The sequence below is a fragment of the Vigna umbellata genome, chromosome 1, assembly GCF_029865625.1.
Source record: "Vigna umbellata cultivar VRB3 chromosome 1, Vumbellata_1.0, whole genome shotgun sequence".
Classification (NCBI taxonomy): domain Eukaryota; kingdom Viridiplantae; phylum Streptophyta; class Magnoliopsida; order Fabales; family Fabaceae; genus Vigna; species Vigna umbellata.
The window spans coordinates 92,729,423-92,793,979 of NC_142165.1; the positions used below are offsets into that span (position 1 = coordinate 92,729,423).

At 27.6% G+C, this 64,557-nt stretch overlaps 1 protein-coding gene across 1 annotated transcript; it reads right to left on the bottom strand.

Moving 5' to 3' along the window:
* Positions 1–19,966: 19,966 nt before the first annotated feature.
* Positions 19,967–21,130, bottom strand: LOC124846911 (FCS-Like Zinc finger 2-like). Its single transcript, XM_047324279.2, has 2 exons — positions 20,689–21,130; positions 19,967–20,564 (listed from the first exon to the last, which is right to left on the bottom strand). Exons 1-2 carry the CDS (start codon positions 20,988–20,990, stop codon positions 20,378–20,380), a joined length of 489 nt encoding a protein of 162 aa, XP_047180235.1. The 5' UTR covers positions 20,991–21,130; the 3' UTR covers positions 19,967–20,377.
* Positions 21,131–64,557: the final 43,427 nt, after the last annotated feature.

Sequence of the window (64,557 nt, forward strand, 5' to 3'; positions counted from 1 at the left end):
GAAAACATATGATAATTACGCATTCTTAAAAAAATTTACTTATTACATAGACAATAAACTTTGCTAATATAATTTATAAGCGTATTTATGATAATGTTAAGAATAAAACTATAATACAAGCATAAACTATAATCAAATATAGGTGAAGGGATAAAACATGTTTTGAAGGAATCATATTATCTTTTTAATTAAATAACTCTTTTGTTTTTCTATACATTCTTTTAGTATTATATATATATATATATATATATATATATATATATATATATATATATATATATATATATATATATATATATATATATTATTCTTCTACGAATTTACCATTTCTCATTAACTAAGTAAAAAATTATAAGCTACTCCAATTCGAAATTTTTATCAAAATAATACGGCTGGAGTTAAAGTTTCTCCCAAGTCAAATATTTACAACAAATAACGTTATTTTTTTTCCTTTTACAAATCAAAATTCACTTCTTCTTTTTTTTTCTAAAATAACAGATTTTAATTTTTTTTTTCATCAAAATAGCAAATTATGTCAAGTAATTAGTCAAATAACATAGTTTCTAGTAGCAGTTAAGAATTAAGTTTTTGAAGAAAAGAATTCTCAACATGATTACGTGAAATTTGGCCAAGAATCAATTTAGAATTTGGTATTTTAAGTTGAGTTTTCTTTTTCATTTTAAAAAAAGGAAAGATAATTTATAATTTTGAGTTTTAAAAAAATAATTATTTAAAAATTGGTTTGGAAAATAATATCTTAAAACAAATACGTATTTAGAAAAATAATTATATGAAATATAGTAATTAAGAAAAATGATTATTTACGAAAACATATTTTAAGCAATAAAAGAATTATTGACAAAATTAACATTTATAAATTTGAAAAAATTTATTTTTATAATTTGTAATCATGTGATGATATAAATTAGGTGAATTGAGTCACAATTAAATATAAATATTTAGGTTGTCATATTCTTAAATAGAAACACTAGTACAATGAAAGGAAATGACACCGGTTAGTTTTGCTTATACGTAACGGTTCTGCAACCGAGGCATATACAGACGAGGTAAAAAATGATAAGCTTTATGCCTCGGTTGCTTCTGAACCGAGTCAAAAAGATGTGTGCTTATGCCTCAGTTCAGTTCACCCGAGGTAGTATAGGGGCTTATGCCTCGGTTCAAATCTAACCGGGGCAGTAAAGTGATTTTTTCTTTTTCTTCATCATCAGCTGATATTGCAAGCTCCAAGCAAACACCAAAAATAACTCTTCAATTAATTCCTTTCCGGCGACCTTACTTCAAAAATCGAAATCGAAATATGCAAAAGTTACAACAGAGAATCGAAATTCATGTATGAACATATATACATCTTGAAATCCATCAACCTTTCCACCCAAAGCCTTGTTTTGTCTATAATCGAAATCAGAGAACCCAAAGAATCAGAGAATCGAACCCAGAGAACCCAAAGCCTTGTTTTGTCTACAATTGATGGAACCCTGAACTTCTAACTCCACCAAGGCATAGCCACAATCGAAATCAGAGAACCCAGATAATCAATCAAACAAAAAACACAATCGAAATCAGAGAACCGCAATCCGCCACGAACGCTTTCGTCTCCTCGTCGGCCTTGGCCACGGCGTCAACCGCCGCTGCGGGGGAGGAAGAGGAGGAAGGGAAGTTGACGTCGCTTTCCCATGGAGCTCGCGTCTTCGGTGTTAAGTCCTCCGGCAGCCACGCCGTTTCGCAAGCCTAGTTCCCGACGAAGCCTCCCTCTCTGCAACGCAGATCCAACGCGGCAACACGAAGGAGAAAATAAATCTCGCTCCCTTGCGCAACGCAGATCCAACGCGGTGTCGAACAGAGAAGAGGAAGAGGAAGAAAGCTCGTGGAGGAAGAGGCGGTCCGACAACGGGCTCGGCTCCAACGTTGCGGGTGAGCTTCTGGATCTTGTTGTGGACGTTGGGGATGGAGGATGGGTCTTTAGGGGTGGAAGCCGGGCCTTCAGATTTGTAGATCTGAGATTTTTCACCGCCAAAAGCCACCGCCAACAGCCACCGCAAACAGCCACCGCAACGGTGAGGCAGCGGTGAGGCAGCGACGAGGCAGTGGCGGGGCAGCGGCGGGGTAGCGGCAGGGTAGCGGCAGCGGCACTTACAGTAGGCAGAAGCGAAGCATAGAGACGAGAGAGAAGCGAGAAAAATAAAAGGGAAATGGGAGCTGCTAGGTTTTCATGGCTTAAGAGATTTTCACGGTGCAAAACTCAAGACTATATGCCTCGGTCCATCTGGTAACCGAGGCAGTAAATTTTTCACTGAGCTATATACCTCGGTTTATTCTGCCAACCGAGTCAGTATCTCATTTAGATACCGGTTGTTTATCAACCGAGGCATATAATGATTTCAAAATTTACAATCCTGCCACCGCGTCTGATATGCTTCGGTTGCGAAAAAACCGAAGCATAATATACGAGTTAAAAATACAATTTTGTACTAGTGAAATTTGTATCTTCCTACCAACTATATTTTTAAACTAAGTAATAAAAGTGTGATCTAACAATTTTTATTATATTTATGTTAACCCTCTTATTTATTAAATATTTAACTTAATATATTATTGTGCCGCGAAATTTCTTCTTTATAACTTTACTACTTTGATCAAAATGTTAGTCCAATTCTCCTAAAATTGTCGATGCAAGTTGTGGATATTAGAAATTTCAATGTGAATCAGAACTTGCATGACAATACTGTAACCGGGAAAATGAAGCTTGAGAATGCATTAGTGATCGAGTTGCATTTGGAATTATTGATTTATGCTGCGTTCTTTTGTGTTGAAATAATGGCATAATGTAAGTAGCATTTGGAATTATTGATTTAAGCTGTATTCATTGGATTTATAAAAATTGAATAAGCTTTTTTTTGTCATTCTACATTTAAACAATTAAATTAGATTTATTTTTTGAAGTTTATAAATCAATATATAAACAAATTTGATTGGATGTTAAATTCAAAACTATATTTTAAAAAGGGAATATTTGGAGGCTTATAAATTGGTTTCATACTGATTATGAAATTGATATTGTGTTTACAATTGGATTTAAATTCAAAAATAACTTTTTTAATATATATATATATATATATATATATATATATATATATATATATATATATATATATATATATATATATATATATATGGGGTTTGCTAACGCGCGTACGCCTCTTTTTCAGTTGGTACGTTTTAGCAATGTGTATCGGGTTTTAGTAGACAAAAATATACTTATGTATCATGAATTCTAAGTTTTAAGGTTAAGGGTATTTTAATAATTTTCATTCTCAAAACTAAAAAAAAAAACCCCAAACCCTTACTCACCTCTCTCATTCCTCTCAACCCTTTCTCTTTCATCTTTCTCAGTCCAATCTTTTCTCTGTCATCCCTACTGTAGCCCCAATTAAAAAAATAAAAAATTTCTCTCAACCCTTTCTCTTTCATCTTTCTCACTCCAAACAATCTTACAAAAAAATGATTTTATAATGAGTTTTCATCTTATAATTTTTGTCTTATCTAATTTTATCCAATTTTCACAAGCATAAAAGAATTGGTAATTCACTTGGAAAAAATCAGAAATACTCGTTGTTAAACAATTTCTTACAAAAAAATGATTTTATAATGAGTTTTTATTTTATAATTTTTGTCTTATCTAATTTTATATAATTTTCACAAGCATAATGACATCAAAAGAATTGGTAATTGGCTTGGAAAAAATCAGAAACACTCATTGTTAAACAATTTCTTACAAAAAATGACTTTATAACGAGTTTTCATTTTATAATTTTTGTCGTATATAATTTTATCTAATTTTCACAAGCATAATGACATACAAAAGAATTGATAATTGGCTTGAAGGGTTTTTTTAGAGATGATGATTCAACATATGCACATGATGAAATTAGAGAGGTTAGTGAAGATGGTAAAATTGAAGAGATCTTGAATGAACCTTTGCCTGAAGGTGAATATGTCAATGACTCAACTCTTTACAAAGGCAAATTGTTTAAAGGCAAATGTTTCTGATTTTTTCAATTAGAACTACAGCAAGGATGACAGAGAAAATGTTGGAGTGAGAGAGATGAAAGAAAAAGGATTGAGAGGAATGAGAGAGGGCACTAAGGGTTTGGGGTTTTTTTTTTTTTTTTTTAAGTTTTGAGAATGAAAATTATTAAAATACCCTTAACCTTAAAACTTAGAATCCATGATATATAAGAATATTTTTGTCTACTAAAACCCGGTACACATTGCTAAAACGTACCAACTGAAAAATAGGCGTACGCGCGTTAGCAAACCCATATATATATATATATATATATATATATATATATATATATATATATATATATATATATATATATATATTTTAAAAAAATGTTTTTTTAGGATATAAATATGTTTGGATCATTCCTATTTTATAAAATGTATAATGAATTAATATTTTCATTGAAAAACGATTTTTTATACTTTATACATATTTTTATGTAGATTTAATTACAATATTTAATATAAAAAATATGAATGTATATCACTTTCTAATAAAAATTAGTTTTACTTAATAATTTAATGTTAAGACTTGATAATATAAAAATATTAATTTACTAAAATGCATTTAAGAATTCATATCTGACTTTACTGGTTGATTCAGTTTTTGTTTTGTCCTTTTAAAATATTCAGTTATATTAAAATATGTTATAATCACACTTGTAGCTTATTTTACTGGTATAAAAGTCTTTCTAATTGTTAGTGTTATTTTTTTCCAACAACAAGTGTTAACATCGTTAATATATAATTCACATAATCTGTTTTACACGTGTTTTAATGAAATTCCTAATGTTTATAATGTGTCTCCTTCATTAAGCATTATTGTCTTTTAGACCATTTCCACGTTTTAGACACTTTGTGCATTATGGTTCTCTTCATGTACAGTAGTTATTTTTTAGTCAGATATTTTAATAGCAATATTCTAGATTATGTCAATTTTAAAAATTGTCACACATTTTGTTCGAACAACGTTTTGTAAGAAACATTTTTGGTCTATCTTTGACATTTAAGGCTAAGAGATGATATAAGCACATCATGTGTTAATTTTGCAAAATATAAGTGTTAGTGTAACATGAATTATAAAAGATATATGTGCAATTAAAAGAATAATAAAAATTAATTTTAAAAGTCACTTTAAAATGTTAAGAGTACTGAAATAACAATTTTAAATGGAAGGAAGTGAATTACAAGCGGTGTTCTTAACACCATAAAAACTACACTATTTACTATATTGTAAATCCAGGATTGATACAAAAATAATTTCCGTAAACAGATACAACTTAGACTTTATATATATATATATATATATATATATATATATATATATATATATGGTGTTTGCTAACTTGTGCTTGTTTTTTAGTTGGTATATTTTAGTAGTGTATCGGGTTTTAATAGACAAAAATAACCTCACATATTATGGATTCTAAGTTTTAAGTCAAGGGTATTTAAATAATTTTCATTCTCAAAGCTAAAAAAATAAGAAACCCCCAAATCCTTACTCACCTCCTCATTGATCTCAACACTTTCTGTTTCATCCCTCTCACTCCAACATTTTCTCTGTTATCTTATGGTAGCCCCAACTAAAAAAAATCAGAAACACTGACTGTTAAACAATCTTACAAAAAAATGATTTTATAATGAGTTTTCATTTTATAATTTTTGTCTTATCTAATTTTCACAAGCATAATGACATATGAAGGAATTGGTAATTGACCTGGAAAAAATCAGAAATACTCCCGGTTAAACAATTTCTTAAAAAAAATGATTTTATAATGAGTTTTCATTTTATAATTTTTGTCTTATCTAATTTTATCTAATTTTCACAAGCATAATGACATCAAAGGAATTGGTAATTGGCCTGAAAAAAATCAGAAACACTCATTATTAAACAATTTCTTACAAAAAAAGGTTTTATAATGAGTTTTTCATTTTATAATTTTTGTCTTATCTAATTTTATCTAATTTTCACAAGCATAATAACATCCGAAGGAATTGGTAATTAGCTTGAAAGGTTTTTTCTATAGATGATGATTCAACATCGGGAGATGTTAAAGAGGTTAGTGAAGATGGTGAAATTAAAGAGATCTTGAATGAACCTTTGCCTGAAGGTGAATATGCCAATGACTCAACTCTATACAAAGACAAATTGTTTAACGGCGATTGTTTCTGACTTTTTCACTTGGGGCTACCGTAGGGGTGACAGAGAAAATGTTAGAGTGAGAGAGATGAAAGAGAAAGGATTGAGAGAAATGAGGGAAATGAGGGAGGTGAGTAAGGGTTTGGGGGTTTCTTGTTTTTTTTTAGTTTTGATAATAAAATTATTCAAATACCCTTGATCTTAAAAGTTAGAATACATAATATATGAGGTTATTTTTGTCTACTAAAACCCGGTACACTGCTAAAATGTATCAACTGAAAAATAAGCATATGCAAAAAATAAATTGAATTAAAAATTTATTCTCATTTAAATTTATGCTCTTACACCTATATCTACATATATGACTGTTTATTATCACATTTCATACTAAATCAACACATACAAAAGTAAGTTATTGAACAATTTTTAATCTTAAGAAAATATATATAAATGAAACATTGTAGTAAGATAATTAAAGACAATTCAACTACATAAAAACAACAATATCTAAAAATCACAAAAATCACACATGAATCTTATTCATCAAGGACATTCATCAAATGAAACATCAATTCATGTCTTTTAGAAGACTCAAATTAAATATGTTTTTGATAAAAAAAACTAACATCTGATCCAATCTAATACATGAATTTATAAACAAATCCACAAATCATAAAATCATTGTAAGTTTATCACAATTTAAATTACACATCTACACATGTCATGGTGTGGGAGAACTCTTCCCTCACCTTTCCATCACCTGATATTTTAGTCTATATGACTTAGACCACTAGTGAAGCTATGAGATCTTTATTACAACATAGATATCAATACTTAATTGACAACTCAAACAATACATATCGTTTCAAATGTATGACCTTAAATTGATACGAATTTCATCAATCTCAATAAGTATTGTAGTACAATATAACTCTTTAAATAAGATCATAAATCAATTGGGGCTGTTAACTCAAAGTATGCATGCATATCAATTTCATAAATTATCAAAAGGAAAGATAACAAAATTACTTATATAAATCATATTCAACATTCAATTCAAAGAAGTTTTATAACTCACATGCATAGTTTAGTCATTAGATCAACATATCAATATCAATAAAAGTATCTAATTCAAAACTTGTTAAACAATAATTTATTAGACAGAATTAACAACATTCAAGTTTAATAATTCAAATAGATTGTCAACTAATCACAATCCCTACTTAGGAACCAAAATCTAATGACCAAGTGACCTTCACATACAGGTCATTTATCTTAAGGTTCTATCAAAACATAATAGTTCTCTGATGGCCTATCTGTGAATAGAATCACATTAGTAAATACATTGGTTCAATTGTAGTATCAAGTGTCATATCTACAAGGATTTGATCAATCTTTGTAAAAAAAACTCCAGTTCAATTTGGATTTGTGACTAAGCAGATTGGTTGTAAAATAATGAATGATCCATAATTCAAAATTAAGATTTATGAACTCAATAAGATAAAACATGTTAAGATTTAAATTATTATTGATCATTAAATTAACAAGTTTCATTCACTATTCTTGAAAGTAAATCAAAGTAATCCTAAACTAATGTCTGCATCTTATAACCTAAAAGTCTTCTAACTTAGGGTGAAATGTCAACATCCTGGCAAAGAGGCTTTCGAATTAAGATTAAGATTCTTTAACTAATTAAATCATATAGATGCATGTGTGTCACCTAACAACATTATATGATTCAAATGATGCTATAAGATAAAATAATTTTCACCTAATTCGAATTATATTTATAAGAGATGAGTAATCAGATCATCACATGTATAAAGCAAATTGAATTACTAACATATGAAAGAATATTAGTATAAAACAACAAAACAATATCAATACATAAGTTCAAAGTGTTACAACCCTAACTCGTAGGAATATAGTTAGAGGTAGGTTTTCTCTTCCGTAATTTTATAATTTCTTGATATATCGTTATAATTTTTAACATGACTATTATATAATTCATAAATGTGATTTTGAGACAATTTTGTCTCAAATTTTTTTGAGCAAATTTGTTTGAGATATCTGAATGTGATTTTTGAAATAGAATTTTCAAAACAAAATTTTCAAAATATAAGAAATGGATTCTAAAACAATATTTTCATAACCACCTTTCACAACATGTTAAATGTATTTCGGAACGCTTTCAGAACATGTTAAATGTATTTCGGAACAAGCGTCCTGGAGCTAAATTTTTTAAACAAACTTTCTAAAATATGTATCTTTAGGAACAAATTTTTTAAAATGAACTTTTCAAAAAACTTTTTTTTTTGCACATGATTTTATTTTATTTTTTAACTATAGTAGTCTTTATCTTTCTTCTTCCTCTGTAGCGGCAACAGATGTTAAAAGTCCCACATCGACTAAAGATAAGACCAATTTATAATATATAAGTGAGGTGCAAACCTCACCTTATAAGTCGGTTTTGTGGGGTTGAGTTAGGCTTAAACCCACTTTCTAACAACAGAAATGATCATAACCATGCCAGTAACGGTTTGGTGTGATAACCGATTGTATATTAGTTTATTTCTATTAGTAAAATGATGGAGCTAAGTGAGAGGAGATTTTATGTGGATTAGTTTTCAATCTTTAGAACCTGACTCACGTGGGTGGAATCTGTGGTGAGCCGAGTTAGCTCACCAACCCACCTAATTTAATTTAATTATTTATTATTTTGTGTTTCAATATTATTAGTTAGCATTTTTTATTATATCTTAGATGAGATAAAAAAAATGTTTCAAGAGAGAAAAATATTATAGATTTATCTATTCAAGACTCTAATATTATAGATGACAAGTGATACAAAAATTATCAATATTAAAAACTTATTTATTCGTCTTTTTGCTCGTTTTTGGATTACGCTTGAATTGTATGATATTTGTTTTTTTTTTTTAATTGTTTTGGAGTTTAACATCATTTTAGAGTGAAATTTATTTAAATTTGAATTAAAAAAATTAAAAAAAATTATTTAAAAAACTTATAATTAAGTGAGTCAGTGAGTTAGTGAGTCAACCCGTTTAACCTACTAACCCGTAGTGGGTCGGGTCAGGTTCGAATTTTTTCAGCTTGCTAATAAGTGAGTCGGGTTGGGTTAACTCACCAAGTGACCAACTCGTGGTAAGTCGAATCGAATCGAGCTGAATTATTCATTTTGACAGCTCTAATTTTTAGGTTCGGTCTGTCTCAGACTAATTTAGTCCGCTTAAAAATATTAAAACAAAAATATGTATTTTTAAATTTAAGTAAGATATAATAATTTATTACCACATTATAATACACGTGTATATATATTTTAAAAATTTACTTTTAAATACTTTTATTTTTTTAAATTTATTAATTTTTAAAGTAAATCAGCATGTATGTCTGTAGATTGATCTTGTCTAAACTCATTCAGGACTAGAGGGATAGGAGAAAAAATCATCCTAATTGATATGCATTATAATATTTTAACAATTTAATTATTTTTTGTGATATTTCATTGGCTTCTTTTCTTTAGCTCTCCCGTTGTAATATTTTTTATTATATTAATACATTTAATTTTCATGTAAGACAAAATTCTATATTCTATATCTAATAAATTCGTTAATTTTTGTAACAGTGTATAGTTTGTTCAGGTCAACAAAAACTGACACATTTTATTTTGAATATAACAAGAAAAAAAATTATAGTTTTAATACAAAACTTTTAATTATGTTAATTTTATTTAAACTTTGTAAATTATTAAGGTAATTAAATATATATTTAATTTTTAAATAATGATCTTTTTTGTTTATTAAAAGAAGATTAATATTAATATAAAATTAATTTTAACAAAACTTTTTTTTGTTACTTTATAATCTTGATTGTTTTATTAATAGGAATCATTGTCTCTTTGCTTCATGTAACATTTCATTTAAATTGTATAAGCACTATTAAAAAAAATCACATATTCAATAAATTAGAACAGTTAATTAAAAAATATATATATAAAAGAATCTTTATCGTTTTCTAAAACATAACAATAAGTCAAGTTTTATATACATAATTTTAAACAAAAATTATATACTTATTTACAACATGTTTCTTATATTACAACAACACAGAAAACTAACTAAACTATAACACATTATACATATTTACCTTCATCGCCTAGGATATGTTTTACTGAAATCTCATTTCCATTTGTTTACACCCATCAAGTGATCATTTCAAAACATACAACAAACACAAACAAATAACAATACAAGAAGGGTAAGCTAATTTATAAAAGAATTAAATCATTTTAGTTATAAAACCTTATATAACATAATTTATTTTCAAACCTAAACATACAGATAATTATAGACTTGACCAATTCGAGTATATCTATTGATGTCAGACTATAGCAACTTGTACACATATAGTGGTGGAACAACTAATCATTCCCAAGTTACTACAGAAGATTAGTCCATTAACGACCTATGGACAAAGAACACCAAACATAGACTAGGACCTCCTATTATTCATCACTACATGATCCCCTTATTTATCTAAGATGAAATTATTATTGGAGCGTCAGAATAACTTCCAAAGTTGAGTCCCTACATCAATATATTACTCTACTAGAAATAAATCTCAAGAATTTCACCTTAAAAACTCTTTTCAAACCATACTTTAATACATATATAACCTCATGCATAAATCATCATAATATTCAATATATATTACCAAGCAAACCTTAAAGTATTAACATATCTACAGCTCATAAGAAATCAAAGAAAAGAAAAAAATGAAAACCCAAACTGTTAACAGGGCGCCCAACACTAAACCTAGTAGACAAGTGACCCTCAACGCCCAAAATACATCGTTCAACGTCCAAAAGTAAGAGAGTTCACTAACTTCGTGACGTTAAGCATCCAAAGTGGCGCTTAGCGTCCTGGAGACTAGGGACTCTCGAGTTTGACATCGTTGAGCATCACCACCAAAGTGTAGAATAAAGAGCAGGCTTAGTTTATAATTTTCAAGAAAAAGGGTGTATTAGCTAATAAAACAGAAATGAATGTATGAGAAGTGCAAATAGAAACTTTAGGGAGTATAAATGATAAGGCTGTCAAATAAAGTTAATAATGGATCATAAAAGCCTTATGGGCTGCGGCCCACCATAGTAGGCCGAATTATCAATAAGATGACACACACCTAAAGTCAGCAGTAAAGTTTTGCCACTCGAATCTTTATTTAAAAAAAGAAGAATTATATTTATTTTATGCAACAAATTTGTGTCAATTTTTTTTTTTTGCCTTATCTCTCTTTATAAGATCAAGCAGTAACTAGACCTTGCACCGATAGGGTATGTTTGGTTAATATGATTAATTTTATTTACAACAATTAAAATATAAGATGCAGAATAAAGTATTATAGATAATTAAAATTTCGTAATTAAAAACAAGATAACTGTTAAATATAATTTATTCCTCGCAACGTAAGAAAGAGATAAAACAATATTTACATAAATATTTTAGTGTGTTACCTTATTTAAATTGTACTTCAAAAATATTTTTTATCTAAATTTATATTTTAAAATTATTTCATTATTATATATCCGCAAGTATAAAAGTATTTTTTTTCACAGATAACATGACAATTTATAGGAAGAGCTAAGTCAACATTTTTACTATCACTATTTTCTTCAACATTGTACCCTCTTTAGTTCTATATTTATCACCAAACCTAATATCATTGAATGACACACCTAAAGGTTTTTCATTTGTTTATTTTCATCTTCAAGTTATTTATAACATAAAACAAATCTTACGTTTTTTTTATGCAAATGTTTTCTTTTTTTCTATAAAACTTTAAATAATTATAAAATTTTGATAACTAAACAAGCAAAAAACGAGAAATAAAAACTACAAATAACATTTTAAATTTGATTAATATTCTAAATAAACTTCAATTAACTTACATTAAGAAGAACTATAAGTCAACTCGAACATCAAATGCATTTATCACTGCAGTTCCATTCCAAAATATCTTTCACCATTTTTTATGAAAAATAACATCCTTCATTTGTTTTCATTTTTCATAGAAAAAAAAGCCTTTAGCATAATGAAATTCAAAAGGTTGATATTTTTTTTCCTTTCTACAACATCCTTGATTAATCTTTTCGTACATAACTATAACACTTCTTTTATCTCAAGATCAATATTTCATAAATTAGGTTCGTACGAATTACAAACAAACTAGCTACGAAAATATTAATATTGTCATATCATAATACACAAATAAATAATTAAACTTTGCAAATAAAAGGTTTAGAAATTTAAGTTTTTCTATAATATTATCAAAATTACATCTAACATTTTTTTCTTGTAAAATCCAACTTTTCACATTAAAAAAGTCAAAATTTTTAAAATGGAATAATTTTGTTCTTTTGAAAATTGCAATTATATTTAAATTTTTTTCTCCTATATTTTTTATTTTGATTTAATTTAATTTTACTATTTTTAAAATAGAACAATTTTATCTCGTGCAAATTACGACTAAATTTAATTTTTATGTAAATATTATACTAATTTTTTATTAAAGTTGAACATTTTTATTAAATATTTTTTGGATTTATTTTTAAATCAAATCTAATTATATTATTAAAATATAATTATTAAATTTTTGTTTAATTTTTACTACATATCAAAAATAGGAATAGAGTTGGTTTTAAAATAAAATAAAATATTCTTCTAATTTTAAATTAACTCTAACCTTATTTTTTTAACATAATAAAGAATTACATAAATCTAATAATTATGTTCTAATAATATAGGAAATTTTAATAAATAAAAAATCAATATAAATAATTATAGAAAATTAAATCTGATTTAAATTTGAAGAGATAGTATTGTTTCGTTATAACATGAAATAGTCACAATTTAGAGAGAAATAAAAAAATTTCATATCAATAAAACTTGAGACTGAATTAAATCAAAATAATATATATTAAAACTGAATTAAATATATAACAATGACACGTAATAATATTAATGATATGACATATAATTGTCACGTGATAAAATGTTAAATTGACATATAAACAATTTAATAAGAAAATTAAAAAAAAATAACACGTGACATAGCCTATATATTATTAAACGACTAAATTGGCCAATATTTTAATTTAATTAAAAATAAATAATATTAGAATTGCATTAAACAAATTTAACAGAAATAAAAACTAAATTAATATTTAAATTAAAAATAGTTTTACTAACATAGTGTCAATATTTCAATAAATACATTTGGTAGAATACGTATATTATTTTTGGATACATTTTCCAATAAAAAAATTCAGTGAATTTATAATTTTCTACAACATAAAACTGTGGGTCAGAATGGTCAAATAAATAAAGTATACGAGAATTGTAATGTCCTTGTATCTACAAGATGGTAGTTGGAAAGTCCCATTCCTATAATATTATATATATATATATATATATATATATATATATATATATATATATATATATATATATATATATATATATATATATATATATATATATATGATCAGGAGTTGAAAAGTCCGCAAAAGAAATATACATAACATTATATACATCATCAAACGTTTAATAATAAAAAGTTTGGATAATCAGCACGAACTTGGTCCATTTTCGTCATTACTTGCTAGAGGATATGCTCCCATGTTACCTAAGATCATTGTAGTTATGTAACCAATTTAGGATAAGCTAATTATCTAAATTAAACATAAATTAAATCTATCAACATCCTATTCATATTTGAATAATCGTTAATTATTTTATATATATATATATATATATATATATATATATATATATATATATATATATATATATACAATTTTCAAGTTACTTTTGAATAAGATATCTATAGACAATATTATGTATTTTTTTCATGTACAATTCTAAATATAAGTTGTAAATTATCAGTACAATGGACTAATAACTATAATTGGTATTTAAGTTTCCAAAATAACTTCATTTCATGAGAGCTAAACCAAACCTAAAATTTTTACATTTTTTCATCTGCACACCATCTAAGGTTTTTAGCGTCTTTTGAATTTGCAGACAAACGCTTAAGTTTGGCCACTAGTGGAAGATATCAAACTACTTTCAAAGCAGAACCATTTTTTTTATGTGACCACTATCTTCACTGTTATTTTTTTACTTGTATCGTGATAACCCATATTTTGGACACTTTTTCAAAACTTCAAACTCTTTCTTATATAATATACAATCATTCAGACATGCATGTATCATTTTATACTCCATACCCATCAGACAAAGAATTTTTTGCATCACAATTACAAGTAGATAGGGTATTTCCATCTCGCGACATTTCTTTTAATAGGGACAACAATTATATGAAACTTTTATATGAGTTCATCCATTGACTGCCTTCAAATTCATGAGTCTTAACAACAATGACAACCCTGTGAACTTAATTGAACCGACATACAAAGGAGTCTTCACATCAGTGAACATTATTTAATACATATGCACTTGGGCAAAAGCTTTCGCATCAGTGGACATTATTTAATACAGATGCACTTGAAAAAAAGCTTCTGCATCAGCATAAAGCGGATCATGTCCTCTAATTTGTATTATTTCAGTCGATCTTCCATGGAGGAATCAAATACATTTTCAGTTGGGGTGATAGTTGGAAAATCTATTAATTTGTCGTGCCATATCTATGTTGTATAACTTCGTAGGAAACCATCATAGATAAGATGTTCCATAGTTTCAGTTGTGCTCAACTTCCTTTCATTCAAACAGTTGACACAAGAACATCTAAACTTGACTTCATCATCACTTTTACCATTGTTATGTTGTACAAATTGTATAAATTCTTCTACCTCTCTCTCATACTTAACACTGACGCATGGTGAATTAATCAAATCTCGTTCAATACATATATTTATTGAAATTGTTTAGAAAATATCAATAATCTTGAATGATCACTTTGGTATTCAAGGTTTGCCTTATCCTATTCCAGAAAATTCATTTTTTTTAGTTTATTGAACATATAAATTTTAAACATCATATCTAAAATTTCACGAAATTTTGTTAACATTTCGCATTGGTTTTCAGATTACACGAAATGAAAGTGATTATAAATCATAATCAAATATACACTCGAAGATCAATACAAAACATAACTCCAAATTTTCATGAAATTTAAGACATGTATATTAAAGTTTATATATATTATTAAAATTTATATATATTAATAAAATTTATATGCATTAATTAGTCACCTAGTTCATAATCTTAAAGTTTATTTCATGAGCAAACCAACCAATTTAATACAAACAACTCAAAATTTTATTCCCTAATTTGTATATCTTGATTCAAAACAATTTGTATGGCTAAACATTCCCTGAAATTAAAATGGCTAAATATGTATATATAATATTAAAACATATTATATATATATATATATATATTAATTCTTACACTAATTTTTGTGTGGTTTCCATTTCTTATAATTTTTTTGACATTATCTTCAACTTTCTTATATCAAAGACAATTTCATTTTAACCAATATATATTATCATCGAGTTTCTAGAGTTTTTAGTATTATAAAATTTTATATTAAACTTTATATTTTATTAATGACAAAATTTATCTTCTTTTATATGGCTAAACAATATACATTAAAATGGCTAAACCCTTTCTTTCCTTGCATCAATTTACATAAGAAAATAGCGGTGTCAATCCTAAGACCAATGACCAAGTAAAAGTTCTACTAATGATTCACTATATCCCCTTATAGCTATTCATTACCCAACACATACGAAAATGGAGGAGGCGATGAAGAACTTACCCACGCGAAGACGAAAATGGTGGAAAACGGTGGAGGAAGCATGACGACGCTAAGAGAAAGAGATGAACCACGAATGATCGGTGGAAGCGCAACGAAAGACGATGAATAAGGGAGGCCACGATGAAGCTTCATTTCACAGAGGAGGAAGGAGTTCGCAACAGAGAAAAAAGTAGTTATTGTTTTTCGTTTTATGAAATTTTAACCCTGGAAAAGGATATTACCTCGGTTAAATAAAAAACGGAGGCAATAAGATACTTATGGCCTTGATTATTAAGATAATTGATGCCTAAAACCTTCAGAAAAAATTGAAATTAAAATATTAAATGAAAAATTTGAAAATTTCTTCACACTATAGGCCTCGATTTGCGGTTAAACTTAGACATAAAAGGTTTATGACATCGCTTATGCGAGAAACCAAAGCCATAGGTACTGACAAAAGGAATTTGGAACGTTCAGTTTCAGAAAGTCAACTATTTTGTAGTGAAAGTGTCAGGTTATAGAGAATGCAAAGCGTTTTTTTCAAAGTTTTTGGCCTCGATTGTCCATACAACTAAGGTAGTATATCACATATAACATCGGTTCTATAGGCAACCGATGTCGTAAGACCTGTTCAGAAGAATGTTAGTAAACTTATAGAGGTTGCAGAGGGATTCTACAAGGTATTTGGCTTCGGTTGCTCAGAGAATCGAGGCAGTACGCCCTTCTCGAAAAAGTTGTCAGTTGAAAAGTTTGTTTTACAAATAGGACAGATGAATTTTGTAGGGTTTTAGGCCTCAGTTGCCCATATAACTGAGGCAATATACATTTTATGCTTCGGTTCCCTTTTAATCGAGGCGTATAACTGATGTGAACCACATTTACCAAAGGTGATGTGAATCCAACCAATGAGGACGTGACCAAGAACAAGGGAAATGATTCACTTGAAGGACTTGGAGGACCTATGACAAGGGTCAGAACAAGGAAAGCAAAGAAAGCTTTTCAAAAAGTGTTGTCCATATTAATTGAATACAAGCTCAAATTTCAAGGAGAAAAGACCAAGATGGTGAATTGTATTATAGCCCAAATGGAGGAGAACTAAAGCACTATTTTGGTGTTTTTTTATTTTATAAGTTAGTTTGTTTTTTAAAATAGCCCAATCTTTGTAAAATTTGCTGACCAAATTATGTATTTGAGTCACAGGTGATGCTCCCTCCACCACCTCATCTTCTCCCTATACCTCCCCAATTTTTTTAAATTCTAAATTTACCCTTTTTTCTTTTTACTTTTACCAATTTTACCTTTTATTTTTTAAAACCCTAATATCAATCTCTCTCACTTTCACTTTCCCTTTCACAATCTCAGCAGCAAGCCCCCAACCCCCACTGTCACTTTCTCTCTTTCTCTTAATTTCCACTTTCGTTAACAAAAAGTTTTACAAAACATCTTCGTCCGCACCCATAAGATCTTCGTTCAGGAGCACCAGTCTCGCCACGCCGTTATCCGCGTCCACCTTGAACATCTTTCCCATGTTGCTCTGAACCACCAGGGGATAACCCTTGTCATTGTAGACCAAACCGTTTAGGCCGCAAGAGCTGAACTTCTCTTCGATGATCACTTGGTGTTTGGTGAATCTCGCGAAATTTGAAAGGAAATGGAAAATGTTGTGTTAACGAAAGTGGAAATTAAGAGAAAGAGAAAAAGTGACAGTGGAGGTGGGGGCTTGCGGCTGAGATTGAGAGGGAAAGTGAAAGTGAGAAGGGATTGGGATTAGGGTTTTAAGAAATAAAAAGTAAAATTGGTAAAAGTAAAAAGGGTAAATTTTGAATTTAAAAAAATTGGGGAGGTGTAGGGAGAAGATGGAGTGGTGGAAGGAGCATCACTCTTGGGTTAGTCAATTAGCGGACTTTAATTTGACTTTATTTTCAAGTTGCAATAAGGGTCTAATTTAGAAACTTAAACATCAACCCTTATTATAAGCTTAATTATTTTCATCAAATGCATAAGTCAAATTTTTATGCAAAGAAATTAGGGTTTTATCTCTTCTATCTTAGTGAAAGTGACTCTCCTAAGTTATTGAGTGATTCAAGAGCCTTAGGTTGTATCTAAGGGCTTTCCATCGTTTTTGTGTTTTTTTCAAAGTGATCATTTGCTTCTATTTATCTAATAGTCATAACTTACGTTCTACGCATCTAAATTGAGTGTTTCTTTATCTTAATTTATAATTCAAAATATGATTTTTCACATCATTTTGAAAAAACATCCTAATCGAAGTTATGTAGTTCAAGATATTGATGTTTTGAAAATTTTGTTTCCTATTCTTTTACTAAATTTTGATTTTTTTTTTAGTTTTTGAGGGTGTTTAACCTTTTACAAATAGACAATCATGAAGAAATTTTCATGGGACAAACAAAATATTATTTTTTGAGGTGTAAAAATAAGTTTTCAAACCTATTAAGAATGTTTTAATTGAATGTTTAAGTATTTTGTGACCTTTAACTTCTAGCATAATAGTTTTAAAATGCTTTAGTAATTTATTATACCATATGACAAGTAACGATGTTTAAGTATCATTACAAAACATCAAATATTTAAAAATATTTAAAATTATAGAAATAAATATTGTATTTAAAAAAAATATACATCATCAGACCTATGTAATATATATTATTTTATCTTAAAAAAAGCAACAACAGATATTACATATAAATGATTACTTGATTACGGTTGTGTCAAAATATTCGGTTTGAAAATTTTTATAGATATTTTTGGATAATCTTCTTATAAATTTGCAAGAGAATTTTTTTTAATAAAGTTTTATATTAAAAAATAACAAGAATGATTGAAATCTCAAATTACTTAAAGAACACAATTTTTTGGGTCTTTTGAATGCATAATTTTGTTATAGTAAAAAAACAATATAGGGGTAAATTATTAAATTTATTGTCATTTAGTCTACTCAATAATCTTTTCTTTTGTATTAGATTATAGTGATAAACAATTATTTCTATTAAACTGGCATGATTTTCGTTCATTGATCCTTCTATTCAACTGAATAAGTGAAAGCTAAAAGGTATTAATTATAAATTAGAATTATGGAAATATTAACAAATATAAAATTAACCAAGATCAACTATTTTAGAAAACGATTGCTTTTTTCTTATTTTACAAAAAAATTCATAATGTGCTCCATTTTTATTCAAGCTATGATAAAAAAAATCCTCTCTCAAAACACTTCGGTTCCAAGAAAGAAAAATATATTTGTTACATATTTTATTATTGATACGTCTTAAAATAAGATATTTATTTCAGCTATATAAGAATAAATCTGTAAGCTTAGTTAACATTTAACCAGTAACGTATAAATAATGCAGATATTCAATCATAATAATAAAAAAAATGTCATTACCACCACAAATCACTATCAAAGTAAAATTATTGACTTCAAAACATACAACTATAAATATTTTAGGGATATGTGTATTAAAATTTATTGAAATGTGTAAGAAAATGCAAAAAAAAAATATGTTTTTTATTCAGTTAAAGTGAACCAAAAAAATAACCTTTTTAAACAAAAATCAACCATTTAATGTTTTTATTGAGTTAAATTTTGAAATTTCTCTTTTCCTTGATTGTAAATATATTCAACGAAAATACCCTCTTGAATTCAAACGAACAGAGCATTAGAGAAGAATTTACTGTTTCTTAGGAGGAGTTTTATCAAAATTAATTCATGCATATAAGTTATATGAAAAGAATTCTATAAGTTATTGTCATAATAAGTTAAGTTATAATGATGATATCGCACAGAATATTTGAGTGAACTATGGGAAATAAAGTAAAACCCGGTGGCCATCTTTAACACAAATCATCAGAAAAAGGACAGAAGACAGGACAAAGGCGAAAGGAGAGAAAGTTTCCATTGTATTGAGTTTCATCTTTTTCAAAAACTGAAACTATTTGCCACAAGCCCTATAACTCAACAAGGTAGGGTGATATACAAAAGGAAACAAAAACCAAAACCCTTGATTCCAAAGAAAAAAGAAATAGAAAAAGCAAACCCGAAAATTTGAGCCATTTTGATTGAGAGGATCTGGAACTGTAAGCACCCACACTTCAACACGTATAACACATTTACAGCTACATTCACAAAACTCCCCCGTACCTTCCATTCCTCTCTCTTCACCCCTGTTTCTGGAAAGAAAAGTATCTTTCTTTTGGGTCACAGTTTTTTTCTTAAAAGTCTTTTCTTTCCTTTTCCGGGAATACTGCTTCAGTTCCGTTCGTTCGAGGAATCCTATGTACCTCTTCAACTAACTAAGCCGCCGCAACTGCCCCCGTACGGAACGAGTACCCTTGCGTCTTGTTTGGCGACGTCGATTTTCTTTGTTCTTTATTCCTCAAAGCTTTCATCGATGAAGAAAGGTTCATGTTCTTCTCTTTCGCTTCGTCTATATCTATTTGTTCTTGCCTGCACTCCTGGCTACAAAACGGGGTGTCCCCTCTGCAACAAACAATCATAATCCCGATCAGATCTAATTCGCAATCAAAAGGGTCTTTCGGTAACCCAAAAAGATTCAAAAAAAATAAATTGTAATAAAGGGTGTTGCTGTGGGTGGCTGACTGACCTATACATGAAGATGTCTCTGTTGTCCCCGAGTGTCTTTTTACAGAGGAAACAGGCGGCGAGGAAGTGAGAGTGGTGATCCTCGAATCTGGTGTCGTGGAATGTCTTAGATCTCGGTGAGAAAACGGGAAGGGTGTTCCTTAATCGGGTTCTGGTGTAGGAGGTGGCGTAACCCATGGTCATAGACCTAGATACAAAATTGTTGGCTCGATGGCAAGCATCCATGTCGGTTAAGGAAGCCAGGCCGTGGTCTTGTTCCAAGTAAGAAGGTCTTGATGGAGTGGTAGACCTTGAGGAGCACATGAATTTAATTTAAGGTTTGGTTTGGGAAGTGATGTTCAGAGGAGGAGTGGGGAGTGTAGAAGAGAATGGAAGGAGATGGTTTTATAAACAGGGTTGATGGAGGAATGGAAGACCAAACAGAGAGAAATAGAGAGAGAAATAGAGAGAAACAAACAGCGGCAGGTTTGGTTCAAGGAATCCTTGAGTGTGAATCTATTGGCTGAAACTACCTGCATCAAGACCGTTCAAATTTGTGACTTTTTTTAGGAAATGTATGATTGGGGTGATAGACAGTTGCCACCAAAGTTTGTGTAAATTACAATGTCACTTACTTTCACTTCAAATTGCCAGGGCATCAAATACTTTTACTGCATTTAATTTTCATCACTTTCTGTTTTTAGTGTAATTTTAATTGTAAGTGATAAAATTTATAAATATATTTATTTGGTGCTAGCCATGATGAGTTCATTATAAATTTTTATTTATTATATATTTATTAACGTTATATTTAATCTGTCTTATTATAGTTAAATGTTAATAATGATGTTTAAGTATTCAATTTCTATAACTTTTTAGTTTTGATAATACATTTAAACGCGTTTTAAAATTGAAGAAAAGAAAAGCTAATTTAACTTCGTTTTGGATTGAAGTCTGTATTTCAAAATAAAAGATTGGAAACCACCCCCATGGAGTTAACTTCTTTAAAATTACACAATTCAATTAAAATATGAAAATTAATTAATTAAAAATACTTTCACTAAAACATTTTTAATAAATAATGATTATGGTTAAAAATAACTGTTCTAAATTACACTAAAAAGTGACATTTTGTAGTTCAAGGAGGAAAAGGGGGCTGTTTTTGGCAGAAAGAAAAGATCTTTCCCTCTCGGAAATGGTAGGTCCTATTTTGAACCAAAGTAGGCATATATGTGAGTAAGTTGGTCTCACTCGCGCTCTTCCTGGCATGTGGCGCGTGCTTCTAAAATTGATGTAAGAGGGTAAGAAAAGTGCGGGCCCAACCTCGCGCTTGAAAGTAACATACACAGTGTCCTGTTCTTAATGTACTTTTCCATAAATCAATTAATTTTAAATCATGGTTTATTTATTCTTTTGTTATTTAATTATTTTATTAAATTTCTTTTTTTATGACAATAATTAATTTAATTTATTTTTTAATTATCAGAACTACATAATTTAGTTTTCAATCAAATTTTTACGTCATTGTTTTAAACTTTTTGAAGAAAACAAATAAAAATTAAAAACAGATGAATTTAATCTATTTAACAATTCAATAAATAAAAACTAAACGGATTACAAAAAATTATTAAATCAAATTAAATTAAATTTAAAACCATCAAACTCACTTATAAATTTATGATACTATTGTTCTTAATATTTTACATGTTTATTACGTTTTTATACTGTTTATAGTTACCCGTAAATACAAAAACACATGCGTGATGTGTGTTTTGTTTTTATGATGTTAAAAAATAGTTTTTAAGTTTTATTGTAAATAAATATTTTTATTATTTTATTATAAATAATTTTTATTTATTTTGTAGAAAGTTTTATAATTGAAAAATGGTTAAATTAAAAAATTATTTGAGCGATAAAATAATTATTTTAATTTTAATAGATATTTATTTGAAGGACAAAATTAATAAAACAAATGACAATAAAATAAATCACATATATATATATATATATATATATATATATATATATATATGTAGGTATAGACTTATAAGTATATATCTAACTAAAATAATATAGCATTGAGATATTTTAAATTTGAATTTTTATTATTATTTATTTGTGAAAACACATTTATTGTGCGTCGGGCACTGATGAGGGCGGGAAGTGATCATCGGTGCAAGAGGCACGAAGTGCAAGGACACTGACAAGGACGGCTCCTGGCAGGCTTCTAGTGGAAGGGACACATGGACGAATCGAACATACACCGGAATGAGAAGGATCTAGAGACTGTATAGGTATGAGACTACACAGTTGAATGATAGCTTAAAGGGATTAATTCCGCATACTGACGAGGGCGGAGAGTGATCGCCGGTGCAAGAAGCACGAAGTACAAGGGGCACTGACAAGGAGCGGCTCTTGGCAGGCTTCCAGTGGAAGGGATACATGGACGAATCGAACCGGAATGAGAAGATCTAAAAACTGTATAGATATACATGATAACTTAAAGAGATTATTTTAGCTACTCATATCACCAAATGCATTTGCTTTCGGTTACTCCATGGTTATTATTTACTTATACTGTTTTTATTGTTATAAACTACTATTCAGAGCATGTGAAAAGTTTATAGTTTTTCAAATGAATTTAAAGAGTCTAAAGATGATAAATATTATTAAAAAATAGTATATTTAATATTAATTTAAAATACTTAAATCATGGTGTCTTTTGAATTGTGATCTAACTACAAATAGTTATATATAGTTATTTGTATGAAACACGGAGTTTTTTGTTTATATAATAGGCATGCATTGTGATCTAATTATAAATAAGTATATAGTTATTTATTATGAAACACGGGTTTTTTCTGTTTATATAATAGAAACGGTTTTAGAAGAGTAAAAGTTAAATTAGTATATAAATTAAAATTTTAGTAATTTTTTGTATTTCATTATCTTTCTTCATTTTTCTATATTATTATTTTAAATTTTTAGATTTCTTTTTTCTTAATTAGTTGATTCGACTTAGAAGGCATCAAAATTTTGGATAATACAATGCTCGTTTTTTTTTCTTAAATGTCTATTTGTTCTCTTTTAGTGATGTATCAGAGCATTGAGATTTGCGGTTGTATGTAAGATCTTAATTTCTCTTACAGTTCTTCAGTAATTCGTACATATCTAAATTTATTAAGCTTTTGGATTCTGTTTTAAGAGAGTATAAATATAGATAAGGAAGGTTATATTGTTATTTAATTATATATATATTGCGTTTTAAAACTTTAGTTGTGTCATTTTAAGTACTTAGAGAGTGAAATTTGGATGTTTATTGAATTTGGTGCAAACGATTGTTTGTGTGTTTATATTATAATGTTTGAAGTTGGTAAGAAATGTGAAATTTATATTTTTGTATTGTGAATTTTGAATTATATATTTAAGGAATTTCTAGTATAATTTACCATATTTATGTGTATATTTGAAATATTTTATCTAACATAATAATTTTAAATGTTTAATGAAAATATATAAAATTTATACGAATAATACTTATCCAAGTAATAACTATCCTGGTTAGTGTTTATTGTGCATTAAGTATTGACTTCATTAATAAGAAAAAACCACACGAACATCCAAATCTAATAAGAGGATTTAATTGTAAAAGCTTGATAAAGGTTACTGTCATTGTATACATACAAATAGAATTACACTATTTTTTTAAGGTAATGCATGGTAAATGAGTGTAAATGTGGTCATAAATAAGTAATACTTTGTTCATAATGAAGTTTTTTTATTTTCATCATGACACTTTCAACTACTTTAACAAATAAAGATCTTCAAAGATAAATAATATCATCGTCTGATAACTTTAATGGAATGATTTTTTTTACTATTATTGACTTTTATATTTTTTTAAGCATATATTTTGTCTTAACAAATTTAAAGAACATGTTAAGATTTGTGCATGTAAAAAATCATAGGAATGATAGAATTTATTAGTTCAATCTATTGTTGGCTCGTAAAAACAATGGGTACGACAAGTTGGACCATCGTCACTGGACAGGATAGAAATCTTAGCTTGTAATATCAAATAGCAATTAAACGACAAGGAAATAAAAATAAAACTTTTTCGTTACAATAAGTTTTTGTTTTAATTAAATTTCTTTCTAGTGTATTTTTACGGTAATATGATTGAAGGAGTAAGAATGGAAATATATTCTGAATATGAAATGAAAAAGGAAGAAAATAATTTAGAGCATATTAGCTTAGAATATTTCTTCCACCTTCAAATAATGACAGCTCCATTTCATAGAAATTGTTTTCCATTATAAATAAGATCTTATTGTTACATTTATCCATATTTATATACAGGAACACTACCTTTGTAATTATCACCCAAAAATATTCCATATGACATTACAGATAACCTTTAAATGGAGACACTACTTGATAACATGTTTTACTTATTCTTTCTTCCTTTTTTTTTATTAATTTTTAATTTCATTATTATTGTTAATTTCTACATTTGGTTGTGGTTCGAAAGGAAATTGACCTGCTGTAAAACTGGTTTTTGCATTGTTTCTCTCCTGCGAGTCATTGAAAAAGAATTAAGTAAGGAAAAACACTGACTTCATGGAGGAATAATATTTAATGTTATATATTTTTCATGTAATATTTAAGGATTTTATTGTAATAATAAAACAAACCAACAAATAATTAGTAAAGTAATATGATTTTCTTTTAAAACATCATTATGTAGGAATGGAAATGGAACAAAATATAAGTATAGTTAGTGGTTACTAATTACATTTTAAAATATCTACTTGTTAGTTGCTGTATACTTATTTGAAAACAATCGCCTATTATTTTTTAGATATATATGTATGTTTGTGGATTTTTGCTTAAAATTTTTAAAAAAATTACTAAAGACAATTACTTTTCTAAATATCAACTGAAATAAAAGTTTGAATGCTGAATTCTAAATATAATTCAAAAACACTAAAATAAATTCTAAAATGCTGAATTATTGGAAGAAGAATATTATGCAAATTTGGCAATGTGATATCCTTTCTTTAAAATTTGAAAACACGATCTAAGATTCAAGAACAAATCAAGATAGATTTTTTTTTAGAAGTGCACAAAAAGAAGAACGATATATATATATATATATATATATATATATATATATATATATATATATATATATATATATATATATATATATATATATATATATATATATATTTAATTTAAATATAAAAAAGTTTCATTTTTGTCCAAGACATAGAAAATTATTAACAGGGATAATGAGATTGGATGATACGAGTTCAACTACATACATACTTTTTTCTCTACGTAAAAGTTCATATACATTTTCATTTTTATCTTCATGCATATGAAATTTGTGTTATATATCAATAAATGGTTATTGATGGTATCATGTATTAATTAAAACAATAAAATTGTGGAGGTTTTAATTGACACTGATCCTATATTATTTAAGAGTCAACATTAAAGTTAATTTAAATAAACATTTCTCTTTCAATCTCCTTATATGTTTAAGAACAAAATTATAAAATAAAATATCAAAGAATAATTAGAAATATTTTAAATAATTGCATAAAAAGAATACAATTACAACTAACTAAAATTTTAAAATAACTATCACTTTTATCAATTTTGCAAACATTGAGATAAAAGTATACGGGATTAAGCAAGCTTAATAAATGTTAAACAAGTTAAATTGTTAATTATTAATAAAAAATAAAAAGAATGTATGTAAAAACTTATAAAATGACATTTTAGAAGTGATAGTGGTTTAAAAATAGTGAGACTCATTTATTTAAATATTAAAAGTTTTAATATAAATAGTTTTGTATGAGTTTCATTATTTTAAAACATTATATCTAGAAATCACTTTACAAAGGTATTTGACTTCTCTTCATAATCATTTCTCTCTCTCATCTAATTGAAGAACTGACCATATGATTGATTTGTTTAGTGAGCTCGTCAATTTAGACTGATCATTTTTTTTGTTTAAGTAAGCTGGGTTTCAAACATTTTTCTGATCTTTTATGTTATTTGTTGCATGTGAGCTTTATTCATTTACATGCGTTTTTTGAGTCATCAACATAAGTCTTATTGATCAGTGATCATAACGGTATTTCTGACCGTTCTTGTGTGTAGGTAGAGCATCCTACAAGTTAGGAAGAGTTTGTTGGTTATAGTCTTTTGAGTTGGGATTGTTCCATTTTGTGTAGCTATTCTGAATTATACTAATCATTCATATTTATGTAGAAAAGAATATTAGGTGAGGAGAGTGGTAGAAGGTCGTGTCATAAGAAATCATAGGATTCTTATGATTGTGAGAGGAACTAACCTTTATATGTTAACTCGATATAGAAATATTTTGGTCACCACAAGTGCATGACTTCACTAGTTTGACTCGATGACACATATTTGGATAAATTGAGTTTTATAAAGTTTTGGTTGGATGTATATTTAAGTGAGAATTGAATGAATCATTTATTATAGTTACATGTTATCTCCTTCACAAACTAGCTTACTTTGTTTTGTGTTTTGTGGTTGATATAATTTTTCTTTTTGCAATGGTCATTGGTACGAGCAAATAAATAAAAGATGTAAGAGAATCTATTTTAGATGAGAAGCCAATTGTCTAAGTTATAAAAAATTTGTAATCATGGTAGTTATAGTTTAAAAAAAATATTATTATAGAACCTTGAAAATGTACTATTATTATATATTTTATTATTATAGTCTTATTTGGACGAATGTATTAATATAAGATATATTTTGGATGAGTATTTTTTTAATAAAAACGTTTTATTTTAATAGTAGTATGCTATTAAAATGAAATGTTAAATTGTGTAATAATATAATAATACAATAAAATTAGAAATAAAGGTAAAAATTTCAGGTTAAACTTATATAAATGAATACTTAAATATATGATGTGATAATAAATTTGTAATAAAAATATTAAAAAGATAAATAATTATATATATAAAAGAATTGTTTAACTAAAAATGAAAAAATAAATGTGTAATAAAAAATTATTCAAATAGAACAAAACAAAGACAATAAAATATGTAAATTATCAAAAAGTATTTTATGAATTTATATAAATGATATTTTCAAAATGAAAATAAAAAAAATTCGTACTTATTTATTTTTATATTAAATTAAAAAATAAATATGATATTCTCCTTACACATACGGATAGTGTCTTTAATCAAATAGATTGAAAAAAATGGGTAGATTAAAAAACTAAAAGATCAATATTTAAATTTTTTAGTAATATTTTAACAAGATGGTGTGTCACTATTTTATTAAAACGACCCATTATAAATTACTCATGTATGTGTAGTTAAAAATGTAAAAAAGAATTCTCAAAGACATTTTTCAAAACTAAATAACCACATGTGCAGATTAATTTATTATTTCTAATGATTTACCGTGGAGCGTGTATAACGTGCCATGAGCGTAGGTGGGAAAGCATTGGTAGGAGTATTTGTTTTTCCACTGGACCAAAACCTGCGGTTTTGCTTTTTCCCAAAAACCTTGCTCCTCACTCCAGGACCCTGATTTGACGTCATAAATTCTTTTAACTTTTTCGAAACGAGATTCTTTTGTCGTTTTCATAAACAAGGGCCCACTTCCCAATACCATCGACGCTTTGGGCCCCACACCCATCATGTTGATGATAATGCATGGCATGACTTGTTCCATAGTTTTATGACTTTGGGAATCGCTTATTTTTAATTAAATTCATTTTTTTTTAATTTTTCACGCAAAGGACAAATTAGAGAGAGCGCTTTTCCCAAAGACTAGTAGTGTACACAGCCACAGCCCACTCTACACGACCCACCTGTTCCCCTTCTTTCAACGCTCTACACGTGCCTATGGTACGTGCCATCGCCCAACACATGTACTTCTCTTTCCCTGCCACCTGTCTTTACATATTCTCCTCGCTACACATTTCTATAATCTTATGTCATCTCATCTCCCTCAAACTCACCAATTTACTGTTACTTCCTTCTTAATTCCTATTTTAAAACAGTACTCTCGCCGATCTAACATAAAAAAATATTATTTTCTTCTCTTCTTAAATTATTTTATTATTCTCCTAAAAATCCCACCAAATGTCTTAATTCTTAGGAAACATAAACAGAACTTTTTTTTATTAAAATACCCAACTTTATATAATTTTAAATAACATTTTAAAATAAAAAAATCTATTTTGAGTTTTAATCAATTCTGAAACCACTGTACCAATATTTATTTTAAAATATTAACGTTGTTTTTAAAATATTTTCATTCGATACTTAACTTGTAGATGGAACTTGGAAGCATTTGGAGTAGTTTGTAAGCAAGGGTCGTATACAAATTGAAAACTGAAACAGTTTCAATACATTGAAAGACAGATCAATAAAAGTATCTCTGCGTTTTACAAGCCAACTTAGCCAATGTATTTTTTTATTTATTTTGTATGTGTGTATTTAACCTTGTTTTTGAGCATTGATCAAAGGATTAAGACATTTGCCAATATCATCTGTTTAATTTACATGATATAATCAATAGTAAGTTGGAATTAAATTAATGTTTTAAGTAGTTGCATAAAGTTAAATCATTAAGCCTGGTTTATTGTTAGATACACTTTGGTAGTGACTAAGCTACATTTTTTGTGTGTCCCGGTTAATTGCACATGAACAGCTATAAACTATATGCCATGTTATTGCTTTATTCATTAATAAAGATTGATAACTTTTTTATTTATTAAAAACGAATATATTCCATTTATGATTCTAGACAAACATTAGAAAAAAAGTGTCATGTATGAGGACATCCAGAAGCTACCCAAAAAACATAGAACTAGAAAGATCTTAAGTCCCTATTTAAGTATGAATTGAAGTGGGGTCTATGGTCTTACTTTTTTAAATTATGAATTATAATAAGTAATTGAGTTTTTTTAATAATACTTAATAAATAAAACTATTCACCTTTAGTATTTTTTTTAGTTTATCTCGACGATTTTTTGTTATGATTTTATTTCAGAGAATTTGAAGAAACATAAATGAATAGATGCTGATTTCAAAGTATTGAAAGAAACCATTAAAGAAAAATATGCTAAGAGAAAAATGACAATTGAAAGTGATAGATGACTTGACATAAATAAAATATTTTTAGAAAAATACAATTTTGTGGTGTTGTTAGCTAACGTTTGATGTGATATGTTGACGATTTTATTTTTGGGAAAATAGATTAATTAGATTATGTTTTCCGATATTAAATAATTTTATAAGTGAAGTAATAGGAGTTGAAAATGACACGTGGCGGTAGATATGAAGAAAGGGAAAATCTGCGGCATTGATGGTTTTCACTCGAAGTTTTGAAAGTTTTAGCAATTACGTGAAGATGTATTCATTGCTGTTAAAATGGTTTTCATTCGAGAGTTAATTTTGTTCGATTTTTCGGATTGAATTTGAAAAAATATAATTTTTATGTAAATTAGTTTTTAATTCGGTTTATTCAGATTAAATTAGTGAAAAGTCATATTATTCATTAATTTATTTAATTTAATTATTTATTATTTTAAGTTTTAATATTAGTAGTTAGTATTTTTTATTATATTATAGATAGAGATTAAAAAAAATGTTTCAAGAGAAAAATATTATAGATTTATCTATTCTAATATTATAAATGGACAAATGATACAAAAATGATTAATATTCAAAACTTATTTGTTCGTCTTTTGTCTTTGTTTTTGGATTACGTTTAGATTGTATAATATTTCTTTTTTGTTTTGAATTGTCTTTTGAGTTTAACATTATTTTATAGTGAAATAAGTGAAATTTATTTAGATTTAAATTAAAAAAATTATAATTTTTTAGTTTGAATCGGATTCAAATTTTTTCAGCTTACTAATAAATAAAATAAATTAGATTAATTCATTAAGTGACCAATCCATAATGAGTCGCACAAGTGAGATTACCCATTTTTTACAACTTTAAATATATCATAAGAAGAGAATTTTGAATAGTGCCTGACAACTCAAACAACATTTACTTTTCTACCATGTTTTGTCCTTTTGACCTCCTAGAAATTTTAATAAAGGTCATATTTTAAAATACGATTTTTTTTTCTACGAAAATTATGTACGACTTACTCCTATTTTATAATCTTGTTAAAGTATATTAATTTCTTATATTTTATAAAACCCTCCATTTACATAAAAATCATGCTTTAAGCATTATAGTAATATTTTTACTGTTAACTAAAAATCATTAAAAGTACACAATTACAATTTAGACTTGTAAAGCCCATATATGATTTTAAACAATTTTGAAAAGAGTGTGTGGTCAACATTCTTATGGTCAAAATTGATGTTTCGAACTAAATAATTGATGTTTTTTTATTCCATATTATAACATTTTAATCATCTTTCTCCTTAAAAATATATATATATATATATATTTGCGTTTGAATGGTGAGTAGACATTAGTTAGGTTTGACCATTGATTTATATAACTATTATTCATTATTTATTGTTATATAACAACATAATCATACATTAAATCTATAAGAAAATTGTTGAGTTTCATACTAAGAATCCTTAGTATTTTTTTTTTCATTTTATAGAAAACAAGATATATTTATTAAATTGACTTATTGAAATAACTGACTAAAAAATTTCTTTCTTCCAAAATATTATAACCTAAACATGTCAATACGATACTCTCTTTATAAATAACTATGTATACAACCACCATTTATCATATTACAACATAATTATCATATATTCTTATCACATAATGTAAGTGTTTGAGAAAAGAGAGAAAACAAGAATTCCACATAAAGCAGAAAGTGAATGAATAGTAGTAGTATAAAGTACAATGAAAGTAAAATATTTATGCAAAAAGGAAGAGAGAAAAAAAAAACAGAATTAACAAACTAACAAACTTATTCTAAAACACTGGAACCGAACGCCTTCCGAGTGTTCAGCCGTTCGGTAGTCTACAGCTGCTCGACAAGATCCTGTTGTCCATAGCCGTTCGATAATCTGCAGTCGTTCGGTGGTCTTTATTTCTCTGCAGCCGCTCGACAAAATCATGTTGTCCATAGCCGTTCGATAATTTGCAGATGTTCGGTGGTATTCAGCTCTTTGTAATTGTTCGGCAAGATGCTGTTGTCCACCGTTCGATAACACCAGAAGAAGAGATCTATGAAGGTCTCTATCACATACATTTCAATTCAATTTATATTTTGTTTCATATTATATATAATTTACACCATAGATTTCAAATTTTACATGTACATAATTAATCACGTCGTAACTTACACAATCACATTAATTTTATCATTCAAAATCATATATTTTAACACAAAATAAATTCTAATAAATTTCAATCATCAATCATCACACTAATAATATTTAAGTATGATAAATATAACAATTCAATAAACTATAAAAAATTAATAGTTGTTTGCCTAGATGTTTGTTCATTCAACAACTTCTTTTAACTCTGGTGTTTTTACTGAATTGTATTACACACAAGGAAAAAAGAGTTACTCAACAATTAAACTTTTTGGATATTGAAAATATTACTGGAATTTTTCATATTTTATGGGATTTTTCTTGCAAATTTTTTATAAAATTTTGAGAGAATAGATTTTTTTTTTCATTTTTTTCAAAGAGTTTTAATTGACAAGTAATTTTTCATGGAAAATTATTTCCTACAAAATTATTAAATTTCCAATTATTTCATACAAAATTTTCTATAAAAAATGTTGTGTACAAAATATTTTGCAAAAAATTAGTTATAATTTTTTTGCAAATTATTTTTCATAACAAAATATGTAAATATTTTCTAAAAAAAGTTGCGAAAAAAATTAGGAGAAAATACTTATTTTTAGTGGTGAAATTATCATCATATGTATTATCCTTGTCAAAACATATAACACTTAGGATATTTTTCAGAGGTACAAAATTTTCCACACAAAAAACTTGAAATATCATAACAAAGTCACATCATAATAAAAATCATCTACCATAATATACTCTAAAATTTAACTAATTATTCTTATTATCACAATTTTTTAACCAAGAAGTTCCAAACTTCATGACTTATTTAAAAAGTTAAATTTATACATAAAATATTTTGATTAATAATCTAAACATATCATTATATTTTTGAACTAAGAAATATCGGTATTTGTGTATAAGTTTCGTATGCACAACCTTAATCCTATACACGAAAAATTTCTCGTAAAACCAACTTAGGAAATAAAGGAAAAAAAATTCTACAAAATGCATGTGATGCACTCGAATATATTTATATACAAAAGATTTAAGGAAAATATAGAAAATGATATTTTAGAGATAATATTTTTTTATGAAATGATGATTTAATAATTTGTTTACCTATTTATATATTTTTAATTTATATAATAAAATGTTTGTATTTCATTCTATTGGAATATTTTTATTAAAAAAAATTCTATCCATAAAGTTTTTATTTATATTTAGATGTAAATAAATTTGAAGTAGTTGATCTGTAACCTTTTTTAAGATTCGAAATATAAAAATTAAGCTAATAATAGTATATAATGCTCAATTGTTTACATTGTAATAGTTAAAAATAAAATTATTTAGATGCTGTAGCGGAGCTTGATGTGACAATGTGGTTATATTAATGTGTACTTTTTAAGTGGGTTTTTCTTAATTATTACTTTTGTGACATGCTCGTAAAGATAAAGAAAGAAAGAATAAAAGATCTCGTATTTTTAGGACACCTACTTCATCTAATAATTGCGATCATTGTTTCCTTTTCGCCCGTGGATTCAATCACTCCTCAACATAACCTCTTTTTCTTACTCTCAATACAAAAATATCATATAAACAAAGATGTATGGTTTAAGAAAAATATAATAAAAGGTAAAGAGTTAAAAAGAAAGAAAGTAAAAGTAACTAATAATTTTTTCTTCTTTTCTCTCATCTTTTTTCTGTACTAATAAACCTCTCTCACTTTCTATTTTTAATAGTTGCTCTCAAGATACCGTTTCCGTAAAAAAGAATTTATTAATATTATATTATTACTAATAGTTAAATACACATTTAAATAATATTTACATTATCTTTTAAAACTTTTTTAAAATAAATTTCTTCTCCATAATGTTCAAGAGCAACTTTAGCACAACTTGATCATGTATGTGAAAGATATATATTAGGCTTAATACCTATTTTGATCTTCGAATGATAACGTTTGTTTAAAATGGTCTTACATTTTAAAAAAAGTTTAAAGAAAAATTTGTCTAAAAACGGTTTACGTTAGTCCTTTTTGTTTATGGCGTTAAAAATCTAACGGTGCAACTGTTCTCATAACCAAAACTGGATGAGGTGTCCAATTTTTGATTGCATGACACACTGAAGTCAATTACCCTTACCTTAATCATAGTTTACGCTGAGGCACCTCAGCATAAACTGATTAGCGTTAGGGTAATTGACCTTAGCGTGCCATGCAATCAATAATTGGACACCTCATCCAATTTTGGCCAAGAGCCGCTGCTCCATTAGATTTTTAACGCCGTAAGTAAAAAGGACTAACTTGAACCATTTTTACACAAATTGAGACATTTTTAAACTTTTTTTAAAATGTAGAACCACTTTGAACAAACGTCCTTATTCGAGGGACCAAAATAGATATTTAGCCTATATATTATTGCTTCAGATTAATCATATTTAATTCCTATTTGGATTATGGTTTTTATCTACGACATGACATAATAACCACATACTCATGAATCTGGTTGCTTGTTATACTAAACATGATAAAGAAAATAATCACATATTAAGGTCATAAATTGACAAGAAAAAAATTAATAACTTTAAGATAAATGAGTTCCAACATATGCATATAGTACTTGAATTTGTTGTGCTTTTGGGTTTACCCTCAACTCAAATTAAATTGGAAACATTTGAAACATAGGTTAATATTAATATAACTAAGTAGATCATATGAAAAAAAAAGAGTATAAAAAAACTTATGTTTGGTAATGGTTGCACCTTTTGTCATAAATGTTGGGAGACTTGAGAATAAAGAGCATGAAGAACAACACAAGGGAAATGCTCTTGCACTGTTTTTTTTTTAATTCATTAAACAACATATGACGTCAGATTTTATAGGGGATCGGGGTCATATCTCATTAGACGTCATATCTGTAGTGGCATTGACATCTAATGGGTACAAAAATATGAATTTCGCACTAGATTTTTTAATGTTCTAAACACCATATGACATCAGTCATCCTACAATCTGACATCTAACGAGATATGACGTTAGCCCCCAAGAGAATCTGACGTCTAAAGGGTACAAGAAATGACCTTCTCCAACTGGGTTTTGTAATGTTTTAAACACCATATGATGTTGGTCACCTTAACTATTCAATGTTTAAAGAAATATGACATTGGTCATTATCTATCTGACGTCAAACTCTTCGAGAACATTACCTTCCAATTGTCTTTTTTAAACGTTTAAAAATCATATGACATTGACATCCCTCCAAACAAACATCTAAAAGTCATATGACATCGATCCCATAGTATCCGACGTTAAACTCTTCAAAAACATGACTTTCAACTGGCTTTTTTAAATGTTTAAAAACTGTATGACATCAGCCCCTCCAAAGAAACTTTAAAGGTGATATAATGTCAGTCTCTCTTAATATCTAGTTTCAAACTTTTCTTTATTTATAAAAAAGATCTTTGATATTTTTTATGTTAGCTTTTTTCTACGTTGGTTGTTGAATGAAAATTGTACATTAATAACTGTTTGGATTAAGGACAAAATAGTGTGATTTGATAAAATTTGAAATGAAAGTTTGTGTATGATATAATTGGTATGATAGTTACTCTTCTACCTTTGAAGATAAGTGTGATTAAAATAAAATTAAAGTTATTTATTTATTTATCTATTTATTTATTATTATTATTATTATTACACATTATATATTATTTTAAGATAATTGTGTATGATATAATTGGTATGATAATTACTCTTCTACCTTTGAAGATAAGTGTGATTAAAATAAAATTAAAGTTATTTATTTATCTATCTATTTATTTATTATTATTATTATTATTATTATTACGCATTATATATTATTTTATGCAACTTTTTCATCTGAGAAATATGATTTCTTCTTCGTCTCCTTCAACCAATTACGAAACTCGAGGGCACTTCCACCACAAACGAATTATCAAGGTGCCTCCATCACCAACGTCCACGCACCACAGTTCCATTGCACCATTGATGAAACCAACTACAGCCACCAACACCTCCTTCAAATGCATTCATTAGATCTAAAAAGCAATGAGCATTTTATAATTTAATTCTTCATTTCCTTAAATCTCTTCTCAATTTACAGAGGATCGTTTTTATCCTATACTCGCAAATCCACACTCGTAATCTCTCCCAAACCAATTTAAAAAAAGAGTGTCATCTATCATTTTTCTTCCTTTCAAACAGTGCTTACCCTGAATCAAACGCACAATGTTTGTGCAATGGGTTGAAAGATGTGAGAATGTGATACCTAAGTTTTGACATTATATTGGATATGGTAAGTGATGTTTGTAAGTTTTGGCATGAAACATGTGACTTGATGCAATAAATTATTATTATGCAAAAACCAATTACACTATGACTTGATACAAATGCAAGAATATATTACAGTATGATATGTTCTTATGTAAAAACAAATAATATAATATAGATAAAAATGTTTTATGTATTATATATTGATTAATTTTTTATATCATATAAATTGCTACAAAAATATTTAAATTAGATAAATATAAAATTGCACTTCTATATCATGTCTCTTATTCATATGGATTACTAGTTAGTGACAAATGTAGGCACGCATAATTTTATTGGTTCAATAGTTCAATTTCAACACGGCTCCATAATATAATATTTATTACGTCCCCAATTCTCCCACCAAACTTTTAATTTATCCCCAAACACGTTATTTAAAGAATCCGTTGGTAAAGTTTTGCACTCTTAAAGAATAAAAATTATCACTAATAATTTTTAAGATAACAATTATAAAATTAATAAATTTACCAGAAATCATAATATGTAATTCAGTAATTAATTCAAATTGTTTTAATTAAATTTATTTTATGTTGTTCTAACCTTTTTCAAATTTCAAATTTTAGAAAAAAGTACTGATTCTCTTAATTACTTTTACTTTCACTTTCTGTCTTTAATCAAGCAAAATTTAATCACAAATAGATCGATTGTGTTTAATAATTTATTTACTGTATGATGATTTTTATTTGATTTAATTTAATTATTTTAATTAAATTTTATTTTTGTAAAATATTATAATATATAGACGATTAAAAACAAATAACATCAAGACATTGTGATATAAATTATATTTAATGCACAAAACAAACAAAAGCCACATAACACTATAATTGTTATAAATACTACGAAAATGATTAAATTGATTCATTTTTAAACTGGACTGACCCATAAAAATCCACTCAAAATTCCATCTTATTGGATTACAAGTGTCAAGCAAAGGGGATCTGAAAATCAGAAAGTGGAAACAGGTGGCTGCAGGAGAGTGACCGTTCGTTGTTGAGGACGGCAGTAGTTAATGCCAAATTTCAAATGTTGTGCCACTTCTCTGCATGCTTACCTTCTTCTCCAAATCTCTGAAATCATTTTCTCCTCCTTCTCTCTAAAAAGATCTTACTTCTCCCTAAGAAATCCTCATCTTGCCTTCCTTCGATCACTACTCAACACCATTTACACTCTTCCGGTGTCAAGGGCTTTCGATTGAACCGATCGGTTTGTGAATCTGAGCTGGTAAGTTTTTCTCTTCACTCAGCCGTTTGGTTTCCTGGACATGCAAACCAAGTTCTGGTTTCATGTGTTGATCACTCTTCTAAAAATAGTGGTTCTGATAGTGTTTTGGTTTTTACTTGGTTTAGTTTGGAAATTGTCGAGCGTTGAGGGTAGAAGGTCTCTGGTAGAGGTGAACCCTATTCTGCAACTATGAACGTTCGGTCATGCTTAGAGGTAAGGGAAACTTATATAATTTGATTTAGATTCTCGTTTTTGAAAGGAAGTATGTTCGTTGATTGCTGAATGAATATGAAATATGGTTGTTACTGCATTGTTGACTGTATGAGTATATGAATATAAGAGATGAGAAACTGGAATGATATTGTGTTTGATGATTTGGTTGATGATGAAATATTGTATGTTGTTTAAAAGTATTGATGATTAATGAAAGCCACGAAATGGGTAGAGATATTGTCGAGAGTCAGTATTGACCATTCAATTATACTTGAGTATTCGGTCTTGGACCAAGCGTTCGTTTTCAGTAGCGTTGTTTTTAATAAGTGTTTGGTATTAGACCAGCGCTTGTTCGATATAGTGTTCGAATTTCTTGTGGACTCGGTTGGAACTGGATTCTTTCATTTGGATAGAATTCCAGTTGAGGACGAGCGTCTTCGTTTTGTAATATTTGTACATGAGTGTTCGACCAAGGGTAGTCGTTCTTTGGTAGTTGGTTATCAACTTAAAATGATATTCTATATTACCTAAATATACATGTATGTGTTTGTATATTCATTCTTCTTTGAAAAACTAGTTAAATTGTATCTTATTATATTTATCAAACCTTTATTCTATAAGTTTAGAACTGTTCGGTCTTACACCAAGTGCTCGTACTAAGTAGTGCTCGGTCTTACACCAAGCACTCGTACTAAGGGGTGTTCGGTCTTAAACCAAGTGCTCGACCTTGATTCTGTAATCTAATTCTTAACATAAGAGCATTCGGCTAAAACCCAATAGCGTTCGGTCTCTACAGTGCTCGGTCTTCGACTAACACTCGTTCTCCTTGATGTTAAACTCTAAATAAGCTAATTATTTATAGCGTTTGGTTTCTTCATATAACCCCGTCACTTATTATTATTTGATGTCCTACAGTGCTAGTTTCTAATGGTGTTCGCCTAGAGTCTTAGCACTCGACTTAGGCTTATTTGCGTTGGGTCTAAACTCTCATGAGTCAGTTCATTAAATTGGCTCACCTTGTAAATAACGTTCGATTCTATTATTCTTTGAGACGTATTATTGTAATCGGTCTCTTTCACAACCCCGATAGTAACTTTCTTGATCTTGATCTGTTTCAGAACTGGAGACCTCTCGGTCTCACTCCAAGTGTTCGGTCTCGTTCGGGGTTGAAGATTAACGTTCGGTATTCAGTATCCTATGGGATCTGTATTCAAAATGGGTTCGATTTGAGGTTTTAAAAATGAAAGATGATGGAATATGATGTAGATGAAATGAGTATGAATATGAAAGAGTATTCCGGGGAGGAATGTCTCAAGATTGGTTATTGAATGGTAAAGTATGAATATGGTCAGACTAAGCTGTCGTTCATCCTGACATTCTAATGGTCACCGAGTCTCAAGTAGAGAATGGTGACACATGGTGAAAATAGCAGGAGGCCTGGTTGCGTATAGATTGGGGTTCCAGCTATCGGACTAAACTCATGTGTAGACTTGGGTTTCCAGCTACAATGAGGGGTGAAGGGCTAACCATGTGTGGCGGCTTGGGTTTCCAGCTATGGTAATTTTGATGGTTTTCCAGATTACCTTTCCACGAGTGCAAGAACGTCGTAGCTACATAATTCATACAGTCCGGACAATCATAGTAAAAGGAACAGTCTTTGCATGCATTGTTGTATGATTATGGTTGAAAATGTATGATTTTTGTACATGATGGTTTTTATTAGACTTGTGTGAAATATATGTTGATACTTGAATTAAATTACATAAGCTTACCCTATTTTCTGTCTTGTCATGTATTCCCGTTCGTTTGTCCTTGTCATTGCGATGATCACCCTGTGGGTGGGGGCAGAAGGAGAAGGGTTGTTGGAAGAAGCATTGGAAGAGACGGACGTGAAGGTCGAACCTCAGGACGCTCGGTCAGTTGTTGGCCTACTCTTTTGTAGGAGCGTTCAGTCATTCGTTTACTTTATCTTTTGATTTGACCGTTCAGCTTAGGAAGGGTTATAAGTCGTTCATTCTATATTTGTAGCCATTTGTACAGTTTTAACTCCCTACTATTTTTTGTAAGGTCGATCGGGCATAACCGTACATCCTATCTTTTGTAATAGCTGAGCTGTAATATTATTATGTGTGATCATTTTATTATATGATTTTATATATATTTTTGGAATATTACATTAGACAAATTAAGAAAATTAAAAATATTATACTGAAAGGAAAAAAAAAACCTTTAGTATGATAATAAACTTACAATCCAGATCACCTGTCCATCCATATGCTATTTTTTCTGCCTTTATCTTTTAAATGGAAAAGGATGAAAAACATTAATCGAAAAAAAATGTCATTTATGTACTCCTATCACAGTTTCTATAACTTTTGTATGTTTACGTTACTGCATTCTTATCTTAGTTCTCTCTTCCTGTTTGTCTGTGTTATGTACATATATTATAATGTCGAACTATAATTTTTAATTAGTAATGTATGTTTGGTTCTCACCAGCATGTCTTGCAATATGAAACCGGTCATGGGCTCACAACATGGTGGTCTTGCTTTGGTCCCATACTTTTTCTTTCTTCCATTTTTTATGCTTTCAAACTGTTCTTTGTTTTAAAAATATTCTTAACCTTGCTTCTTTCCCAGTACAAAATAGACTACTAGGAGAAAAAAATTCCTTGCGTTTGTTGGAGGATTGTAACTCTAGGATTAGGTAGCATCTGAGGTTTGTTTATTGAACTCAGTGACTAATGATGCAAATTTGTCTTTTAAGATAAATGAAGATTCTGCACAGTTCATCATATCCTCAATTTTAAATCACAGGAAGAAGATTCTGCGAAACATAGTAAAGACACGTGTGGTCTGTGTGGAGCTAAACATTACACGTTTTACATTGCATGTGAGGTCTATAATGTCCCTGAGAAATTATGAATCACATTATGATACCCTAGGGTTTAGACTTTAGATGCATTTCTTAATTCAATTAAACACTTCTTTATTGGGATGTTAAATCATTTGTCATATTATATGGTTCATGTAAAACTTTCATGAATATATGAATATGCTTTTTTTTTCGTTACGTGTTTTGTTATTTGGAGATGAAGGATCTAGATTTGAATAAATTAAAAAAAAAGTGTCATTTAAAGAAATAAAGATAAACTAGAAAAAATGTTAGTTATCATCCAAGTTGACCAATAAATATAAAATAAAGGTGAAAATAAAATTATACGAAAAGGAAAATAAATATGGGGATGAAATTATATCTATTATATATTGAGAGAAAATAAAAAAGAAAACGTTGTTGGCAAAATGTTAATAATCTATGCTCGGCATTGTACGTGTCTTACGTTGGCGGTTGCATGTGTCGCGTTGTAGTCGAATCAAAAGCGAGGATATGTGATATACGTTATAATATCATTTAGTATTATATTTTTCCATTATTATTATTATTATTATGTTTAAAGTGAAGCGTCATGATAGTTTGACGCTGTGTTTTTTTATATATATTTAACTTACAATGTCATAAATTATTTTTTATAATCTTCTATTTATATTTATTTTTCATGTTAATATAATATTTTATTATAAAAACTAATTGTCCCTAAGTTAGTTTATATAATTTTAAAACATTTAGTTATTATCATATTTAAATAAAAGCACTTTCAATTAACAACTTCTATAGATGCCAAATAATTATATAACTGAAATAAATAATTATGATTAATTTGACCTGTTAGGTGTTTGCCAGAAATATGTGATGTACTATTTTCAAAGACAAAAGCTCTCTTGTTATAAAGTCTTCACATGATTATAGTACAAAAAAAAAAACTCTATTAATTCTTACTTGTTACATTTTTTTATGTCAACAACAACCAGTTAGCAAGGGAATAAGAATTCACAAAAATTAAGAGAGAAAAAATGTGGTATGAAAATTTAATATCATTTGCCCTAAAAACTAATCCATTGAACGTCCAGTACAAATATAATCCACTAATTGTGCAATATAATGACAAGGCACTAAAAGTTAAAATTTATATATTCCCCAATAAAAAAAAGTAAAAAAATTACAGCATGAAATGTTCGGACTCATGCACTACAAGAACATACCATTAAAAATTAAAAAAAAAAAGCATAAAAATCATAAACAGTAATAGGAAAAAAAAATCATAAAACAGTGATAAAAAATAAAGACAATATGAGAAGAATGAACAGAATTTGTGATATATCAATCAAAATTCAAGTTATCAATAGTGTTCATAGGCTTGCCCATGGAAATGGTAATCAGAAAACAATTTAAATGATCAAATTAAATGTAATCTAACCAAAATAAAAAGAAGACTAACAAAGCATTTGATTACAAGTGAGATAGTCAATATATAATAATAATAATTAACTAAAACTATTAAATTAAACTTTTGTCTAGATAAAAAAAAACTATACCATGTCCAATTAATCTCATGGGATTAACTTAAAAATGGACAGAGTTTAAGCATTGTCACATCATATTTTAAAAGTAGTGTCATCACCTTTAACATAACAGCTTCTATTAAGTGACATTTTATTGATAGATTAATCTTTACTTATTCCTTGATCATTGAGCTCGTGTTCCATTAAGCTACATGCATTGAATTGTTTTCAATTTTTTCTTTATTGAACTAGCTTAGATACCACTTAATTTGAGTATGACATCTCATACCTAATATTCCAAACCTATAACCAAAAATGCTATAGAATCACCACGTTTGTGTTCAAACCCAAAAATCATCTATCATTTCAAATGTATACCTAACATTCCAAACTTATACAAACTTAAATATCAGAATATTTAGAAATACAAAATTTTGATTACTTTAGTTTTAGGATTTTATGATGCAGTTGAATTCGGGTTTTAATTTTAAAAGAATGAATCATTAAATTAGTAAGTTTGATTTTAATATAGAATAAAATTTAAATAAAATGATTTTTTTTAAGTTTACTGAATCAGTTTTTGTGATTTTAATTTTCTGATTTTAAAACTTATTTTTTTATCTTTTAAATAAAATTATAATTACATAAATCAATAATTATAACTTAATGTAGTTATCACATAATTATTTTTCAAAAAAAAATCGTTTTCGTATTTAAACATTTAGATAATCTAAAATAAATACATTTTTTTTTCTTCTTAAAGTCAATACCCTATTACAATTGGTAAACTAAGTTATTATTTCCAACTTTACTTTAAATAGGTACTATATGTTTTTTTATGAAAAAAAGTAGAGTTAATGACATATTTGTAATTCTATTTATTTTGAAACAATTCTAAAGACCTAAAGAATAAAGTGAAATGAGCCATTTGATTATAAAAAAAAAATTAAAAAGATTTTAAAGAATTTGACCCTTATCATTTTTTTTATTACTTGGATTTTAATTACCTACATTAGTGTGTCATACCTCACTTCCCTTGAAACCAATGCACACCTAATTTAAGTGTTGGTGAAGGTGAACCCCTCATTATTAAATAATAACGGGTTTTTTTTTTCTTTTATTTGATAGTAGGCATGAAAAAATATCTATTTTCTCAGTATATATATGAAAAGCAAAAAAAAATATATTATTTTTTATAAACACTTGTAAAAGAAATGGATAAAAATAAAATAAGTAAACATTAAATTCTATAAGTTAAATTTATTCACACACATTAATTGTTATTTTCTAAAACATTCTATTTAGTTTCATAACTAATTTTAAATTTTATATTATTTTTATTCTATAATTTATTCCTTTTCATTCTTATAAATTTTTGTCGAAGTTAAATTTATCTAAACATACTTTATTATAAATTTTGCCTTATTTTATTTTAATTTATTTGCTACCTTCGTCCTCTTCTTCTGCATAGTTGGTTTTCTCCATATTTAGTTTCGGTGAAGAGAATGGCCTCCCCTGCATCAGTTTCTTATTGTGAAGAATACAAATACATTCAAAGAATCTTTTATATAGTTAATTAATTCTAAGAAAGAAAATATGAGTTTTTATTTAATTAAAATTAAATTTTCCAATAAATAAGGTCATATGAACTTTGATAAATTAAACTACCTTATCTGTAAGTTAATTTATAAAACCTCCCATATAATTTTTACAAATTTATTATAGTCGATATATAAATTAGTTTTAACTATTATGGAAAAAATATTTTTACATTTTATGCATTGTATTTATGTCAAATATTTATTCACAAACTTATATAAAAAAATCCCATATGTTGATGATAAAGTGGAAGGGCTACTTTATGACGGGAATTATACACATTGCAACTATATAATTCTGAGTATTGATGCAAAATGGGAGACTTGTTTATTAGCTTTCAAGTCACTGTTTCATATTTATTTATTTTTTATACCTTTCCATAGTTTCTAGGAATAAAAAATAAAACAATTGCATGACTGATCTAAACATAACAAAAAGAGGAAAGAGAAAAAAAAATCTGATACACATATTGAAAAGAATTAAAAAGATACGAAACATCTTCATAATTGGATTCGAGTATCAAACTAGTGACCAGCATGAATGGTGATTGCAAATCCACGGCGACAACCACGTTATAAGATTATGTTATTAAGATAATTTAGTTCGTATGTTTAAGGAAAACGTTATCTAAAAATTGCAATTATTATAATACCAACACAGACTATAAAAGTTAACTAAAGGTAACAAAGCACAAACTTAATTAATCAATTTTTATTTGGGTTTTTGTGTTCATCATGTACACTTGTAGTATTAATTTATGCTGTAACATTTACATATACATACATGATTAACATGAGCTTTAACTATTATAGTGTTAATTAATATTATAAAATTCTAAATCATATAATAGTTGGATTCCCAAATCTATTTCAACCTCACCTGTGAATTTTTAAACCACTTGGACAAAGAGAGGAAAAAGAGAAATGTAAGGAAAAAACTAAAGAGAAGTATGGCAGAGTTTTATGGTGTTTTTCATTTCAAAAATATACAAATAAGGTAAAAATTATAAAGAAAGTTTAGAAATATTTATCTCAGCTTTTATATAATTTTGACTCTATTGTATGCATGTACATATATTTTAGTTAACTTCATTTTATCTTAAATATATTTTAAGACAAAAAAAATGTTACAATTTTGACATATTTCGACTGAAAATTCTTGTAAAAGAGCTCGATAAAAATATATCATATATTTTAATTATATATATTTTTTTAAATATTAACTTATTATGTTATCTTGTTATAATATCTATATATATATATTACGTACTTGTTTTATAGTAATATTTCTTTAAAAATGTTGCACTATTCTGTTTATATTATTTGTGGTGACGAGCAGATAAAATTTATGTATTGTAACATTTAAAATAATTGTAACTAACAAAATGTTACTAAAGATACTAAATGGTGTAGTGTATAATATTTTCAATTATCAACTAATATAAAAATATCAATTATAAAATTCATTACCTAAACCCCATAAACATAAAATAAAAGAAATAATTATAGTATGAAGAAGTAAAGAATAGTTAAAAGTATAAGTCTACATAAAATGTAGTTTACATATTTTATTATCAAAATGTAGAGTTTTTTACCATAATATTTCTAAAACTCCTTTTTAAGACTTCTTTCAAATTTCAAAGGATTTTATTAATTTTTTTTAAGATAAAAGTCTCCTACAGAAATTTTGGCAAGACTCAAATTTGTTTTAATGACTATTAAAATTTGTATTATTTTAAATGTTTTAATTATTTAATGACGTTTTTTTAATAGGAATGTGTTCTTGAAAAAAAAATATTTAATTTTTGAATTTGAATAACATGCAGAAACTTTTAATGTAATATTGACATGATACAGTGTAGCCTTTTTCTAAAAAAATGAATGAATAGCTTGGAAAAGTGAGTGTTTGTATGGTTCGACCATCATTCTAGATATCCAAATTGAATTTGAGTGTGTTGAACCACAATAACTATATCATGTAACTTTTATTTAGATTATTTAAAACGAAATTTGGCTACTTATACCACATAAAATTTTAAATGTGAATTTGGATTATTCAAAATGCAAGAGTGTGTTTTAAAAAATAAAATATAATAACAACCCTTAATTAATGAAGTAACTGTTAAATTTATAATTAATTTTAGTTATTATAATTTTATTTAAATTTATCATGAATCTTAATCACTAGTTTTCGATTAATAATTATGACCACACTTATTTCTAAAATTATTATGCTGTATAGTTTTGACTCTAATAAATTCCACTACTTTCTCTTTGTTTTGTTTTGTCGTATCTAGGACAAAAATAGAGGAGAAGTGGAGGGTCCAAACCCATAAGTTACAGTTTGTTTGTAATAATGATGTTCCGGGTGCTTCTTTCTGTACCCCTCGTTTTTTTTCTTCATCCTTACGAAATCCTATATCCTTGTTTTGCCCTTTGATTAAATTATATTAAAAACCCTAATTACCTAATTTCCATTTTTTTTTCTTCCGTGAGCACAACGCAGCACCTCTCTCTCTTCTCACCATTCAAGAAGCTCTCCCTTACCATCAGTCTGCATGTATCCCTGCACCTCTCCTCTTCTTCCACTTTTTGCAGATTCATTTTCTAGACAGAAAAATAAACAATCCTTCTCTTTAATGAATTTAACTTACGTTTTTAATTCAAAAAAGAACTAAAATAGAAAAAAAAACAAGAATAGTAAGAAGAAAGCCCAATAAGTAATATATTTATACAAAAAAATGGTGAGAGGTAAGTTCTGAATCAGAGTGATACTCCTCCACCACCCTGTCTTCTTCCTCACTTTTCCAATTTTTTTTTAAATTCCAAATTTACCTTTCTTTACTTTTTACTTTTACAATTTTACTTTTTATTTTTTAAAATCCTAATTCTAATCCTCTTTCACTTTCACTTTCCCTTTCTCTTTCACTCTCAGTAGCAAGCCTCTATCCCTCATTGTCACTTTTTCTCTTTTTCTTAATTTCCACTTCGTTAACACAATATTTTCCATTTCCGTTTCTCCTTTCTTTCTTCTCTCTGTTGGTGTGTGGTGCATTGTTTCGCTATGCATTCAACAAAATACTTCTTGTTCGCATAGTCATAATTGTTTAATTTCACATGACACTATACAATGGAACATCAGCCATCATTAGAGCTATAGACATTGAACCGTGTTCGTGTAGTTGCAGTCTGTTTAGTTGCAGTCATTTATAACAAGGAGATTTCAAGTAGTGCAACAATTGGTATAATCAAAACTTGTTATAATAATAATATTAACGAAAGTGATTATAAGAAACTAGGTAGTAGCATCATTGTTGTGTTCCCCATTTTAAGGGATCACATGGAGGCCCATGTGGGGGAGATTTAGACTTTAGCAAACAACTAGTAAAAACTCAACTAAGAGGATATTTATTTTATAACTTAATTAAGTGTAGATTGTTGATTATTGAGATGATTTGAAAAATAAATAATAAGTTATGTGGGAAGAAGAAAGAAAGAAGAAGAAAAATGTTGGGTTAACGGAAGTGGAAGAGAGAAAGTTACAATTGGGAGTGGGGGCTTGCTGCTGAGAGGGAAAAGTGAAAGTGAGAGGAGATTGTGATTAGGGTTTTGAAAGATAAAAGTAAAATTGGTAAAAGTAAAAAGTAAAAAAGATAAATTTGGAATTTAAAAAAATTGGAAAGACATGGGAGAAGATAGGATGGTGGAAAGAGCATCACTCACCTAATCTATAAGATATTTTTGGATCGAAATTTACTTTTGAAACAACCATTCATTTGAGAAGGGATTTCTTGATTCAAAAATACATTTCGAACTCGACAGTACATTGTAAAATACAAAAGAAAATTTTAAATTCTAAAATACATTCCAGAACATCTATTTCAAATTATTTTTTATATTCTAAATTAAGTTTTCTGGAATGGATTTTCGAATTAAAATACATTTTACAACACTACATCTGAGATAATTTTTTCATAGTTTTTGGATTAAGTGTTTCCGAGAACTATTTTCCAGATTTGAAAATATCTTTTAGAATACTCAGTCTAAAATAATACAAAAAATAAGGAGGTGGTTGCATTTTTATTATAATTTTAATAAGTAGTTTGAGACCTACAACTATTATGGGTGCAGGAAGAATAAAGGGGGTGCAGCAAAGAAAACTATGATTTTCCCTTATCGAATTTTGTTGTTAAAGGAAAGTATGAGAAACTCCGCTTAAAAGAATTGGCCCAGTGATTCTTTTTAACCATAATATTTTTCAATAAAAAAGTGTAATCTATTTATATTGGGCCATAAGAATATCCTGTCAAATGGGTGTTTCATCCTACATCTCTAACATTTTAGTGTGTTACTTCCTCCACCATCAATACTGATACGTGCACCTTTTCATTACTTTTCTACCCTTCAATAATATTTAAACGGATGTCAACATCCGTGCACGGATATCGACATCCGTTTAATGGACAAACAAATGTATATATTTGCATTATATATAAACTGTAGGAACCAAAGCTTCTTGGATTCATAATCAGACTTCTGTTTATGGCATCATAACCAAAGATCTAAATGCGCTACACTTGTTTTCTTTTTTTAAGAAAGGAAAAATCTTGGGGTTTACTAATTAACAAAAAGGTATCCTTCATAAACAGAAACAAGCACAAAAAAGTGGCATGCACCTGTTGGTGAGAGCCAGCAACCATTGTTTCCAGTATCCAACCATTGTTATAAATGAGAATTAATGTTAGTAGGTGAGAATCACATGTCCCACATTTTTGTATCAGAGTGTTTGTTTGCTAGCACAACATTACCACCCATCTGCATAACTTTTGCACTACAATGTTTGATTTTAGACATTTCTGATGTTATAGGTTAAGTAAAGTCGTTGCAATAAGATAAACGGGAGGTGTATGGTATTTTTGGAATTAAAAAAATACTGGGGAGGAGTAAGGTATTTTTGGAATTAAAAAAATAATGGGGAGGTGTAGGATATTTTCGGAATTAAAAAAATAATGGGGAGGTATAGGAAGTTCTTGGGTGGTGGAGAGAGCAACACCCAAACATCTTATCATGAACCTCCAAAAATTTCATGTTTAACCTTCTAACATCTCATTCTTATTCTATCCCTCCAATTTTTTCAAAAATTTTATTTTTAACTTTAATAAACATCTCTTCATTTTTTTCTTTTTCTTACTAAAAACACTTTGCACCACCCTAATAATAATCAAATTTAAAATTCAAATACTATTTAATATAATTTTATATTTTAATAATTATTAAAATATGATTTATATTATAATAATATTTATATTAAAAATATAAAAATAAACTAATTAAAATAAAAATAATAACAATAAAAAATAAAATTATATTCAATAAAATATTTAATATATTTAAATATATTAAATTATATTAAAATATTAAATTAAATTAAATAATTATTAAAATTTAAAAAAAAACAAAATTTTAAAACAATTATTTATCAAATATCAAATAAAATTATATCAATAAAATATTTAAATACATTTAAATTATATTAAAATATTAAATTAAATTAAATTAAATAATTATTAAAATTTAAATAAAAATAAAAATTTAAAAACAATTATTTATCGGATATGATATTCGTAACATAACTCATCGTTTCTATGATTAACAAATCTTTTCAAAATTTTGTCTTTCTTAAACTTTAATGATTATTGAATTTAATTTAATATAATTTAATATATTTAAATTTATTAAATATGATTTTAAATATTTTTTTTATTTTTATTATTATTAATCTTATTTAGTTATTATTATTTTAATTTTTTTAATAAAACTATTATAAAAATATAAATCATATTTTAATTATTATTAAAATATAAAAATATAAAATATAATAAATAATATTATAATTTTTATTTATATTCAATATTTATTAAATTTTAATTACAAAGCAAAAGTGTTAGCATATTTTACGAATTTTAATATTTGATAAACAAGTTTTTAAAATTTTGGCTTTTATTTAAAATTTATAATTATTTAATTTATTTTAATATTTTAATAAAATTTAATATATTTGAATATATTAAATCAAATTTATTATTATTATTTATTTTTTATTACTTTTAGTTTTGTTATTTTATTTTTATGTTTTTAATATAATTATTATTATAATATAAATTATATTTTAATAATTATTAAAATATAAAATTATATTAAATAATATTTAAATTTTAAATTAAATTAAATTATTATTAAGGTGGTGAAGAGTGCTTTTTAATAAGAAAGAGAAGAAAATGAAAAAATATTTATTGAAGTTAAAAATGAAAGTTTTGAAAAAGTTGGAGGTGTAGGATGGTGTTAGAAGTTTAAGAATGACATTTTTGGAGGTGCAAAATGAAATGTTGGAGGTGTAGGGTGAAACACCCTTGTCAAATTCACGCATGATACTGTTATTCCGAAGAGAATGGTGATCGTGACATGTAAATATTTTTCTTTTTATAAAATTAACACAATTTTTATTTTCACATATTGTTACGTGACCGAGTAGGAGATGTAACGAAATCAACCTCTCACACACTCAAAACAAGCAAAAGAATAATGAAATAATGTAATTGAATGAATGAATATCTTTTATTGATGGTAATATATGAATAAACAAGGGTAAACAATAATTGGGAGCATAACCTCCTCCGTTAATTATTTCTAGGTTTAATAGCCAATTTAGTCCTCACTTTGGTTGAAAAATCTCAATTTAGTCCCTCGTTATAAAAGGTTTTGAATTAGTCCTAACTTTTAAAATAGTGGGTCAAATTAGTCCTTTCTGTTAAATATAAGTTAACAAAATTAATGGATGATGATGTGACACAACTTAAAGCTAACGAGGGACCAATCTAACACATCAGCTTTAAGCTGTGTCACATCATCATCCATTAATTTCGTTAACTTATATTTAACGAAAGGGACCAATCTGACCCACTATTTTAAAAGTTAGGACTAATGTAAAACACTTTTATAACGAGGGACTAAATTGAGATTTTTCAACCAAAGTGGGGACTAAATTGGCTATTAAACCTATTTCTAATAGCTGGGAGCAGGATCTCTGTGAGTTACCTGAGAGCATAACCTCTCTTATAAAACTCACAAATCAAAAGCATCACTTTAACTCTAGACTCTAACTTTAACTTTAGACTCTAACTTTATTTATACTAATTATTTCCCGCACATCCCTTATTAAATATTTCCCTAGAATATATATGCATTTAATATAAATATCCCTATATTTAATATAAATATCTCCCTATATATTATCCTAGCATATATCCTTAATTTAAATATCTTATATTGAATATTTCCCTGAATATATATTTATTTACTCTAATTAACTTATACTATATTTATTTACTCTAATTAACTTATACTATATTTATTTACTCTAATTAACTTATACTTGAATATTCTCTCTCTTTCCCACCGTTCGGCCTGATCGCTCCTTGTTGTCCACCGTTCGGCCTAACCTCTCCATGCCTTCCACCGTTTGGCCTTTATGGTCAATACTGTTCGACCTCACTTCCTTCCTACCTTTCTTCTCCTTCTCATTACCTCCCACCTTATACCCTAACATTACACCCCGTTGCAAAACAACCTTATCCCCAAGGTTGGATTGGGAGAGCTTGATCTCATGGGTCCTCGTCAATTCAGGTCTGGAGGTTTGGGAGGTGGAAATTCCTCCTCGTCCTCTGCCAATATTAGGACTCTCAAACTCTTGTCCGGGCAGTGGTGACAAGGACCGAACGGTCCCCCACACCTGATACACCTTCCCTCTTCTCTCCGTTTTATGGCTTCTGAATAAGGCATAATCCTGGTGTTTCTCTTCATTATTATCACTCACTTCCTTCCGTACAGACCCCATACTCTCGGCGACTCCCGAACGGCCTGGGTTATAGTGATGGGCTTCGGACCGCTCGGCGACGAACAATCGGCCTGGGTTATAACGATTTACTTCGGGCCGTGTCTCCTCATCGTTCGTTCGTTCCAAAGGTGAGGGGTTCTTTGTCACGCTCCAATTCTCATCCCTTGTCCTGCCCTGGGCCTCCTCGACGTCCCTTGCAATTCTCATGGAGACCATCAACTCCTGGGGATCAAGTAGTCGGATTTGATTACGGATCCCCTCCTATAAGCCTGCCATAAAATAACCCATCAGCTGTGCTTCGGGTAATGCTTTCGTTTGGCCGACCAAGATTTCGAAACCTTGGATATACTCTTCCACGGTGCCTGATTGTTTACAGGCCGCCAACCTCTCGAAGACTGTTCCTCGACTCCTTCCTCCAAATCAGTTCATCATCGCCTCCTTCAATCCTCCCCATGAACGGTCTCGGGCCTTCTCCCTCCAGAACCAGTGTCCAACAACTCCCTCCATGCTGATATAAGATAGGCACATCTTTTCTTCCTCCGATACTCCTTGTAGTTCAAAGAACTTTTCCGCTATATTGATCCAATTCAACGGATCAATCCCTTAAAAAATGGGTAAATCGACCCTTTTTCTCCATTTCGGTTGCTCCTCTTGGTGCCCCCCATCTAGCCTTCCATCGTCTTTCTCACCTTCCTCCTCCTTTCTCCCGTTGACAGACCCTTGACTGCCCTCCGAATTCCCTCATGTCGTCGACCACGCTCCCCCATCATCTTCACTAGCTCTTGGACTGCCATCTGCAATCCGCCCATGGAGATTTCTATGACCTTCAATTTCACTTCAATGACATTCACTCTTCCCTCCATGATGATCCGGCAGTTTCCTCCCTTGATGATCCGACAGTTTCCTCCCTTGATGATCCGGTAGTTTCCTCCCTTGATGATCCGACAGTTTCCTCCCTTGATGATCCGACAGTTTCCTCCCTTGATGATCCGACAATTTCCTCCCTTGATGATCCGACAGGTCGGACCAATTGTTACGTGACCGAGTAGGAGACGTAACAAAATCAACCTCTCACACACTCAAAACAAGCAAAAGAATAATGAAAAAATGGAATTGATCGAATGAATCTCTTTTATTGATGGTAATATCTGAATAAACAAGGGTAAACAATAATTGGGAGCATAACCTCCGTCAATTATTTCTAATAACTGAGAGCAGGATCTCCGTCAGTTACCTGAGAGCACAACCTCCCTACAAAACTCACAAATCAAAAGCATCCCTTTAACCTTAGACTCTAACTTTATTTATACTAATTATTTCCCGCACATCCCTTATTAAATATTTCCCTATAATATATATGCATTTAATATAAATATCCCTATATTTAATATAAATATATCCCCATATATTATCCTAGCATATATCCTTAATTATAAATATCTTATATTGAATATTTCCTGAATATATATTTATTTACTCTAATTAACTTATACTATATTTATTTACTCTAATTAATTTATACTTGAATATTCTCTCTGCTTCACACTGTTCGGCCTAGTCGCTCCCCGTTGTCCACCGTTCGGCCTAACCTCTCCATGCCTTCCACCGTTCGGCCTTTACGGTCAATACCGTTCGGTCTCACTTCCCCTTTTGTCGACCGTTCGACCTAACATCTCCATGCCTTCCACTGTTCGGCCTTTACGGTCAATATTGTTCGACCTCACTTTCCTCCTACCTTTCTTCTCCTTCTCATTATCTCCCACCTTATACCCTAACACATATTATATATATATATATATATATATATATATATATATATATATATATATATATATATATATATATATATATATATATATATATATATATACACACACACACACAAGAGGTTTACTAATAAGCTCTTTTTTCAATGGGCACCTAAACCTAATTCATCTTTCTTATTTATCCAATTTTTTTTCCTGTCATCTTCATTGTCTATCATCCATACACAACTCGCACATCAATCTGTTGTTTTTTTTTTTCTGTTCGTTTATTTGTTGTTACTAGTAACAAAATAGTTTTTTACAATGTTTAAGATTTCCTAACTTGAATATAATTCTAGCAGAAAAAAAAATCTTGTTGCATACTGTGAAATATATTCATTAACGAATTACATCATAAAGAAAAAGACCATAAATTTTGAAAAACACAAACATAATCAACAACATATCCTATGTTATCCTATATTGATTATCATTATAATAAGTGTAAATTTTGTATATAATATAAATGATTATGATAATTGATATAATATACACATTCTACATAAATAAATATATATATGAGAGGCATATTATAATTCTAATTAGTATATGAGAGGCATATTATAATTCTAATTAGTATATAGTCCACATATAAGTATTTTATGTTTAATGTATGTGATAAGTTTCGTTGACAACTTTTACTTTATAGCTTAGTAATATTAATATTTTCTAACTCTCATAATCAATTAATTAGTATGTACTTTGTTTGATCTCTACTTCCATAGATAATAAATATATACGTACCCATATCTATACCGAACATTTATTTTATTGTTTAAAATATTAAGTAAATATTTTTTAACAATATAAACATAAAAATATATGATATTATTAAATATTCAATGTAAAAAATTATACATTTTTTTCTCCAATATTAATATTTATAAATAAGTTTTAATTATATAAATATCAAATAACAATTGTTAAATAATTATAAAAAAGAGTAAAAATCATCAAATATATATATCTTATATATAAGTTACAAAATTTTAAAAGATTAATATAACCTTTTCAAATTACCAAATAAATCAAATGTGTTTTAATAATTTAAAACACATGCCGATATAAAGATCCATGCAGTTAACAAAATGAAAAGAAAACATACCTATCTTCCTTTATCCAATTAAAAAAATCAGATATTATTGTAAGCATTGTGTCGGAGTCATTGTTATTTTCCCATGAACAATATTCTGTTGATTATTTTACTCTGAAAATTTTATCTGCCCAACATGATTGGATGTTTCCATAAACTAATTATTTTCTCAATTTTATTTGGAATCTAATTATTTTATATTTTTGGCTCAACTTCCTTTTGTAAAAAAAATGAAATAAGTAAATATATACTAGAGTTGTCAGTTTGGTCCTCCTACATGGTTTACATGATTTAGTCCGGACTCTCATGAATTGGGTTAAAAAAATTAATAGAGCAAAAAAATCCTTTATAGAAAAAGTCCACAAAGCTAAAATGTCTAGAAAAGTCCCATGGGTCAGAACCAACCCATGCGCTTTTCTTTAGAAAAAATATTCATTTTAAATATAAAGAAGTAATGAGTCACATATTTATTTATTTTTTATCCAGCTTTCATTTTATCTTTGTTAGTAATAACTTATAAGCATAAACTGATTCATGTGTAATTATATTTTTTTCCAATAAAAATAATTTTCTACTTCAAACTATTTCTATATTAATTAGTTAAATAATAATGCTTTTATACAATTATTTCTTAATTTCCAAATTCTGGTTTGATAATTTTTTCATCTTAATTTTGGTTTATAAATTTGACGGTTCAGATATATCAACATAAAATAGCAACATAAAATAGGTTTGAAAGTTAAAAAATTTAATTTAATTTGTAAATTTTGATGGACTAACGAATTTATTTATAGATGGTAATCTATTTTGTCACTAGTTTAAATCAATATCATTTGATTAAGATTTGTGATTAAAATTACATTTTTTTTAAATCGGTGTGAACATGTTAAATTTTAACTTAATAACTTTTTAAATTTTTAAATTTTCCAAATTTAATAAAATTAATATTCATTATTTATAAAGTTATATAATTCTTTTAGAATCTGTTTTATGAAACATATAATTTAGTCATTTACATCAATTTATATACTTTTATGTCTTTTCATATATTTTATATTATATTCATTTGTTTTTTGTAGTTTCTTATTAAGAGACATTAATGTAATTTATTTATTATTATAATTATTATAATTATTATAATTTTATTTATTTTATATGTTAATAATTAAATACAATAATAATTTTAATTTTAGTGTTATAAATTAAACATTATATTTATTTAAAAATATTGTATCTATTATTTAATTATTTTTTATTACAATCGGCTCATTATGATGAATAATTCAATAAAACTATCTCAATTGGATAAAAATAGATCTGATTTTAAAATATTAATTTAATCTAAAAGGTTAGAAAAAAAAATCTGATTTTATAACCGCTAGGATTACATCTAGATCTTGTATACTAACATATATGATATTTAAACAATTTTTTCTAAGAAGGATTTTTCACTAAAAAGTTAGTTCTTTTATTACGTGAAATTAATTTTAAACTTTATAAAGTTTGTGGTTTAATTTTGTAATGTATATATATCTATACAAAACATTCAACAAATTTTATATGACAGACTATAAAAAATAATAATTTTAAATCGATATTAAAATTCATCCAAAGAGTATATTTGAATTTAAAATCTATCAATAATTAATATTTCAAATATTTATATAGATATCAGAATTTGATTATTGAAAAATCGAATTTTGAATTGTGTTACTTTTATAATTTCTTTTTTGAAAATTTTTTCATTTTAATTTAATTATGTATTATTATTTAAATAATAATTAAAATATTTTTTTATAAATGTATTAAAACGAATGTGACACATCCGTTCGTTGAAGTTTTTTTTTTAGTTTTTAGTTTTTTAATTTTTTGTACTTTAAATTAATGTATAAATATTATTTAATTTTTTTAAAATTATTAGTTAATTATTTATAAATTAATTTTATTTTATTTAATCAAATAATAATTATTAATTTAATTTATGTTTTATTATTTAAATAATAATTAAAATACTTTTTTTATAAATGTATTAAAACGGATGTGCCACATCCGTTTTTAAATAAAAATAATAAACTAAAATATAAAATATGTAAACAAATGTCAACATTCGTTGAAGGTGAAACGGATGTTGAGATCCGTTTTTTGAAAAGCAAAATAGGTATGGGATAGTGCAGGGAGCAACACTCTTTAGTTTGGAGCTAGTCTCATCCTAACCCTACCCCAACCCACTTTATGTGGGGCTTTGGGGGTTGAGATTTTTAAAAAACCACCTATTGAGTGGGCTAGAAAATTGAGGCTTAATTTTAGAAGGGACTAGGGTCAACCTATCAGTCAAGGGCTAAAATGACACCTCTAATATATACATTCAAAGTAACCTGTAAAAACACACACGTTAAAGATGTTGTTTACCTGAAACTTCCATGGATGGAAGGGGGAAGACGAAAAGCCTTTGAAGAGGAAAACGTGTTTGCACATTTCATAGTCAGTGATTCACCAAAATGGTAAATACTCTACGTGTAAATGTTTGTCAGAATAATTGAAATATAAGAAATTTAAATTATAGAATTTAAATTTGTTATTAGTAAAAGTTGTATCAAAGTCACTCCTGATAGTAAGACAATTTCTTTCTACATTCTTAACATCATTAAGTTTAAACATGTAACACGTTTCGTTCTTTTACTTTCATTTTCTTTTCACACGTATAACTCTTAGTTCTGTTAGCTTTCATTTTATTATTCTCAACAATTATAAATAAAAGTTACCAATCTCTTGGCACTTTCCAAATAACCAAATATTTATTTGACATCTTAATTGTCATGTATGAAAGTCCAGTTTTAAGAGTAAAATGTAAAAATGAAAAATAAATGTTGTATTTATAAAGAAAATTAGCAAGATTCTTAGACAACAAAAACCAATGAAAATGTTATACAGCTTGGTACACACTATCCCCACGACAAAAACAAAACTGTACTATATTAATATACACACACCTTACTTCCTGTATGCGTAGCATAATCATGAACAATGTCACCGATGCTAAAATCATTTTGCTCGGTAACAGTTTTTCATACATTAAATATTGTTAGTTTCTTATGGGAAAGGGACAAGGGTTGTGTTGTGAAGTTTTGCAATAAATGATTTTGTGACTGAATTCATTGTTGGGAAGAAAAGAGAGACCACAAAATGACATCCAGTAATAAAACACGGGTACAGATTTGAATCTTTATTGCCATGGCAATGGCATATTATTTGGATGTGTGTGTGGCCCGTTACCATGATGTTTTGAGAAACTGTTTGTTTGAATTTCACGTGCACTATAGGGATGAGTAATTGACCTTCACCAAAGACGCTTGAAAAGACCTAAAAGCGTGGTCAATAAATAACACTGGCGATAACTTTTTAAACACGACAGTAGCATCGTATTTGACATGGTTTCTTTAGTATAATTTCCATTTCAAAAGTGTTGTTAATTGAGAGATGAGACCTCACGTACTACTACCAGTAACTTGTAACTACCAATTACCAGAAAAAAGTTATGATGGTTGAGGGTACGTTGTTTTGGTAGGACGCAGAGTACTGGTTAGTGATGAGTACTGAGGAGCACGGTGATCGATGCGTGGGTGGCCCAGTGTCAATTTCTTAGAAGAAAGAATGGGAAAAAGAAGAGTTAATTAAGCAAGAAAGTAATGGAGTGATTTGTTGTAATGTGTATGTAATGAGATAACGGGTGAAAGGTGTCTATCGATTTTAATACTGCAGTTGTGTACATTTGATATGAGTCACCCCACCATGACCAATGCAGAGAAGAGAGGTTGTTGCAGCTCTTGTTTACCACTTTCCTTCGCACGCACTGTGGGGATGGGACCGACCCTCATACCACTGAATTAATAAAGGCTGAAAGTGGGCTTTTCTTGTCGGTGCTGAATATCACTAACTTTTCTTTATAAATAAGCTTCAATATCCAAATCAACTTCATAGGTTTCATAATATATAAACAGTTATTTTATTAATTAATTTTATTAGATTGAATTAAAATTATTTCCTACTTCTTAACCGATAATAAGATAACAGAAATCATATAACAAATAATTGGGTGTGTGAGTGGAGTCATGCAATTGCAAGGTTGTAGGGAGTTTTGATGTTCTTGGATCTAAGGATACTCCATAAACCTTAACGACGTTATCCTATCATGTTTGTATATAACAGATTCAGGATATGCGAACAGATTTAAGTAGTTCAAGAGGCTGTAATGGTTTTGTCCATACAAGATTTATTAACGACCCCATTATTATTTTTTTATATATATAACTTACTGTAAATTTTAATAGCTATATACCATAAATGTAAATATTTTATTGAATAATTTTTTTATAAGTAGAATATTGTATAAGTAAGCTACCCTATAAAAAGCTAGCAGGCTTCGTTTATTTTTATAACTAATAGCTTCTATCAAACTTTCAAGTTTTTTTTTTTTGTTTATTAAAATTTTGAATCGTATTGTATTTATTTGTATTATATGGGAGAATATTTTTATTCTTGGATTAGAAGTATGGTTCTTATCAAATATTAATATCTTTGTAGTAAATTTTTACTTTATTTATCAACGTACCAAATTACGTTCATCTTTATCTTATTCCGTAAAAATCGTATCAAAATTTTAATTATTATATGATGTTGAATGATTAATTTATCTCTTATTGTAGATTGTTATTATAATTTTTTTTTGTGTTTTTGTTTTTATAGGAAAATAAATAATCATGTAAGTGGTGAGTCGGAAGGAAGGATGTAGAATTTGAATGTTAAATATTGGTATTTGTAAAGTAAGCATATATGAGAGTAGCGGATATTACATTTATATGTTTTAGTAATTTTAAAACTACAAAATGGTTGGAGTATTACAACATATGTGTTACGACGTGGTACATCAATTTATAATATTTTTTTTTTATATTACATCTAAGTTACCGGAATTTAATAACAAGTATATATATATATATATATATATATATATATATATATATATATATATATATATATATATATATATATATATATATATATATATATATATATATAGTTTATTTTTCTACTCTTTTTATGTAACTATCGTCTCCCCATTTTTATGGCCTTAAGGAAAAGAATAATGTAATTATATCATTAACTCTTTTAGAAAAAAATTAATTAAAATGAACTATACAAATTAATTACGTGTACGTGTCTTATTTTTTAAAATTGATTAGATAGTAATAAAATTTCTTAATTCAAGTATATATCTAATAATTACAGATAATTATTTTGAAAGGACGTTTGTTACAGAAAATTTAGTTTCATGAGAATACGAAGTTAGGAATGTTTATTTTACATGTTTGACATGTTTTTAGAAAATTAATATTCCCATTTTTAGAATAATGTTTTACCTATATTTACCACATATTGTTCCCACAAAAAGAAAAGAAGTGAAATTAATTATTTTGAAGATAAAGAAGTTTATTTGAATAAAAAAATATCATATAGTATATTAAATAATTTAATATAGTAAATAATTTTTTTTTTCATAACAAATATTATTTGTTATTTTATAATTATACAATCAATTAAAATGATGGTAGACATTTGAAAAATATGATTCGTAAGGTAAATGGTTTGCCGATTGCTAATATTCAACTGAAAAATAAATTTTACATGCAATTTTTAAGTTGAAAATTTGATTATGATAAAATAACTTGGATTGAACTCATGTGGATTGAGTTTCTTAAATCTAAGTATTGGAAATATATTTTTTTAACTCATCGTCAATCTTACATGATATATTAAGGACTTGTATGAGGTTGATATTGAAAATGTTTTCTTTATACTAACTAAGGGTGGTTATATTAATATTTTGGAATGATTGTTGGTATTTTTATTTTTGCATATCTAAATTAGTTAAAATTTCTTATGTTGAAATAATAAGGTTATACTTTCTTATTAACTCAATTTAAACATATATACTTACTTGAATTTTCTTTTCTTTGTTATCAGTTTATGTGATTTTTCTTCTTTAACATCTAATAAAGACGAGAATATGTCTAATTGAATTTTGGATGATACTAGAATACTTTCTCAAAACTTTGCTAAAACTTTTTATACTCTTATGGTATGAAATGTGTGGATTGTGAGAATTTTATTTGGTTGGATGTTGTGCCAACACCTAAAACTTTCATTGTTCTGATTAGCTACATGCATTTAGACTCTTAGAAAAAGTCATAATGTTGTGTGGATGATTTTTCAGCTTTTCTGAGAATGCAAAATTTAATTTATGCTAAGTTTGGTGGGAACCACTAAACATGTTTGGAGGGAGAGTTTTCGAATGATTATAATCAATTTGCCCTGGTTTCTTGAACTAATGAGTGATTTTTTTTAGAATTTTAGAAGAAGATGACACGTTTACATTTTTGTAAAAATATCCAATTCAAAGTATAATATATATTTTGTAAGAAAAATCATTATCATTAGTTAATTTGCTTTTTATTTATTAATAACAATATATGTGATTTATTATTTTATTTCATGTATTTATTTAGATTTTTATATAGTTTGTCTATATTTATAAATTATATCAAAGGTTTGGTATAATACTTTATGTTTTATATTAATTTATTTTTTAATTAATTTTTATATAATGATAAATGATGGTTGGACTGACCAATATAAATAAGATGTCAAAATTTATAATAAATTCTAACATGAAGTTATTTAAAAACATTATGATTTTAGAAGTAAAAGATAATTCTTAATATAAAAGTACTCATTGTTTATAATTTAAAGTTAACTATACAATAAAAAATGTAATTACTTTTATTCTCGTGTATTTCTATTATTATAATTAAAATATATACTCAACACAATTATCTTTAACATAATTATCTTTAAGTATTTCAAACTATTATATATGTCAGCAATATAATTATGCAATTTAATCAATAAAATAAAAATTTCAAATTCAATAAATGGTTTATGTAAATGTTTGATTAGTTGTATTTTGAATTTTATTATTTAATGTCAACGTTCTTAATGTATATATATACGTACAGAGAGAGTGTATTTAACAAGATCAATAAATGACTCTTAACTTATTTAACTAGTTCGTTCATAAGCTAATTTGACATAAAAATATTTATCAGACATTTCAAGTAATTTATTTTAAAAAATTTTCTAACCTATAAATTAAAAGTTAATTTTACTTTTATTACTTTTTAACTTCTACATAATTATTTTTCTTTCATCATTATCTTTTCCATTTTGATATAGTTTCTTATTAACGTTTTTTGTTATTCTTACATATTTTTAATCTTACAAAACAATCAAGTACCACGTTATGTTTAATATTTGTTAGATTATATTTTAATTTTTAATTTAGTTTAAATTTAAAAAGAACATTATAAATTAAAAAAAATAACTAATATTTTACTACTTGATTGTATATGAAAATTACACATAACGAAAATTGTTAAAAGAAAGTTTTATCTAACATTAATTTAAACTGATAAAAGAAAAATAAATAAAATTAAATCTGATTAATGTTTATTTGATGAAGTACTTTAAATAAAATGATTTATTTAAAATATGTAAAATATAACTCTTAAATATTCAAATAATAATATTAATTTTCCAATAAAAATTAGTTATTTATAACAAATTAAAAATAATTATTACATAATACCGTATAAATTAGTTTTCTCAAATAAATTTTGATTATAACCTTAAATGTTCCATGTAATTATTACCTTAAGTAAATACTACATTTAATTACCTTAAGAAGTACTTTTTGCTACATTTTATCTAAATTTTTGCAATAGACCACAATCAGTTTCTTACCACAACAAGAAGTTTGAGTTAAATAAAATTGTTAAGGTTTACTTAGTTTTTTTTCCTAAATATTAATACAAATGTATAATTAAGGCAAGTTAAAAACACATTTTATTCCTACTGAAATAGTACGGGAATAAGCTTCTTTTCGAAAGTCTTGGGTGCCGAAAGTCTCTCTACTCTTTGCTCTGGTAATCGATTAGTGTAGGGGATGACCTGCAGAATACACTCAGTGGCTGAAGTTAGAATTTTTCTCTGTAGGCTTTTAGTAATTCAATAGTGAATTTAACTCGAAATTAAACCCTTATTTGTAAAATTTATAGAAATCTGACCAACACAAATTACGTTTTAGCTCTGTTCAACGGTTGTCAGAACCAAGCGATCATGAGATTTCTGGCACGGCAACCGCTCAGTCCTTTTCATCCAGTTTGTCACCGTACCAATGTGTCAACTATAAGCCACAGTAACACATTCAAATGGACATTCACTTTTTTTTGAAGTGGCGGAAGTGATGGTGTTGAGGATGATGAAATTGAAACGAATGGAGCACCAAGTTAATGTAAATTAGATTCCACACCTAAATCAATAAATCAGTGTCCCATCCTCGAATCAAAACAACAAATGGTGTCGTGTTCTTATCACAGAAATGGGATGAAACAGTAACAGGAGTAATGATAACAAGACGACGTTCCATCCAACTGTCCTCAGCCTCTAGACGCCAAACTTCCCAGTGTTCCAAACAACATCCAAAGGAAAACACTTTTTTATTTTCTCCATTTCACATTTTCTTCTTCCCTACCTTCCAAATCTACCATCACATATACCTCTTCCCACCGCTCAAACAAACCAATCACTCTCTCTTATCATTGCCCTTTTTCTTTCCCTCTCACTTTTTTTTGTCCTTATATATCACTCTCTTTACTTTCAATTTTATCATACGTTAACTCTTGTTTTTTACCTCTTCCGTTTCCTCATATCCATGCATACTCAAACAAATTTTTTCAATCAACCTCGTTCATTTTTAAATTAAATACCTTTTGTACTATATGGAGATGCATGCATGATGACTATATTCTATATATACTTTTTAAACACACTATTTATTTACTATACACACATAACAAATCAAATCATGCATTTGCATGTGCATGACTTGCTTCATAGATCTTCTAACGTCTGAATATATATTCAATGATTGTTTGTTTGTTTATTTATTTCGTTTAGTTTAATTAATTGGCCACATATAGAAAAGCCCTTGATTTGCTTACTATAGGGAGTAATTAAACATCATTAGCGTATTACTGTTGTTAGTTCTTTTCTGTGCCACGTTCTGGATAAGCTCAAGTGTGTCATTCGTTCACCAACCCAGAGGAATTAATTAGCCAGAGAGATTAATTATTGATGAAGGTTTTCCTTGAGAAAGGTTTGGCTAACACGTTTTGGAATCGAAAGCAATCATCAATTTCAAGAACACACATAACTTTGCAAAAGCGAGTCATGAACGCGGTTGAATGAAATTATGGCAATGTAGCGTGCCTTGCTTCCATCCATGACAGCTCAAACTTGTTTCATCTGCAAACCCTTTTTCCCATGACCACCAATTTTACATGTTACTCTCGCAGAAATCACAAGTTCTCATTGTCCTTTTCCCCTCTATTTTCTACTTTTCTTTTCTGCTTCAAAATTAATTCATTTTCTTTCTTCTCAATGCAAAGTCAGACAGTACATAGAATATAACAGCAGCGTGGACAAAGCGAAGTAGGATCACATGAGGACGATCTGATATTTATTAAAAAAATACGTGTGTCGACAATACAATCTTTTCTCTACACTCACGCGTATATACGTTTCAACATGGTAAAGTTCGAAATAATCATTTTCAGTTTGGTCATTATAATAATAGTGTTTGGATTAAAAGTTAAATTGACATAGTTAAAAAGGTAGAACAGCACGAAAGAAAGGAGACATGTTGATTTGCATAGGTGGTCGAAAATTGAAATTATGGTTTGAATAAAAAAGTAAGGTTTGAATTGAATGTAGGAGAAAGCAAAGAGACATTTATTGTATTGGGAGAGTATTAATAGTGGTGACCCTTGTGTTTCTCTCCATTACTTGTCTGAGCCCTGATTTTGGTTAAATTGGTATCAGTTTGTC

Coding starts and splice junctions, on each gene's coding strand:
- LOC124846911 (XM_047324279.2), bottom strand. CDS start 20,990: ATGTGCTCCTCAAGGTCTACCACTCCATCAAGACCTTCTTACTTGGAA. Junction 20,565..20,688: donor AGAGACATCTTCATGTATAG/GTCAGTCAGCCA, acceptor TGTTTGTTGCAG/AGGGGACACCCCGTTTTGTA.